Here is a 72,089-nt window from a genome sequence, read left to right on the forward strand (position 1 = left end):
CCTGAAATTGCCAGTTCATACCCCACAGTGACTTCGACTCATAGCCCAATCCAGTACCCAATCCATACATGTGTTGAAAAGTGTGGAGGCAAGGATACATCTCTGTCCTGCACCAGAACTTACAGGGAAGTTGGATGTCTTCTCCCCACACTTGACAGCACTCTCAACGTTTGAATACAAGCCAGCAGTCAGTCGGATTATTCCTGCGGGGATCGCACGGAGTCATGGAAGTTCCCATAATATCTCCCGTTTTTCTGAGTCAAACACCTTCTTGAGATCCACATATGATGCTAGCAGACCTTGTCAAAACTCAAGACGGCATTCCACAAGAATTCGAAGAGCTAGGATACAGTCAGCAGTAGACTTCTGGGCATGAGTCCAGATTGCTCAGGCCTCTGAAACTCTAGCAGATGGTCCCAGATAAGCATCAGGAGAATATGGCAAGAACTTTGCCCGGCACACTGAGCACTATAATACCATGGTAGTTACTACAGTCACACTGGTCTACTTTTCCTTTCCAGAAAGAGGTGACCAAACTCTTTGTCCAGTCAGGAGGAATCGTACCAGCCTGCCAAACGGCTTCTGTGACTACATGTAACCCCCTGATCATGGCCTCGTCCCCGGCTTTGATCACTTCTGCAGGAATGTCACAGACACCAGCAGCTCTACCACTTTTCAGCCTAGCCACTGCCTTCTTGATTTCGTTTAGAGAAGGCACGGCTTTGTCAGTTAGTGGGACAGCAGTCAGTGGTTGTATACCAGCCAACAGAAGCCCTCCACTAGGAAGTTCAGCTATATACAGCTGCTCAGAGTACTCAGTCCTACGAGCTCTAAACTCACTTGCCCCAGACACGAGCCATTCATCTGCTGTCCAAACAGTTTACTTGAGAGGTGGGTCTAGAGTGGAACTTCTTCAGGGCTCGGTAGCTGGGTTGAAGGCCATTTGCATGAAAACGGCCTTCCACCTACTCGGGGATTTCCCTGACATACCTCACCTTGTCCCTTCTCAGTGGAATCCGTGCCTGTCAAGACAGAAGTCTGTGCTGTTCCCGATTCCCAGCAAGTCTGGCAGCACAACTTTCCTCAATTGTGGTCAGTGTCCCCCGCGTGATGAGTCCCCTCCTTGATCTCGGGCGGTCTCCAATACACTCGTCAGCTGCTGCCAGGGTAGCACGCTTAAAGTTGTCCCATTGTTCAATAGGATCCTCAACAGTACTGAGCACTTCAAACTGATTTGAGACTGCCACTGCATACTCATATGCACACTTCTTATCCCTGGGTTTCTCATGATGGAACCTTTTTTGATGGCATTTAGAGAATCTCTCAGTTTTGATTTGTAGCCCTAGAGGAGCAGCAAGAAGTCTGTGACCTGTAGCAAAGAACTCTGTGCTCCTGAAAACTCTGCAGTTCCCAAGGATCCTCCATTGAGTACTAACAAGAATGTGATCAATCTCCTTAGCAACTCCTCCAGTACTGGGATACCAAGTCCAACAGTGAAGGTTTGGCTGCTGAAACCAGGATCCAACAGTTCCTAACTTATGGGATTTTGCCAAATTCAGAAGGTAACTATAGGAATTCCTGGTTCCAGACTCACAAAGACCTACACAATCCCTGAAGACCTCCCTGTCAGTGCCAGTAACTGCATTAAAGTCGCCCAAGACTAGGAGTTTATCCCGCGAGGGGCACTGTTCCACAACAGAGTCAAGTTTGGTGTAGAATAGCTCCTGCTCTTCAAGATCACTCATCTCAGTTGGAGCGTATACTGCAGTAAGAGAGATAATGCCCAAGGAGTGCTTCAATCTCACCAGCATTATACGATCATCAACCGGAGTAACCCTGTTGACACGAGACAATGTGAGCAGCAGTTGCCACAGCGACACCCCTTAAATGGGCACCATCATCACAGCCAGATCAGTAGAATGTGTAACCATTTTCCCATGCCCGGGTCACCTCACTTCAGAGAGTGCAGCTATGCCAACCCCCAATTGTCCCAACTCTCATGACAACAAAGGCGCTTAGAGCATTCCAAGCCCCCACCTGCAGTGCCTTATGAAGGTTAAACCCGTGCTTGGAGCTTCGGGCTTGCATGTCCTCTGCACGACCATGACGCTAATCAAAATGGAGGGTCTGGGTTAGGGGGTCCCATCCCCCCATCATCGAGTTGCTGGGGGTCCCGTAGGCTTTACCCAGCAAGCATCATGGTGGACGCCAGCATAACAGGGCCCTAAAATCCCTGCCAGGCTGGCACCCCAGGGAGGAACCCCAGGTAAAACTGGGTCATGGTTGGGCAACAAGTGTTGTCCCCTGTCCCTCTTCCTTCTCTTGTTACGTGCTTGGAGCTTCGGGCTTGCATGTCCTCTGCACCACCGTGACGCAAATCAAAAAGGAGGGTTCTCCTCCCCCTCCATGAACAGGTTGCTGGGGATCCCGTAGGCTTTACCCAGCAACTGTCATAGTGGATGCCAGCATAACAGGGCCCTAAAAGCCCTGCCAGGTTGTCAACCCAGGGAGGACCCCCCGGTAAAACTGGGTCATGGTCGGGTAACACCCCTGTCCCTCTTCCTTCTCTTGTTATGCACTTGGTTGTTTTTTACAGGGAGGGGACACGAACCCCACCCCAACCTTCTTAGTCAGGAGAGGGCTCGCCACTAGCATATGGACATGGGTGTGGAATCCCCAATGTTTTAACTTGGAGTTTTCCTTCTAGGTGGATTGCCAACCAAGGCTAACGAGCAGCACCTACCGTACTAGATGGCCATTGGCATACATTGTTCATCCGCCCTTTGACAGGTCTTGTTTTTCATCCTGCAGGGTGTCTAGTCACGCTCCTCACTGGCCTAGACCAGTGGGAATGCAGGTTTTAGTCGTCGACAATCCGACCATGAAACAGGTAGTACAGTACTGGATTTCATGGTACCAGTAGCAGAACAGTGTCTGGCCGGCAGTATATGATGAGAGAGGAAACAAGGATGATTTATAAGGTGCAAGTGGAAGCGAGGTGCGTGAGATAGTTGATTGTTGAAATATATGATAGTTCTTATGTATGAGCATGATTGTAAATGTGTACAGGGGGAAGGGTGGTGCCCTGGAAAGAGGAGAGTATAGAGACATAGGGGGTTTGGACCAGATAGTGAAGGTAATGGAATCCTTGAAGGTATATAGGAAAAAGTGAATATTGAAAAGATTCATTTTGGATTTATGTCAGGCAAAGGAATCACTTATGCAATATTCATTGCCCTACAGCTTCAGGAAAAATATAATGGAAAGAAGAGGGAGTTGCTTCATTTTTGTTGATTTGGAGAAGACTTTTGACAGTTCCCAGGGAGGTGGTGAGGTCGGCAGTGAGAAATCTTGGAATTGAGGAATGGTTGGTTAGGTAGGATATGGCACTGTATGGAGGTGCTTGCACCCAGGTGGGAGTGAACATAAGTTTGAGCAATTAAATTCTGCGAACACTGGTGTGCATCAGGGGCCAGGTTTGAGCCCCATATTGTTTATCATGGTGCTGGAAGCTCTCTAGTGTAACCTCAGACCGGACTTCCGTGGGTGTTGTTGTACGCTGATTACTTGGTGTTGATCACGGTGAATGAAAGGATAGCGGAAGAAATATTTAGGAAGTGAAGAGATGGAATGAGGTATTCGACAAGGGTTTGAGAGTAATCGTATTAATTAATATATAAAGGCTCCAACATGTTTGTATGTGTCGACCTTGGTCACCTAATGACGACTCACCACGCTGCTCAGTCTCTGGTACCCTCCCTTTCCCGTTTCAGTCCCTTTTCCCTAAGGTCACATTCTGTGGCCTCGTCCCAGCTCTCTCTCTCTCTCTCTCTCTCTCTCTCTCTCTCTCTCTCTCTCTCTCTCTCTCTCTCTCTCAACTCAACCTTCGACCCGCACGCCTCTCACCTTCAGCATCCAGTTGTCACCCTCCTTCCCCTGAACATGATCAAACCACCTCAGTCTACCCCTCCTCATCAGAACACCAATACATTCAAAGTCCATCCTTCCTCTCAACTCAATTACAGTCCTAGCCCCCCAGGCCTCACATTCAAGGACGCACTACACTGCTACACATGCATCTAATCTTTGGGATTTATATATGTTTGAGCCAACGAATATCCTCTTCATTTATTGCCCAGCGGTGTCACTGCCGTACATTACACTCCTAACAAATACCACATACAAGGATCTTAGCATGGAGGGGGAGCCTCTCAGGGTGAGAAATGGCAACAGACTCCCAGAACTTCCTCTAACCATTCCTTACAATAGCTTCAGAGCTAGCGTCACCTCCATCACTAGCACATGACATGTCCCCCAAACAACTAAACTCCTCCACACACTCAAGAGACTTCTCCAGCAAGATTGAGCCTTTCCTATCTCACCGCTTCTGTATGCTCTCCTTTACATACCACACACTCAAAATGAGCATTATTTTGCAGTCTACCCCTAACATCAACTACATCTCTTATGCACTCACATTATCACAGACATTGAACAAAATAGTTACTTTCCCCACCCATATGGCAATCTGCGCATTGGCACACGCCTTTTCTGACAGTACTGCCACCTGTCTGATATATCATTAATTTTGTTCTATCGGTGTACGAGTAGCAGTACTAGGGTTAGGTTGCAAAATAACACTGATTTTGTGTGCGTAATGTGTTGGGGAGAGCATGCAGAGAGTGAGAAATGTGAATGGATTATCTTGCGGAGTCTATTGTGTGTGTGAAGGAGTTTCATTATTTTGGAGACATGACATGATATGTGCTGAAGAAAGGGTAAGGAGTATTTGGAAGAAGTTTATGGAGTTGTTACCCTTCCCAGCATTTAGAGGGTTCTCCCTCTGTGCTTAGGGGTCCTTCTCTGCAGCGTATGTTAGGAGTATAAAATTACTCAGTAGTGAGACTTGGACAGCGAAGGAAGTGGATATTTGTAGGCTCAAACGTACAGAAATGAGAATGATGAATGTGTAGTACATCTTTAAATGCATAGGACTGGAGGAATTAAGGAATATGAATGAGGAGCAGAGAGGAAGGATGGTGCTTGAATGTATTAGTGTTATGATGAGAAGGGGCAGACTGAAATGGTTTGGGCATGTAGAGAGGATGGAGGATGACAACTATGTGCAAGCGGTGAGAGGTGTAAACATTGAGGGTAAAATTGTGAGGGATTGACCAAAAAAGTACTTAGGATGAGGTCATAGTGTAACCTCAGGGATAAGGGACTGAATACGAAGGCTGCTAGAGATCGAGCAGCGTGGAGAACCAAGATTAGGTAACCAACGTCGACACATGCAAGCATAATGAAGCCTTTATAAATACATGAACAAGCAAGCTGTTATGAGTAAGCATGGCTGAATGGAATGTCAGGTTAAAGAAACCACTTCAGAGGAGATGCTTAGTTGGAAAACTTGGTAGTATTGTATTTTGAAGAATAAAGATGCAAGTATAAAGGTCAAGAGAACCCTACCTGTATGTTATTACTAACACTTTTATATGGAAATTAAACCTGGTCAGGGAGTAACAGAAAATTATAGTTCATAAGCTGTAGAAATGACCTTTTTCGAAACATGTTCAGGCATAAGCAGGACGGATGGTGTAAGTACTAGAGAATTTTTATGGGCATTTTGGGGTGGAAGAAAATGGAGCAGGAATGAGATGTGGAATTACTGATTGGGTAAAAAAGAATACTTTTGAGTTGTTGTGAGTATATTCAAGCCGTGTAAGGTTTTTCAAAGTGAGGTTCAGGGTAATATTGAAAGCGGCAAACCTTCTATCGTATGGAAGATGTCACCTTCATTATGCACTACAAGTCAGACTCCTTAGAGTCTATGTTATTTAATCTGATACCATGAAGTGGAAATTAAACAAATAGAAAAGCCTACATTTATTTACACAGTTTACAATTATATACAGTCAGTATAAATGCTGTAAAAATGATGGTCTTGTCCAGTCCTACAGAAACTTTCCAGCTTATGGAAAAGGTAGTAAGATAGAAAAGAAGTAAAAGGAGTATATTATCAGTATCTTATAAAGTACAAGTGTATGCAGCAAATTACGGCATCTCAAAGCGACTACGGGACATTCATCTGTGATTCACTGTTGTGGGAGGGGGTTTGTATTTTTGTTGTCATTGGAGGCTTCATAGTGCATTATTCATTTTTATTTATTTGGCATAATACAGCTTGTTGTTGTGTCCTCAGTTTCATCTGAATGTGAACCTAGTGGCCTATAGGCTGAAGTTGCATTTCTGCAATCTACCATCCTCCTTTCAGTGGACAGAAGGAGCTGATAGATATCCGTATAACCAGGCAGTGGAGCCACGTGGATTTTTTGTTTCCATTGCCTGAAGGTGTCTCTCAGCAGTCCTGATATGGATTTTTCGTTTCCATTGCCTAAAGGTGTCTCTCAGCAACCCTGATATTCCATACTGATTTTTAGTGCTGGCAGTTTGCCTCGGTATTGTAAAAGAGGATAAGAAATGTGTAATGTGGAAAATATACTATTGAGGAAGAGGTGCTGTGAAGCCTCCAATGCCACTTAGAATATGGCCATGGACTTGTTGGAAAATGAGACCACAGAAGGTACATATCATACACCTTCTTCTGTTTTATCATACATTTTGTACACCATCTCTCGGCCCCATGCTGAATACAGGGCTCAGGTCAGAACAATGGATGATCAGTGCAGTACTGTATAGTAGACCCTCCATGTATACTGGTATAGTATGCACAGCTGTAATCTGTGTGGCGAGGCAATCCTATACCTGGTTAATCACTACATCATCTCATTGTTTGCATGCCGCCAAGTGTGGAAAACTTATTTCAGAAATTCAGAACGCCAGTGCAGTGAAGTAACACCTACATCACAATCATAGTACGTGCACTCAGCATCCTGCTTCCTTCATATCACCCCCCCCCCCTCGTTTCCTTGCTCGTTGTTGTCGTTGGGGGCTTCGGAGATGTCGACTGGGACTTGATGTGTGGGGGAGCCATAGCAGGGTACCTTAATGAACTCCACGGTGTGTGGAAGTTTGGCTACTAGGTGGATGCCGCACTTGCGTCTCCATTTTGCCATCCCCTCTCTTCTTGGGTTTCTGTCATTGCCACAACTAATTGTGCAAGGCTCTTCTACTGTTACTTCTTCCTCCCTTTTCTCCTATCCTTTCTATTCTGTCTTTGGCTTTAATTAGAGTGGAATTTTCCACATTCATCAAAATTCTCATCAGTGATCTTTAATATGTTGCAACACGATGTATTAGGGTGTGCCCGTGGGATATTTGTCTGGCCAATTGTAGGTATCATGGTGGTTCGGCACCACCTCAGTGTGTGGACCTCTGCGAAGGTAGACCTCTGGAGGGGCGGAACTGCTGCTGAGTGCAGCTTTCGGATCCGGGGGTACTGTTGCATAGTGGTAGGACTCTCGGCCAATAGTCGGTGACCCATCATTGTGCTGGAAGATTTTGTTCTCCCACACGGTGTTGCTATCCCTTCTTGGGTACGGTAGGGAGTGCATGCTTGGATCTTGATCCCTGCTTGAGTCATTGACCGGACCTCTGGACTCTGGGTTCTGCCCAAATAATCCTTTTCAGTAGTCATGGTGAGCCTTTTCCTTCGCAAAGGAAATCATGGAAATCGTTTCTGGTTCCCCCTTCCCGGCTCTGCCAATATTTTTTTTTTTTTACCGCGATGACGACCCCAGCTTCTCTCCCTGGTATTTCTCTGGCTCTTTCCACTGTTTCTCTGCCTGTTTCATCCTACTTTACTACACCATCTCCTGCTTCGCAGTCCCTTCCATTTACACCTCTGTCTACCTGTTCATCATCTACAGTATAGTAAATTTTGAACCCTATCTGCCTCTGTCCCCTCCTCCATCTTCTTCGGCATCTTCGTCCCGTCCTCATATTGCTTCCCAACTCAATAACCCGGCCTTGACCACCTCTCTTTTTGGACCCCAGACCTGGTCGCAATATTTTAACATCAGTTCCCAAAGAGATGACTTCTTGCTTCATCTTTCCCAGTTACGACAGGAAGGCTTCGACATTACATCTCTATACGACCCAACGACTCTCGACTCCAGACGTACAATTGAATTCTGCAGCAGGCATTGTCTGACTTCTCTGTTCCACGTCTTTTGGAAATAGAAACTTTACTGACGCACAGAAGACATGAACCTTATTCTCTCCGAACAAAGTCGCCAGATCCTTTCAGTCCTATGGTGTATGATCCCTCCCCGAGGACGCTGCCAACAACCGGCTAACATCGCCAAACTAGTATTTCAATCCCAAGATCTTTCCTTCCCTGTTATTATTGGAGGCACAGTCCTATATGTCAAAGAATACGTTCCTCTCCCTCGTCAATGCACTCCTATTTACGTTTTGGCCTCCCAGCAGTGTACTGTTGGTCATAGGCAGTTTGCCTCTACTGCTCCTAAGCTGGACAGCGTCCACTTGTGTATCGACCTTCCAATCCCGCCTGAACTGTGGGGGTCATCATACAGCCTCCTGTAGAAAATGCCCTATCTATATTTTTGAGGCCGATGTGTCCCATATTCGGTGGAAAACGGGGCTTACCCTCCTAGAAGCCCGTCAACAAGAACGTCACTTGGGGCACCCTCCTAGCATCTCGTGTTCACGTGTGGCCCGACCCACTCCTATGTCACAAGTTTCAAGCTCATTCAGTGTTTCTATTTCCGTGCCTCTCAGATTCTTTTGCTACTCTTGCCTCTCTTCCTGATTCCTCTTCTTTTCCCTCTTGTTAGTTCTGCTGCATCTACCCCACCTCCTTCCCATACAGTATACTCCCATTCTTCTCCTTCACCTTCTCCCCTAGCTAACAAGCGTTAACGTGCTGTTGTATCCTCTCCATCTCGTATTCCAGTCTCTCCCCCCCTTCCTTTTCTGCCCAGCCTATCTGGTGTTCCCCCTCCTCCAAATAACAGTGCCATAATGCTATATCACCAGCTGGCACTCAACCTTCGACCACTCATATGGATGCAGAATCCCTGCTAAGTATCATCAATAATCTTCATTGTACCTCGTCCTTGGCTACCTTTGTCACTGCAAAAATACTTTCCCCCCCCTTCCTCACTTCCATTCCTTCTACCTGTCGTGAACCTTCCCCTCCCATTCTTTCTACCTCTCCTGCACCTCCTCTTCCCCTCTCTTCTGTTTCCCACTCTTCCTCTATTCAACCACCTGCCTCCACTGTGATCACTACGGCCTCCATATCTTCCCCGATCTCTTCAATTCTTGATATACATGTGCCTCCTGGATACTCTCTCCCTCAGTGCCGTAAACAATCGCTGTGCTCCTCCCACATTTGATTCTCCATAGTCATGGCACTCCTTCAGGGGAAAATTAGAGGCTTCCGTACCCATCATCCTCCCATAATTCTCTTCTCTCTAAAGAAACTTTTCTTTATACTTCCCCGGTTCCTGTTCCTGGCTATACTTTTCATAGATCTCCTCCTTCATATGACACTGCCCTCCTTATCAGCAATGGTGTCCCTTTTTGAACCTCTTCCTGTTTCTTCATCGATTCCTCATACTTCTGCTCGTGTCTTTCCCCGTCAGTGGATCACTGTTAGCTTTCTCTATTTCTCTCCTTCTGTCTCTTGATTTTCCTAACTTTGTGTCGTTCCTTCATTTCCTTCCCCCTCCGATTCTTCTTTTTGGTGACTTTAATTGCCAGCATTCCCAGTGGGGTGACCCTATGATCACCACTAGAAGACGCTTATTAGAACAGTTTCTTTTTCTCACGACCTTTTAATCCTTAACACTGGCACCCCTACTTACTTTGATCTCCGTACTCATTCCCTCTATTGTTTGGATCTGTCCCTTTGCTCACCTTCAATTTCTCTCCGTTTTCATTGGTCAGTATTAGAAGACAGTCATTTTAGTGATCACTTCCCCGTCAAACTCTCTCTTGCCCCTTACTGTCCTCTCCCTTGTGTTCTCTCTGGCAGTTCCATGCTGCTGACTGGGAGATATTTTCTTCCCCTACAGTGTTTTCGTCTCCACAAGATATGTTGTCCTTCCTTGTCCTGGTTTGAAGTGCTAATCTCACTGCCATTCCCCGTGATACATGGCTGTCTACTGCCAAGTGTGTTCCCTGGTGGACTAATACTTGTTCGCGATCGCTTTGTGTGAAATGTGCCACCTGGAAAAGTTATCGTAAACAGTCTACCCGGATCGGATTCGTAGCCTCCTCATATTTCTCCAAGCTTCTGCTGCCTTTCCTTGTACCATCTTACAGGCTAAGCGTTTAGTTGGAGAGACACTGTTTCTTCTATTTTTGTAAATACACCTGTTGCAACAGTTTGGTCCCGACTTCGTAGTTTATCAGGCAAGCATATCCCACCCCAAGCCCGGTTCTTCATGCTGATGGCCAGTCAGTAGCTGATGCTTCCTTAGTTGCAGATGCCTTTGGTAATTATTTTAGTCTGAATCCATACTAGTTTCTTTTACGTTGTCAGCTGAGTGAGTTCTTAACGATCCCCTTTCTCTTTGTTGTTGTCATTTTCCTGTAAATCCTGTAAATATACAAGTGAAGGACTTGATGGTGTTCATTACACTACATTAAAACATCACTCCCCAGAAGCCACGTCCTTTCTCTTGGCCTTTCTGGGGACGCGGTAGCTCAGTGGTAAAGCATCGAGCTCGTTGCTGGGGGGTCGCAAGTTCAAGCCTCGCCCGGGGCTACCGTTGCCGGGAGGGGTAGCTCCCTTCTGTAACCTAGCGGGGCTATATGGCCTTTGATGCCTATCTCAGGGAATTCATTTCTTGGCCCATTATAACATTTTCTGGACTGAAGGTTTCTTTCCTTCTGATTAGCGTATAGTGATCGTCCTCCCGTATCTTAAACCTGGACACCATCCTCAAGATTACCGTCCCATAGCCCTGACTAGTTGTATAGGTAAACTGCTTGAATGGATGGTGCACCTTGAATCCTGTAGTCTTCTTTCCCCTTTACAGTTTGGGTATCTCAATGCACGGAGCACCTTGGATCCTCTCCTCAAACTCGTATATTTTATCCTCCTTGCTTTTTCATTCCGCCAGTCGGTCATTGCCATCTTTTTTTTTTTTTTTTTTTTTAATAGAAAAGGCCTATGATATGGCATGGAGCTATCACATTCTTCGTTGTCTTTATTCCCTTGGTCTGCATGGTAAGTGTTTTCCTTCAAAATTTTCTTGCCCTCCTAACCTTTCATGTCCTTCTAAGAGGCCATATTTACCGTCACCCAACATGAAGGTGTCCCCCAAGGCTGCATCCTTAGTACTACCCTTTTTGTTACAGCTGTAAACGGCATTCTCTTCTCTAACCCCTTCTGTTTTGGCCTCTCTGTAAGTTAATGATTTAGCTATTTATGCTGCAGCTTCAGATCTGCCTTGGCTACAATCCCTTCTTAAGTCAGCCATAGATGCTGCCTCAGCATGGGCTACTTCTCATGATTTTCATTTTGCTACCTCTAAGTCCTGTGCGGTAACGTTTACTCGTTCGTGAACCATACCACAGCATTCTTTGTACTTATATATCATCCCTCTTTCCTACCGATCCTCTACGACATTTCTTGGTCTCATGACTGTGAATTAAATTGGAATGCGCATGATTCTTTCCACAAATCTTCAACCTTTCATCATCATCGTTTGCTGCAAACACTGTTTCATCTGTAATGGGGTGCTGATCGTGTCACACTTCTTCGTCATCACTCTGTATTCTTTCCAAACTCGATTATGGTTGCCAAGTGTATTCTTCTGACTCCACTCACTCGTTCAAAGCTAGATTCTGTTCATCAAACTGGTCTTCGTTTAGCAACTGGTGATTTTCGGTCGACTCCCGCTACAAGTCTTTGTGCTGAATCAGGCGTTTTCCCTCTCTTATATCGTAGTTCTCTTCTCACTATCAGGTCCCACACGGATCTCCTTCAGCTCCCCACAAATAAGTTATTCCGTCCTCCTAACCTTCTCCGACGCTCTTTTCACTCGGTCTCCCATCTCCTTCCTTTCTCCCTTTGGGTCCCCATCCTTCTTCAGTCTGTTGATTTTGCCATTACTTCTATTCTTCCACTACGTCCAGTTTCTCTGCCACCTTGGCTTCTGCCTCCTGCTCTGGTCTGCCCTTTCTTTCTCTCTTGTTCTGAGTCTTTTCTTCCCTCAGATACTCTTCGTTCCCTTTTTATCGAACTTAATTCTTCTGCCACGCATATCTTTACTGACGGCTCTATATTTGTCTTGGTGCTGGGTTTGCTGTTGTGTTCCGTGACACCTTCCAGTGTACACTTCCCTCCATTGCAAGCATCCTCATTACAGAACTGTATGCTAATCTTTTTATCTGAAATCTCTTCGTAGGTTCTCTTCCTCCACCTATGTTATCTTCTCCGATTCTCTCAGTGCGCTCACTTTCTTTCACACCACGCCTTCTCATCTAATCACCCAAATTTAGGAGTGGCTGTTCCGCCTTTCTGTTAGGAAAAAGTTAGTTCGTTTCTGCTGGGTTCCTAGCCATATTGAAATTGCAGGTAATGAACAAGCTGACTCATTGGCACGCTCTGCTGCTTTCTCCTCTAGGTCCTCCCTCCGCCCCATTCCTGCCGTTCATTGTTTCCCTCTTCTAACCCGTCTCTTCCATGATCGTTGGCAATCCTCGTGGAACCAACAGGTTCACACAAACTTCACAGTGTTGAACCCTCTGTTCTTCCTGGCACACATCAGCCCACCCCAATCATTGATTGGAGACTGCCCTTGCTCGTCGTCGCTTGGGCCATAGCCGCCTAACCCATGGTCATTTGATGAGCCATGACCCTCAGCCCGTCAACTCACTGTAACTGTCCCATGACTCTCCGTCATATTTTTCTTGATTGCCTGTCTACATTCCAACAAAGTCTCGCAGCTTTCCTCTTCCTTTCTTCACTACATTTCCAACTTACTGATTCCTTAGGTGACTCTTTCAATGTTTCTGTTAGCAATATCATCACTTTTCTGACTGCACTTCATATCATACTTTTAATATAATTACTTACCCCTCTCCCTTCTACCTTAGTGCCATATAGCCATGCTCTGGCTTTGTGCTAGTTTTTCATTATTCCTTTCTTCCCTCCGTGTCAGTCTTTGCTGTTTTGGCGCTTTTGCCCAAGACAGGCTCCTGATAACTCCACGGTAATTGAATTAGAGGGTTTTGGTAATCTAAGCTTTCAAGGAGAGGCACTGCTCAGCCCCTCTAACCCCTCAGCCTCGGATTTTCTTCTCCCCCAAACAACCAAGCGATACTTTATCATCTGTCAAAGTAGACGGGCAATCCCACTTGTTTGCCACATAATACCATTTTATTATGCCTATTAATGATCACTGAGTATACTTGTGAGTATAGATCATACATATACTTGGGAGAGATTAAAAAAAAAAAAAAAAAACTGGAGGGTGAAGTTAAAGACACTTGGAAAATTTTTGGATTTTCTCATTTGCATTAGCTAAATGGTTTCGTTCGTTTCATTTATAAGTACTCCCGCATGCTTGCATGCGTTGGTCTTGGTCACCTATTGGCGGCTGTCCATGCTGCTCAATCTCTGGCAACCTCCCTATTGAGTCCCTTATCCCTGAGGTTACACTTTATGACCTCGTCCCAGGTCTTTTTCTGTCTGCCTTTCACAACCCCATACCCAACGTTCACACTTCCCACTTTCTGCACGCAAGTGTCATCCTCTATCCTCTCCTCATGCCCGAACCTTCTCAACCTACCCCTCCTCATCACAACGCTATCACTCTATGTGATATGAGAACTCTGTCAGTGTGGTGATGTCTTTTTATAGTTTTTCTTACTGTCTAGTCCAGTGTTGAAATACTCGTATTGTTGTCTTGGCAGAGATACAATGGTCAGTTATTATCAAATGGGTGTATCTAGATGGTGAACTAAGATTTTTTACTTTGTTCTGTTTTATAAGGGAGGAGGGTAACAGGATGGTGCATTGAATTGTTTCTGTGGTACTGGACAATTAAGTCCCACCACACCCAACGCGGCGCAAATTTTACAAACCATACCACCTCATGCCCAAGCCTATCAAGTTTGAGCTTTGGGCCACCGTAGTATTTTTGGAAAGGATGATGCTTGATTCCAGCCTTGTGAGCTAAGAAACCTGTTATGTAAGCATCATCCACCCAGAGGAATGGCACAGATTTGGACGCCTCTAGTAACTTTGGAACAAGCTTGGTCTGTAGAAACCATACACCCCCGGAACAATATAAAGGGTATGATTTGTTTGCAAACTCCTCATAGCGCACCTTCCAACGGCCTGTTCTGAGAACTGACCCGTACATGTAGCTGCACACAAACTTCTCCCTGGCCTCCTGATCCAGCTCATGTAGGGCATGATGATACAGGAAGATGTCGATATTTGTATCATCATCAGAGTGAAGGGTCCAAGGAACATGAGAACAGTGGCGGGATATCCAGTAGAGTCCTGCGAGGCCCTTGTAGGTCAGTAGGCGATAATGTTCACCATAGTCACCCTGAATAGGTGGGACAGTACTTTTGGTCAATTATCATTCTAAGATCATACAGTTTGAGGTATCAGTGGTTAGCAACAAATGATAATAGTCTATTGTACATTAGTGAAACAATAGTGTCAGTGTACCTCTTGCCCATACAGTGCCTCGTACATTGTTACAGTGTGCCTTGTGCCTGAGAAGTGTAGCAGTGCAACAGTCAACCACGTAACCTAATATGAGAATGTGTCTCTCACTTGTACAATGTTGTGGTGACAGTAATCCTCACCTGTATAATGGCATGGTAGTATTGCCTCACCTGTACAATATCATGGTATCGCTGACTTTCTTCATTAACGATGCGTTGCTCCTGTTCATCCTTGGCGCGTCCCACCATGAAGACGACCCCAATGTTGACACTGATGGGGCCCACGTCATAAGCTGAGGCATTGGCCCAGGTGGTCCTGGTGATGTTCCTTTGCTTCACACGACTGATTGCCGAGTGGACATAGGCGATGATCTGCAGACCAGGGCGACGCTGGCAGAAGTCCGCCTCCTCAATGAGAAACCTTTTGGGGATGTCTGGTGGCTTACCAAGTGGGGAGGTGTCAGGTTGGTCAGGGATGAAGGTTGTTGGTGGCTGTTGAGGGAAACGACAAACTATCAACGGCTAGACACCTTAGTCACCCTGTCTTTCATTCCATAGATGGTTCACACTCATAAACTGAATGTCAGCCCGTGTTAATTCTGTAGGACGTCGTTCGTGCACTTTCTTGTGAAGCATGAACCCTGAGTCTAGGGGTCAAGCCCAAGCTGTGGCAGGCATTTAAAATGTCTGTTTTGCCAGTAACATAAACTGTAGGCTCGGACACATAATCATTGCAAGTGCAACACTGACTTGCACCTGTATCACTCTTCCTACAGTCACCTCTTTCTCATTCTCACTTTGCTACCATGGGGAGGGGTTAATTGCAACTATTACTTTCACTCTGAGGATAAGCTCCAATCCTGTAATAGATCTAATATGGACTGATGCCTGGGGAACAGCACTATGGTCCATGTGATATGGACTTCTGAAGCCTATCTTTTCTTTTCGTGCCAGTAGGTGGCATAAATGTAAACAGTCTCACACACTCATGGCACTGACTAAGGTACTTGCTACCAATCTCATTTCTTGAAGAAATGTCCTTAAATAATTAAGTAAACATATAAATGAGTTGTTACAATGCTTACATTGGTAGGGTTGTTAGGAGGGAGGAAGGTTGTTGATCAGTCCCAGCACGTCAGGCCAATCAGACCCATCAACCTCATGCAAGCAACGGGTGCCTCAAGCCAGCGAGGCACGGAGAAAAGTATAGAGGTTTGGTTCCTGGATGGATGCCACAATTGTACCTCTCCGTCCATTTAACAAGGGCATCTTAGTAGGCTTCACTTAATCCTTTTTTTTTTTTTTTTTTTTTTTTTTTTTAATCCAGCGTTGTAGATGGTTACCTTTGGTTACAGGAAACCATTAGGCTTGTCACTCAGTGTTGGGCCATGTGAAGTGAAGAGAAGAATAATACAAAATGATAGGAAGGAAAGGGAGAAGTAGAAGGAAAGGAGGGCAGACAAAAAAACAATGATAAAAGTGAAGGAAGAAGTATGCAGCACTATATAATGTGAGTGGATGATGGGTGACCCCACCTACCACCAGGGAGGATGGTAAATATACAAGTCTATGCAAGCTATAAATAAATCCTGTTGATACATAAATAGGCTACATGTACTGCAGTAAATAAGTAAATTTATGAATAAATAGGTCATTGCTATACTCACGAGGGTAGGAATATCAGGAGGGAGAGTGGTAAGCAGCCTTGCCAACTGTCCGCTTTCCTGTGAGTGAGAAGAGATGAGAAAACTGCGCTTTGGTCATTTTTTGTCTTTGGTTTCTTTCATAACCATCTCAGTCAGTTTTATCAGTGTCATCATCATCTTAATCGGTATCATCATCATCATCCTAATCGGTATCATCGTCAGTAGTATCATCTCATTGCAACTCAGCCTCCTATATTTACTAAGTTTCCAGTTTTTCCTGTTCCACACCTCACCTCACTCTCCACATCCTGTTCCTTAAAGTGTTTCCACTCTCTGTCACAGTTCCTCAGATTATTTCCCCTTATATTTCTTACTTTGTTCTCGCCATTTTCCACTCATGTTTCCCTCCTGCTCTACTCGCTTGAGTTTCCATCTCTCTCTTTAACACTTTCTGTCCCTTTCTAATCCACACCTTGTTTACCTTTCTGTTCCATACCTCGTTTACTACTTTTCCTCTTCCACTTCTTAGTTCCCTTTCTGTTCCACACCATGTCTTCCTCCCTGTTCCTGTTCCACTCCATATTTCTCTCTCCCTGTTCCACACTATGTTTCCCCCTTCCTGTTCCATGCCATATTTCTATCTCCCTGTTCCACACCATACTTCTCTCACTGTTCCACTCCATGTTCCCCCCCCCCTTCTTTTCCACTCGATGTTCCCACTCCATTCTACTACCATGTTTCCCTCAGCTCCACTACATATTCCCCTCCATGTCCTCCCCCCCCCCCTCTCTCTCTCTCTCTCTCTCATGTTTCACTCTGTTCCACACGCCCTCACCACTCACTGCATCGTACCTCATCATCAGTAGCCTCCTCGTCCTTCTCAACAGTGACGTGTGCTACATCGATACCGGTATTATCTTCATCTTCATCCACGTCTTCCTGGGGGAGTGCGGGAATAAAACTTGGTATAGTTTTCCTTCAGATTTTTTTTTTTTTTTTTTTTCTGTGGAGGGTTTTCCGTCACATTGCTTTAGCTTCCCTTCAAAAAGTTCGTTTTCTGCAGATCAATGCCGTTTCTCTTAAAAAATGAAAAAATAACATTAGTGTAGATCCCCTCACCATTGTATGGTTTTTCATTGAAATTGAATGTACTTTTAAAATTCTGTGATATTTATTTTCTTTAGATTACTCTATTCTGTGAAATTAGTTTTTTGTTATATAATGGGTATCAATCATATTGGTGTAATTTCTTCATTCTTGCATAGTTTCCCCGTTAGCTGACCTCCCTTTTGATTAGTATTTCAGAATATAAGTGTAGATCCATCCACGCGTGTGGTTCCTTTCAAATTAGTGCAGTTCCCTTCAGAGTATGTAGGTCCTTTCAAGATTGTGTGGTTCCTTGCAAATTTGTATAATTTCTATCCCAATAGTGTGCATCTTTTCAGACTAATGATTTCTCCTCTAGTCAGTATATTTAGTTAAACAAGTTCCTGTTTATCTGGTTCTGCCGTGGAGCTTCATCATCTTTCCTCCTCCTGTTCCTAAGATTGCTCTCGCTTACAATTTTCTAATCCCTTCTACAAGATAATGTTCTTTTTATTTTATTCTCTGGACGACTTCATTTAGCTTACGAAGGACCCCATTATTATCGTTTAACTTTACATGCCCCAGATTTGTGTTTTTATTTTGCAGCCTATATCATGTAGCTCAGTAGTAGAATAAGACAACACTATGGCACGGCATCCCTTCCATAACACGTAGTATCTTGTAACTTATTCTAATGTTACTCTGTACAATTCAGCATTCAAGATGGAGAGATGGCAGTTTTGGGCCAAGTTCAGGTAAAAAGAGTATAGTAAAGTCTCCTTGTCTTCTCCATGTTCACTTCGATGACGTCTTCATACTATTTTATTCCGCTTAGGAGAGACTTCCAAGGAGGTAGTTAGATATCACTTCACTAACCTCGTAACTGCTATATTCCCCCCACTTACTTTTATCAAAATCTGTAATTACCCGTTCGTGATTTGCCCTTCACTCCTTCCTCCGATCCCCCTCACACAAAATCCTATCATCAAAACAGAACGCGAAGGTGCAGGGAAGACTGATTGTTATTTTATTTATTTTTATTTTTACGAGATTTTCTAAAGCACGTGACGGAGGTGAAGCATGTCTGTCTGTCTGTCTGTCTGTCTGTCTGTCTCTCTCTCTCTCTCTCTCTCAGATATGCACTTTATAATGTGGGATGCATGCTGATCAAACCTAATATCCAATCAGGTTCCATCGATGTCCGTCAAAAATCAGGAGCTTCATTCCTCCCCCTCCCCCCCTCACGATTTTACTCCTTCAGTCCGATGTCGTATTTTTTTTTTTTTTATTCATTTTACCTCCAAAATGTTTTATTCAGCACTGGAGAAACGGTTTGAAGTCCAGGAATAAGATATACATAGACTTTACTAACCCGCTCGCTTGTCCGAAGAGAGAGAGAGTGAGTCTGGAGATAGCAATATTATACTAAGAATGCGTCATCAGTTCGAGGGTGAAATAACATTGGCTCATTTGAACACGAATTTGGTGGACTAAAGCCGCCATCCTGCTTTCAGGGGACAGGGAAGGGATTCACTGATTCAGGGACATTTGACCGGGCAGCTCCACTGTCAGGTCATATCAGTGCCACCTCGTGAAGGCGTCTTTCTTCAGCACCCCGAGGAGTTTAGTTTCAAGCGTTAGTATGTAATTACCTGGTCCTGCTGCAGATCCTCACCACCATCTCTCCTCCCCAGCAGGTGTCCATCGCCCACCACCATGGGTACTCCTCTGCCTCTGAGCTCCAGGAAGCGGCGTACCAGGCGTGGGTTGAGCTGCAGGGGCTTGTGTTCCTTGACGGTGGCCAGGAACAGCATCATGTACACGGCCACGCACACCGCCACGCACACCTGCACCCCCACCACGGTAAGTCGACTCATATCTGGAGTTGAGTTTCACAGGCTTATTATTAACCAGCAGGGGTACCCGGCGTTGCCCGGTTAAAACCCTATGATCGTGCATACCGGCATTAGCTGGGACCTTGGATGGCCAGTCTCCCTCTGGTTGAAGACCCCCTTGGTTCCTTTTTTACCCATTAAATCTATGTTCTTCCATTGACCCTTTCCCCAGGAATATATTTCCCCATGTACCTATTTTCCCACTACCCACCCATCAACCCTTCCGGTCCACCCTGCCTATCCACCCTACTCACCCACTCACCTATCTAGCCTACCCATCCACCCACCCAACCCATTCATCCACCACCCTCCCAACTCATCCACCCTCCCACCTACGTAACCCATCCACCCACTACCCACCCAACTCATCCACCCACCACCCTCCCAATCAATCCACCCACTACCCACCCAACCCATCCACCCACCACCCTCCCAACCCACCCATCCACCCACCACCCACCACCCACCCAACCCATCCACCACCCACTCACCCAGCCCATCCACCCACCCCGCCCACCCACTCATCCACCCACTCAGCCCCACCACACCCACCCAACCCTGTCCCCTCACCACACCCACCCACCCAGCCCTTTAGGAGTTAATGAAGCCCATATCCAACAGCTCGTCACAAAAAAAAAAAAATGCAATCGTCTGGGAGTAGGCTAGCAAGAATAAGCTGATAATAAGTCGCCAAAATGAAGATGTTAACCACCATCACACCCTACCATCACGTTTACATATCTTACCCAGACCTACTTGACTGAACGGTTTGCTCAAGGACAGTATTTTGAGTGAGCAGAGGAGGCTTCGTAGCTCCTCTTCCTAAGCAGTTTATTCTGCACATTACACCTCAGTATCGTTTTGTATGTTATTGATGAAAAAGTGCCAATATTAAAACGATGAAAAGGCAACACAGAAGAGAAGTTAAAGTGTAATATGCAAAATAAACCGCTTAGGAAGAGGCACTACGAAGCTTGCAGTGAGGCTTAAGATACAGATCTTTAGAACAGTATTTTAAGTGAGTTTAGAGATATCGTAACACCCTTTCCTTAGCGATTTATTCTGCTCAGCACACCTTTGTATCCTTCTGTGTTACTGGTGTAAACTTGTCGATATTTAAGCAACATAAATAGCTCTTAGGAGGATGTTTGGTGTATTATGCAGGATAAATTGGTAAGGAAGGGGTGCTGCGAAACCTCGTAGTGCAGCGACTAAGGAAGATTTAACTCAGCGTTTGTCAGCCAGGGTCCACTTGAACCCCTGGGGAGGAATTTCAGATCGAAGGGAGAGTGGGATTTTGGCCAGAGGAGGAACTGAGGAGGAATTCTGTCCAGGGGAGGAACCGGGAAGAATGTACAGATAATCACAATGGCGGTATATCCCGTTCTGGGTACTCACAAACCAGCACTTCACCGGCACTGAAACTGATTTTATGAATATCAGTTAAACTAATGCTTATGAAGTCACACTTAGTGTGTTTGAAAACGTGCTCATGTTAATATAATTTCCTGTTGGCGTGTGGTTACCATTTCCTTCACAACCGACACCTACTGGCGCCTTCATACTGATTCTGCGTGCTCCTCGCCATTTGCTCTTTTTACCAGAGAATACACCATTACAAGTGAATTAGGTGAAAATATCTTGAGAAATGAACGGCACATGAGCAAAGTATTGTGTGATGTGCTAGGGGTTGGATGGCAATGTAAAGAAACAGGAAAAATTTGCAAGTTTAAAGCGTTGTGTTTTTTTTTTTTTTTTTTTTTTTTTTTTTTTTTTTTTTACCCTGACAGGAAGGAACAGCTGATTCCAGGTGAGCCTTTTTGAGTTTTGCTTCATGGCGGCGAGATCATGCGTTCGTTTTCTTTATTTGCTTGTTTGTCTTTTTAATTAGCGAGGAAATATTTCATGAGTGATGTGAAATACTTCATGGTCTAGAGTGGGGCCCAGCACATAGCTCTACAATGATAACATCACAACTGGATGTGAATAATGGCCATAAGCTTAATTCATAATCACCTTCATCTCTTCTGCAAGCAACGTCATTCTCATTACCACCATCATCATCATTGTTACCACTGCATTAAACCATCATCACTATCACTGACACCATTATTATTATTACCATTTCTGACATCCTCAGTATCACTCGTACAATCATTTTTGTCACTACCACCATCATCATCATCACATCACAATCATCACTGTCACAACCACTATCATTATTACCACCACCAACCCCGTCAGTACCACTGCAAGATTTTTGGTGTAATGAAATATGGCGTGTCGTGGAGCAAAATGAATATCTATACTTCTTTCACTTTAACTCGGTCCAGATTTTCGTCCTTTTGCCGCTTATATCACGTATGGTGGAAAAAGACAGTGCAACGGCTATACATCATTTCCATGGCACTTCTTCGTGACTAGCATCATATACTGTATTTTTGATGTCTTGCTACAGCTCAGGAAACAAGCTAGAGAGATGGCAATTTTAGGTCAGTTAGGGGTAAGTAAGGTATACCATGTGTTGTATCGCGCCAGTTGTGTAGGTTTATGGGTAATAGTAAGAGTTCTGTGTGACTAATACTAAAAGATTGCGCATTTGAAACCTAGTAAGTGATATGCGGTAATGAGGAAGGCGTCGTGACATGATAATAGTGCGTTTTGATCAAACTATAGATTTGTTTCATAATCTAAGACATTAAATCAATATAACGGACGTGCAAGTCACAAAGACGTAAAAGCAAGTGCGAGACGACATTTTTACATAATACTCCAATATGACGGGATTTGAGACTTGGATATTCATAATGACCACAGCTCCTTCACCTTAACTTAGCCCAGAGGTATCTCCTGGTGGGCTTTTCATGTAGGTCAGTGGCAGAACAAGATCATACCAACACTGTGCTACCTCTCTTCAGCAACTCTTCGTGGCTGGCATCATATTCTAGCGTTAATTCATTGTTACACCTGAGCACTGAAGTTGGAGAGATGGTAATTTTAGACCATGCAGAAGTGAAAAGAATATAGTACTTCACGGCTTAGAGCGAATTTCCCAACACATTCTCCCATGTTCAGGACACTAACATTGCAGTGATTATACTGTGTTTAACTTGGCCTAAAATTACCATCTCCCCATCTTCACTACTGAGCTGTGACAGTAGATTAACACTAGAATAGGATGCTAGTCTCGAAGAACTGCTTAGCTAGGGTTGTAGGCTTTAGCATTTTTTTTTCTGCCACTTAACTACGTATAATAAGCTGCAAAAGGTCAAAAAGCTGGGCCAAGTTAAAGGGAAAAGAGTACAGACCTTTCATTATGGGGACGTGTACTTTTGTTTATTCTTGCCACCACCAGACCAGTTTAATCAGCTACAGAGAGAGAGAGAGAGAGAGAGAGAGAGAGAGAGAAGCATTAGCCCAGACGAGATAGATTTAGCATTCATTATCCCCTTTTGTAGGAGAGTCCTTCGCTAGTTTAATTTATTCAGGTGCTCGTGGGTTTGACTGCTTGTTGATACTGTAAATGTGGTAATTGTGGTGGATTCATGCTTTATATGGGTTCAGTTAAGCAAACTCGGATTTTATTGCCATGGCACCTGTGACTTATTGACTATGTGACGCTCGTGTGGTCGGTAGGCATAAGTCTGTCTCCTCCTCATCATCCCCCGCTCCTCGTCTTCCTCCTCTTCCACCTAATCTATCTATCTATCTATAGCCTGACGCCCTAATCCCGCAAAGGGTTGCCGCAGACAAAACGCCTCCAAGTCGCTCTATCACCTACCATTTGACTACCCTCCCCCCAGCTCACTCCCCCCTCCCTCATATACCTCTCAACTCCATACCTCCACCTCATCCTCGGTCTTCCCCTCCCTCTCGCTCCCTCCACCTCACCTACATACACCCTCTTAGTCAGTCTTTCATTCTCCATTCTCTCCACATGTCCAAACCACCTCAGTGTATTTCTCCTAATCTTCTCAACCACATCCACATCCACCCCACAACGTTCCTTCACTTCTTCATTCGTCAACCTGTCCCTCAATGTCACTCCACATGCTCCTCTCAAGTAACTCATTTCCACTGCTCTCACTCTTGACTTGTTCCCCTCTTGCAAAGTCCATGCCTCGCTTCCATACGTCAGAGTAGGGATCACAGTACTATCATGCAGTGACTTCTTAATTTCCATACTCACCTCCCTATTTCTCATCACTGCTTTCAGTGAACCAACAACCTTCCCTCCCTGCTGTACCCTTTCACGCACTTCATCCCCTAAGGTTCCATCCTTATTCATCACACTACTCAAGTACTTGAATGCACTCACATTCTCCTTATCCTTGCCATCCAACCTCACCGTGCATTCTGTGACTTCATTCCTCTCAAACACCATAACTTTACTCTTGTTTACATTAACTTTCAGATTCCTCTTCCTACACACTGTCCCAAATTCATTCACCAAACCTTGCAACTCCCATTCATCTTCACTCAACAATACTGTATCATCAGCAAACAGCAACACCGGAAGCTTCCAAATCTCACCCTCATTCGTTAGGGCCACCCCCACATCCACTGCCCTACCTTGCACCTCCTTTACAACCCCATCCATGTATATATTAAACAGTCATGGAGACATCACACAACCCTGTTTCAGTCCCACACTGAGATCAAAGGACTCACTCAGCTCACCATCCACTCGCATCGTAGCCCTAGCTCCTTCGTACATACTCTTCACAGCAATCAACAATTCCCCCTCCACTCCATATATTCTCAATACCTTCCACATACCTTGTCTATCTATTCTGCCATACGCTTTCTCCAAGTCCACGAAGGCATCATACACTTTCTTTCCCTTCTCTAGATACTTCATCAAACATCGTAGAACAAATATCTGATCTACACACCCTTTTCCCTTCCTAAATCCCCCTTGTTCTTCTCAAGCTAGCTCCTCTGTTATATGCCTAACCCTATCAATGAGTATTTTACCATATATTTTTCCAGTCACACTAAGAAGGCAAATACCCCTGTGGTTACCACATACTTCTCTCTCCCCTTTTCCTTTGTATAAAGGAATAATTATACCTGATTTCCAGTCCTCCGGAACCCTTCCCTCTTCCCAAGCCAATCTACATAACTTCCATATCCACTTCACTACAATCTCATCCCCATACCTCAGCATTTCACCACACACTTCATCAATTCCTGAGGCCTTTCCCATCTTGGTCTTCTTCATTGCTTCCACTATTTCCGCCCTACTGATCTCTTCCTCCCTCCTCTCATCTCTCCTTCTCCCAGTCATTCCCCAACCTCTTATACTCGCACTGCTCTCACTCTCTACATTCAACAAATCCTCAAAGTGCTCCTTCCATCTCCTCAATCTCTCTCTCTTCACCAACAATCTATTATTTCTATCTTTCACTCCCCTACTATTTCCCCTTTCACACTGCCTTACTTTATTTACCTCCTTCCAAAACAATTTCTTATTCTCCCTCCATTGCACGCTCAGATTCCTCCCAAATTCTTCATTCACTTTCTTCTTACTCTCCTTCACCAATCTCTTCACCTAATGCTCATAAATTATTACAAGACTAGCTTTCAGATTGAACACAGCGTGTTGTGAAAACTGAAAGGATCCGAAAGGCGTAATGTGATTAGTTGCGTTCCCCAGGGCTCAGTGCTTGGACCGATACTTCTTATTATTTACATAAACGACCTAGATGAGGGTCGAAATTGTAAAATATCCATATTTGGAGACGATACTAAAATAACCAGTAAAGTAACTTCAACGTTGCAGTGGCAGCAATTACAATATGACCATAATACTTTGGCAAGCTGGGCAGAAAAATGACAAATGAAATTTAACATAGAAAAATGCAGGGTACTTCATATTGGAAGTAACAACGTCCATGCGAATTACAAAATGAAAAGTGTCCAGTTATCGAGTACAGACAATGAAAAGGACCTTGGTGTGATAATATCAGATTACCAAAAACCGAGTAAGCAGTGCACTGAGGCGATTAAAAAGGCAAATAAGTTGGTGGTTTTATTGAAAGAACATTCAAGTTTAAATAGGAAAAAGTCATACTTGCCTTGTACAACTCGCTAGTGCGCCCCCATGTCGAGTATTGTGTGCAGTTCTGGTGTCAGTACTAAAGAAAGGGCATAGAAAAATTAGAGAAAATACAGCGAAGAATCACAAAAATTATACCACAACCAAGAAACAATCTATATGAGAAACGCCTTGAAGAACTCAGATTATTTAGCCTAACGAAACGTAGGTTAAGAGGTGACCTTCTTGAAGTTTTCAAAATCATGAAGGGATATGACAGGTAAGACATGAATAAATATTTTGAAATAGACTGGCCGAGTCAAACCAGGAGTGATGGCTGCAAAATTATGGGACAGCGTTTCCAATCCCATGAAGCAAAATAGTTCTTCATCAGCAGAGTCGTAAATATCTGGAATAGATTTACCCTCAGATGCCGTGAACAGTATCTCATTTAAGACATTGAAAAACAAAATAGACAAGTGCTTGCACGAGATTCCTCAGCTGACTTTGTTTCTGTCCGAATAACTCACTTTTACCAGCTACGTGTAAGGTCATTCCCCTCCCGTCTACATGACACCCCATAAACCTACGGTACCTGTCATAGCGTCGTGTCACGTCATTATATATCTATTAATTCAATAAATGCAAATAAAGTAGTATGCACAGACTAGGATCGCACAGATAGCCCTGGGTTAACGATCACTACTCTTTCTTTCAACCTGTGATGGGCTATGGATCACTGGGGGTCCCTGTTAGGTCCCTGTTAGTTTAGTGACCACCATTGGGATTTTTTTTTTTTTTTTTTAATGTACCAGGGGTCACTGCTTCAGGAGGAAACTTGTGTTCTTGTCCCGCATGGGAAGGTTCCTTGTCTCAGTGGAGTGAACGGAGCTGGGGCCTGATTGACTGCTACCCATCTTAAATGCGTCAGGCAAGGCTCCCTAACCACCCCTGAATATCCACACCGTGTCTACAGACGCCCCTTTAACTCAGCGTACCCGTGCATAATGTCATGCGTTAGTTATTTATATATCTGTTTGATTATTCACTTTATTACTTTCCCTTTCAGGTTATTCAAACTGGTAGCTTATAGATGAAGTAATATAGAATGTAACTTTTCCTTTTAAGTCTTTCCTATGAAACTTCGATGTCAGTTTTTCCATGGTTCCTGATGGTCCTTTTCACTTTTTCCTGCCAATTTTGGCTGGAGTGTTTGGAGGCTGGGACAGCCTTCATGCCTTACTATCCTTATCCTTCAGCAGAATTAGATCTCGTAGTCATAGTGTACTCTGTAACAACCAGCCTCGAAAGAACCATTAGGTCTGTTGCTGTTTGCCTTCCTTTGCATATTCCCTTTGTATATATTTCTCCTTCTCCTCCTCCTTTGACTAGAATTGAGGGTCATATAACAAGGAGTGTAAGATAGTAGGTCATTATTGGAAGTGGCTTGCGAGATTTCGTGACACCTTTTCCTTTGTGATTTACTGATTTATGTACTTATTTATTTATTTATCTGTCTATCCATCTACCCATCTATCTCTCTATCTATCTATCTAGCTAGCTAGCTAGCAAGCTATCGCTCTTGCAGGATGCTTGTTACCATTATCTTGTATTCCATAAATGACGTATTAACATCGTCAGCTTGCATAAGTAACCTGCAAGATGTTAACCCATTGGCTCCCAGATTTCCTGAGTGAGGGATTTTGCTGGAAGGATGCTAGGCGTACCGCCCTCCGCCTGTCGGCTCATGGTCGCGAAGCTCGTTGGTCCCTACCCCGGGGTTCCCTTCTACTATTAAAATTTGAATATGCTTAGTTCCGTCCTATACTGAGGACACTGGGCTTCAGTGGGATAAGGTGTAATATACGAAAGAAAATCGCAAATGAAGAAGTGTTACGACGTCTCCAAAACCACTTAGAGCACGACTCAGGGGTTCACTCACTCACCTACCCACCACACACGCCTTCCTCCACCCACCTACCCACCACACACCTGTCCCTCCACCTACCTACCCACCACACACCTACCACTCTACCCACCCTTCCGCTCACATAATTATCCCTCCACCCACTTACCCATCTACTTACCTACCTACCACGCACCTACCTACAACCAACACACACACACACACACACACACACACACACACACACACACACACACACACACACACACACACACACACACACACACACACACACACACACACACACCTGGCCTGTATTCAGTGTTGTATAGGAGGCTTGGCAGCATCTTTTCCTTAGCGATTAAATTTGTACGCGACACCTAAACTTTCTTACATATGTTTACTTCGTTTCAATATCCTCATAGTTCGCATCAACAACACAACAGGGTATAGAGGCTTAAATTGCAGGATAAATCGCTAGAGTAGAGGTGTTGAGGTATCTCCGGTCACACAAAATACGACGCTTATTTTTCCCTCGTACGTAACTGCTGCTTCTGACGCATTTATTCATCTTTCGAAAAAACTTGCGAACTTCCGAGATTAAATTTGGCCTCGCTAACCCCTTCGCTATGAGAGACCTTACCTGAGTTGAATAAAATCGTCTGGAACTCGCAAGAATAGACTAAATCAAGCACGTTCGTCGATCGTGTGGCCTGCGTCGCCCCATGTAACCATCAAAGGGGTGAGGATCAAGAAGTGGGTGTAGTGAACAAAGGAGTGAGTGGGATGGGCTGGAAGCCTGGGCTGGGGCAGGAAAGTGTATCCCGTGGAAACGGGTGTTGTGGGACTTTAGCTGGGTTATTTTCATCTGAGGGAACTGGTCCACTCACAACTTGAATACTAAGTCATGATGGCATGAAAGTCCTTGAGCTTTCGTTATGAGGTAGGAATGAGTCTCCTTGGTTACTAGTCAAATTTATCTTCCAGTCTGACAACACCTGGCCACATGCTGAGTAGAAATGGGTTATTGATCTTTGTCTGATGAAAACAAACGGACTATAGTGGTTTGGGTGCAGTGAAGATTGATTTCAAGTCCCATCCAAAAAGGAAAGTATGGGAAGGGGAAGAAAGAGGAGGGGGTGAGAAGAAGTGGACGTGAGTGACAAAGAAATAGGTGGTTTGAACTGGAATGGAGGGGGGGGGTATGCGGAAGGGTGATGAGAGTATGTGTATTACTTCTAGTCTTTTCGGAGGCATCGTAACGCCTCTTTCTTAGCTATTTATTTGTTCTGTTTATTACCCTCATCTTTGTTACTGCAGCAAACTGTCTCGATATTCCGGCGATATAAATAACATATAAATGAAAGTTAATGTGTAAAATGCAAAATATATCGCCAAGGAAGAGGTGCGGTGAAGCCTTCTGTGCCACTTGCAAAATTAGCCTATATAACAAAAAAATAAAAGAAAGAAAGAAAGAAAAAGAAAAGAGAGGGTGCTGTAGAATCCGTAGTTTGAGTGTAGTGAAGGTTGATTATCCAACAGATTAAATAAAGTCGCGTTGTTCTCACTGATCTGGCTTTGCGACGCCGGTAATAGAGAGAGAGAGAGAGAGAGAGAGAGAGAAGCACACCTGTTAAGTCGAGTCACATATGCTTTTTCACAGACCACCCTCAACCAGTTCACTCCGAAGATTTTGTTTTTATTTTATTCTTGCTGTTATTAGACGGTTTGATTGAGCAAGAAAGGAGAGCCGTCGGTACTGAAAAAAAGTTAATGAAAACTATATCGAAACTCTCCATTTTTAATTAAGCAGCCTCTCCTTAGCTTGAAAAAAAAAATCAGGAAGGTAAGAATTAAAAGAAAAAGCAAAATACGGCGTTGGAGTGTTGGGGGTGATTAAATGGCAGGTGTTTTTCCTCCTGTTAAATAAAATCGTTCAGATATTCTTAGTTCACAAAATCATTTATTCAACCGACTCGCGTTCGTTTAATCTTCAGCCGACACCTTCCAGTTTATTCCTAACCAGCACACGTTATTTATTATTATTATTATTATTATTATTATCATCATCGTCACTAGGCGTCAGAAATTTAGTTCGTGGTCACCCAGCAATCATCAAAAGTTCAGTTCATATCTAACCGACAAAACCCAGATTATTCTCAGTCATCACAAGTTCAGTTTACTCTCATTCATCACAAGTTATTTACTCTCATCATAGGTCGTTTATTCTCAGTCATTATAGTTATAGTTTATTCTCAGTCATTGTAGGTCCAGTTTATTCTCAGCCAAAGAAATCCAATTTATTCTTAATTATTCAGTTTATTATTATTCAACACCGTTCTGCTTATTCTCAGCCAGCACCATTCAGTTTATTCTCAGCCAACACCATTCAGTTTATTCTCAGCCAACACCATTCAGTTTATTCTCAGCCAACACCATTCAGTTTATTCTCAGTCATCACCATTCAGTTTATTCTCAGTCATCACCATTCAGTTTATTCTCAGCCAACACCATTCAGTTTATTCTCAGCCAACACCATTCAGTTTATTCTCAGTCATCACCATTCAGTTTATTCTCAGCCAACACCATTCAGTTTATTCTCAGTCATCACCATTCAGTTTATTCTCAGCCAACACCATTCAGTTTATTCTCAGCCAACACCATTCAGTTTGTTGTCAGTCATCACCATTCAGTTTATTCTCAGCCAACACCATTCAGTTTATTCTCAGCCAACACCATTCAGTTTATTCTCAGCGCCATTCATTTAATTCTTAGCCAACACAAGGTCGATCTATTCTCAGCACCATTCACTTTTATCGTCACCCAGCAGAGGTCCGGTTTTTCAGCCACTGTATACTTGTTTATTCTTAGCCTTCTTAGTCTGCACAAGTTCAATTTATTCACAGCCAGCAGTATGGATCAGTTTGTTTTTGCCCAACATGATTTAGCTCATTCGTAACTGTCACTAGACGTTTATTCTCAACCAACGCAGTTTATTTAGTCCAGTTTATTTTCAGCTCCGCGGGTTCAGGTTAGTTGCACCCAGTTTAGTTTAGTGTCTTCTCAGCAAATGTTTGTGAGTAATCAGGCTGGATAATCTTAGCCGGATTCTCGTTGGGGTAGGAGACTTCGTAACACATCTTCGTTAGCGATTTAGTTTGCATAGTACACGTGGGTTCCCTTCAATCCGGTAATGTCTTTATTTTTTTGTTTACCTTTACACTAATACCAGACGATTTTTATTCAGGCGTCTTAGTAGTGAAGGGGTTAATGAAGACAGAATCTCATTTGGAAAATTTTGAAATAATAAAATCATCCGATAAAACAAATAAATAAGATCGGACATTGAAATGATCAGTCTCGGGGACAACTCATCAATTTTTACTCGTGTTATATATATATATATATATATATATATATATATATATATATATATATATATATATATATATATATATATATATATATATATATATATTGTAGACATGCAGGGTGGTCGTAAATAGCGCTCCTCTAGAAACGCGTGAAGTTGTAAGAACGGCTCAGTTTGCTGGTGTGGGCATGGGTATAGCAGAGGGAGCGGGCAGTGAATAAATAATGCGGGGTAGGCATTGATAACGCTGACCGAGCCGTCCCCGCAACACACGAGAAATCATCCTGCTAAGTGGATGAGGGACATTATGCATGGATCACCCTGTTTTTTTTTTTTTTTTTTTTTTTTTTAATCGATAATATGCCAAAAGGGATGTTATAATGGAGCAGTTGACAATAAATCGCTGGAGGAAGACATTACGAAATTACCAAGTCGAACGAAAACTTCACCCCTGGGCTGAAATAATCGTATACTGTAGGTCCGTTTATTAAGTGGCTTTGGAAATTTCGCAGCACCTCTTCCTTAGAGATTTATTCAGCACGTTGTACCTCAAGACAGAGCTAAGCCATCAATAACAAGAAGCTGTGCCAAGGCACAGGAAACCCGTCCTCGGCAGTCATTTTAGTGCTGACGTATAAACAACAGGATATCTAGTCAATGATGTCGCATAGCAAAGTTGGAGTAAATCGGGTGAAAGTTGACGATTTTATGCCCTTTTGAAATTTTAGGCCCGATCCACCTGACATTGCCCCCCCCCTACCGCTAACTCGGGGACGACCACCCTGATGTAATGAGGCACGTTATAGGATGCAGATTTGAAAGATGTACCTTTAGAGTTTGGTTTCATGTTGATATGACGAATTTGAAAGGAGTTATGGCGAAAAAACTATATTTGCCCATACCCCCCCCCCCTTTTTTTTTTTTTTTTTTTTCGTTTATTGGGCCTATAGCCTGGGCCTTGGCCCAGTTTGGCCCAGAATCTAATCAGGTGATCAGAAGGTCATAGCCCATCATACTTGTAGTTTTAGTCAAAATCGCACTAGTGGTTTTCGCGTAAAGTTGTTAACAGACACAGGCGGGCAAACAAACAAACAAACTAACTAACAAACAGACAACCCGAATGAAAACAATACCTGTCCCCGAGCCTCTCGGGGCGGGGAAGGGTGATGATGATGATGATGATGATGATGATGATGATGACGATGATAATAATAATAATAATAATAACAATATTGTAGTTGTAGTATAGTAGTAGTAGTAGTACCACTACTTCGGTAGTAGTAGTAGTGTTGAATATCACAATCAGCATGTCTGCCCAGATTAATGAACTTCACATATTATTCAGCTTAAGAGAAACTCGGTCCAGTCAAAGGTTATCAGTGATACGGATTTCTAACCTGGTGTGCAGTGTGTAGCTCCGTCCGTGTCAGTGGCGGTTAAGACCACTATCTCACTCTCTCCCGCTCTTTCTCCCACAGATGTGCGCAATGCTTCCTCACCACTCACACGCTCTGCGCATGAATCCTCCTCCACTCATGTATCTCCTTTATCTCCTTATTAGGCGCCATTAGGGACTCTGAAGATAATAAGAGACGTGGCAATTGACTGATGAATATAAGGCCTTGACGAGTGTCGCATCCTCGGTTCACTTGGTTACTGTGTTTGTAATAGTCATGGATTATTTTTACTCATGTGCCGAGCTGAGAGATGTAATAATGGTAAATATAACTGAAATTACTTAAATGTTGCGTAGAAAAAACATAACCATTAGAAATGATCATTTTATTTTTTAATGTTGTGATTTACGATGGTGGTTAAAGGTGGCGACCAGCATCCACTCACTTGATGAAGTGCTGCCTACTTCTTCCTTCACCTGTATCATTCTCTTTCTGTGTCTGCTTTCCCCTCCACCTATTTTTCCCATCTTTCCTGTCACTTTTTATGACTCTTCTTTCCTTTTCTTGTGGTTTTATGTTGTGACAAGCCTAATGGTTTCCTCTAAGCCATAAAAATATTTACAACTTTGGGTGGTAACCATATAACTGACAGACGTGTTCATTACGTGTCAACAAGTGGGTTGGTGGATGGTAAGTGCCCCTCCCCGTAAAACAGTTACTTCAGGGCAAATAGCCACCCCCTTACGGGATTGTGGCGTCTGGCAGTATTTAGACAGACAGATTTACCATTACAGATGCGCACTCCGAAACTGCCATGATTAAGTGATTCTAGATAGGGGAATCTGGGGGACACTTAACCCGGCCGAAAACCTCGGTTATATGACTACCACCCAGCGTAGTAAATGATTTTCTGGGTACAGGACACCATTTGGCTTGTCACTCGGTGTAGAGACCACAAGGCATCCCTATACTGAGCGAGTGGATGATGGGTGCCCCCACCTACCTCCCCGTGCCCTGAGGTGGGAAAGGAGGTCCGGATGATGATGATGATGATGATGATTCGTACTCTTCTATGTTCGTAATCATATGACGGTCATTCAAATCGTCACGCTGAGTTACTGTAATCTGATTTATTGAACACTGTAGCTAGTCATTTGTATATGGTTAGGACAGGTTATTATTCATAATTATCATCATCCTTCACTGTACTGACAGTTCATGCATTATGTGGAATTTGATATTTTGCAATTGTGTCTGCCACAGTGGAATGCAGTTTCCAGATCGTTACGGTATATTACTATTTTGCAACTGTGCCTACCACAGTGGAATGCAGTTTCCAGATCGTTACGGTATAATAACTTAGTTACCGACTTCTGTATTAATTGTATTTTATGCGACTGTACCAGCACGTATGTTTTTAATGATCTGCATGCGGGTTTAAAAAAAGACAAGTAAAGAAAATTTAGTTCTCATCATGAAATGGTAAAAGTAATAATAACACATTTGATTTCACATTCCATTTCGATAGATCATAATATTAACACACCGTATAGCCTGTGTATATGATCATATAGTAAATGTGGACAGAGTTAAGAGAGTAAGCATCCCTATGAAAGGTAAACGATCAAGATAAATGTCCAGTTATTAGTTATTCTGGCGACGTTTGTCATTTGTGGAAATGATGTCGTACCCCAAAGGGACCCAAGATGGAGCTGTCATCTTTATATCTATAGTCTCTAGGCTCCATCTCCCGCTGGTTTTCACATATGGAATTATGGTAGTTTATTGTAGCATTTTCTTTTTATCGGTACCTACTGTCTCCAAAAGGCATGCACAAAAGTACTTCCTCAGCTCACACTCTTCGCGCATGTTCATCGTTCATTTAGCATTATTTTTCATCAGCCTAGTCTTTGCTGTTTTGTGATTTATCTGTTGTCCCTCAAGGCATGGGAGTTGCGATGGATTGGTAGTTAGCGTACTCATCTCATGGTTTGTGTGTGTGTATGTGTGTGTGTGTGTGTGTGTGTGTGTGTGTGTGTGTGTGTTCGAGCCCAGACAGAGATGGCATTCGACGGTACAATAATTTATTCACCTTAACGTGGCTCTGATTTTCGTCCTTTTGCAGCTTATTTCACGTAGCTCAGTGGCAGGATAATATAATACTGTGCTCTGCATCCTTCCAGTAGCACTTCTTCATGACTAGTGTCATAAACTATCGGTAGTCACTTGTTACAGCTCGATATTCATTATGTAACCATGGCAGTTTTTGGCCAGGTTAGAGTAAAAAGGGTACAGTAGTATGCCCATTCTTATGCCTGCATATGCTCATACCCCGTGTCACTTGTCAGTACACTTCGACTTTAATATCACTCGTTCTACATCCCTTCCCCATTCGTACTTCGCAAGCATAAGGAAAAGTTAGTTCTGGCTGTTGCTCTCCCTCCGAACAGAAGATCCGGCCCTGCAGTGTACGTGATACTGACTGGTATGAATACAGACGCTAGACATGCGCAGAACTGCCTCAACTCTCTCACTGAGCCCACCGACCATCCATCCCCCTTTTATCTCCTTATCAAGCTTGTTTTATTTTTATCTATTTTTTAAATTAATTTATCTTTTTTGATGATTATACTGTATTTTATTTTCATTTTTTTTTTAGTTATTTATTGATAGCCACTCTCCCTAGCACAGACGTGACCTTAACTCTTGTCGTTCTTGGGGTCGAATTTCAAGTGGCTACAGACATTTCGCAACACCTCTTCCTTAACGATTTATTCTGCACACTTCAGTATCCTGCTCTGTGGTGCTGTTGAAAATTATATCGATATTGAAACGATACAATGACCTAAAGAGAGTGTTACAATGTTCAGAGTAAATCGCTGAGATGAAGGCACTGCGATTACTCAAATGCCACACACTCCCCCCTGATACTCAGCTTTTATTTCATTATCAAGGTGTATCTTCCGCTCTCTCTCTCTCTCTCTCTCTCTCTCTCTCTCTCTCTCTCTCTCTCTCTCTCTATAGATATATATATATATATATATATATATATATATATATATATATATATATATTATACGCATCTTGTTTAAATTAGCTCTCCATATCAAGCAGAGTGTGGTGGACGTGTGGTAGGGTTGAGGCAGGGTGTGGTAAGGGTGAGGCAGTGTGATACAGTAAGGCAGGGAGGAATGAGGCGGGATGTGTTGGGATAAAGAACAGTGTGGGAGAGGTAAGCAGAGTGTGGTAAGGGTAAGGTAATGTTTGAGTGCGGTGCAGGTGAGGCAGGGTGTGGTAGGGCTCAGACAGAGTGCGATTGGGATGAGGAAGTGTGTGGGAGGGGCGAAGCAGTGTGTGTTAAGGGTGAAACATAATTTGGATGGGATGATAAGGTAAGGCACAGGAGGGGTGGGGCAAGGTGTGTTAGGGGTGAGGTAGGGTTGGGAGGAGTGAGGCAGGCTATGGGAGGGATGGGGCACTGTGTGGTAAGGGGGAGGCAGGTTCTGGAGGAAGTGTGGCAGGGTGTGGAAGGGGTGAGGCAGGGTGTGGAAGGAGTGAGACAGGGTGTAGTGATGTATGCTGTGGTAAGAGTGAGGCAGGATGTGGTAGAGATTAGGCAGGGTATGGTGAGAATGAAGCAGGATGTGGGAGGCGTGAGGCAGGATGTGGTAGAGATTAGGCAGGGTATGGTGAGAATGAAGCAGGATGTGGGAGGCGTGAGGCAGGGTGTGAGATGGGTGAAGCAGGGAGTGGGAGGGGTGAGGCAGGATGTGAGAGGGTGAGACAGGGTGTGGGAGGGCGAGACAAGTGTGGGTAGGGTAAGGCAGAGTATGATAGGGGTGAGGCAGGGTATGGTAGGGGTTGGGCAGGGTATGGTAGGAGTTGGGTAGGGTGTGGTAGGGGTGAGGCAGGGTGTGGTAGGGGTGAGGCAGGGTGTGGTAGGGGTGAGGCAGGGTATGGTAGGGGTTGGGCAGGGTGTGGTAGGGGTGAGGCAGGGTGTGGTAGGGGTGAGGCAGGGTAAGGCAGAGCTGAAGTGTTGTAACTCCACTGGCATTCTAGTTCTCTCCAGATATTTCCCGCCTTACACATGTGTGGCGTGTGGTGGTGTGGTGGCTGTGTTGTGTGGCTGTATGGCGGTACGGTTTTGTGGTGGTGTGGCAGCATGGTGATATGGTTTTCTGGTGGTATGGAAATATGATAGTTTGGTAACATAATCGCGTGGTGATGTGGAAGAATGGTTTATTTGTTACTCTGTGTAGTAATAATGGTGGCTTTGTTGTGTGGTTGTATGGTTGTGTGGTTGTGTCCTGGTGTGGTGTTTAGTATTTTGGTGATGTGTTAGTGTGGTACGGCGGTGTTATGGTAATGTGGTTATATTTTAGTCAGGTGTATGGTGGTGGGTGTAGTAGTGTGCCGATCATGTTGCTTTGTGTAGCTGTGTGGTAGCTGGGTGGCATTATGGTATCATGGTCGTGTAGTAGATGTATTTTGTAGTAGCATCGAGGTTTGGTTAATTGTGTGGTTGTGTTGGTGTGGTAGTGTTGTGTGGTTGTATGGTGGTGTAGTAGTGTTGAGTGGTTGTATGGTGGTGTGGTAGTGTTGTGTGGTTGTATGGTTATATGGTAGTGTTGTGTGAGGTTATGGTGATGTGATAGTGTTGTGTGGTTGTATGGTGATGTGGTAGTGCTGTGTGGTTTTGGATTGTTGTTGGTGTGGGTTACTGCTGAGTGGCTTAACCTCTCGCCATTCGCTGATTGATGCGCTGAGTGGACTGATTTGCTGCACGCTCTCCTCCTCTTAACTAACATCTTACTTGTTTCTAGACTCAGCTGGTGAAGACTCGTATCTGCCTGACCCACATGTGACTCTCACGTAGACTCACCTGTGATTGTGTGGTAGCGTTGGGTGGTTGTATGGTGGTGTGGTGTGGTTGTGTGGCAGTTTTGTGTGGTGTTGTGGTAGTGGTATGTGACGTGGTATTGTTTAAAGTTTGTTTGCTGGTATGTTGTGCTATGTGCTGTGTGGTGATAAGGTGTTGTGGTGGTGTGGTACCGTGGTGATGTGTTGTATGGTGTCATTGTGTGGTGTTGCGGTAATGCTTTGTGGTAGTACAGTGGGTATTTTGCGCGTTTAATTGGTAATGTGGCGGTGTGGTGTGTTGTGTGGTTATGTAGTACTGTAGTGTGGTACTCGTATATTATCTGATGTCATATGTGGTTGTGTAGTATTGTGGTGGTGTGGTAATGCGGTCGTGTGATTATGTGCTCGTGTGTGTGTGTGTGTGTGTGTGTGTGTGTGTGTGTGTGTGTGTGTGTGTGTGTGTGTGTGTGTGTGTGTGTGTGTGTGTGTGTGTGTGTGTGTGTGTGTGTGTGTGTGTGTGTGTGTGTGTCCAAATCCAAGAAGACATATCATCATCATCACCACATCATCGTTATTTCAGCTCCCTTTCAGCCACCTCCCAAACCTATCTCAACGACCCCTCTGCCAATTCCCCACATCCTGCTGCAGATATTACACCTCCTTGAAGTCTGGGGTTCTTACCTGTTAGCAAGGACAGTGGGATGCAGTTGCTATTGATAGATTAAAGATTTCTCAAATGGTTGTTGTGCCGCGGGTTCTCCCCTCCATGCCTCGGCAGTTAGAGGTGGATGTTGTCCGGCTTCGCATTGGGCACACACGGCTTGCTCATGGGTTCCTAATGTGTGATGGGACTCAGCCGTACTGTGAGCCTTATTTTCATGGCTACCTGGCTTCCCTTACCGTCTGACACTTGCGGGTCGGGCGTCCGAGTCTGAGGGACCTGCGTCAGAGATTTCTCCATAGACATTGAGGGGGGGCAGATAGTGATTACTGTCCTTCTTTTATGCTTGGAGAAATCTCTGGCTATCCGACCGACATTTTTTTTAAATATTCTGTAGGAGCAAGACCGCCTTTACTTTTTATAGTTAATTGATTCATATTTTTCGATTTTTTTTTTTACTGTTCTTATTTATCTCTGCAAGCAGATGTTGATTTTGTTCTAGTATGCAGGATGTTAAGATTTTTCGGCGCCAAGAGACCGACTAGTTGCGGCGCCAAGTTATTTAGTAATAATGATAATAATAATAATAATAATAATAACAACAACAGCAACATAATTAATAATAGTACAATAAGTATCGTAGTGACGGAATTATTTATTACGCCGATACAAGTAACTATATTTGCACGACGGTCTCAGTCCTTTTTATTTTATTTATTTTTTTTTTCAGTATTTTCTGCGACAAGCTTCCTCTCCTCTAAAGCCGCGATGGCTCAGTGGTTAACACACTCGTCTCTCGATGCGCGAGCCCCGACTCTGAACCCCACCTGTGACGGGCATTTCAATTGGACGCAAGTAGTGTGTCCTTTCATGTGTTTTCTTCATGTTCGGAGCCTTTTAGTTTGGCATAAAGACTGACCCATACAAGCACAGCCATTTTAATAGTCCGGCTTTCACACGAATCCACCTGACACCCCTTCCCTATTCGTCAGCATGGGGCAGGGCTAATTCTGCCCAACACTCTCCCTCCGAGGTGATCCAGTCCTGCAGTGGGGTTAGTAAGAACTGATAGATAGATACACATTCCTCTCCACTATCACGTGTTTCATCACTGTCTCTGTGGTGGTTAAACTGTGTGGTCGTAGATTAGTCTGCGGTTGAGGGGAGTATTGCTCTTTAGAATTTAGTGGTGTGGTTATTGTGATGGGTGTGATTTTGGTGGCGAAGTGCGTAGTTGTGGATGGGTGTGACGCTGTGGATGAGTTTGTGTGGTTGTGGGTATTCTTGGTCTTCAGGATGCATTGGTGCATTTTTGGTTGAATGTGTGGTTGTGGTGGAGTTGATGGTTGTGGCGATTCTTGCTCCTCAGGAAATAATTGTGCGGTTATGGTGGAGTGTGTGGTTGTTGCGAAGTGTGCGTTTGTTGCGAAGTGTGCGTTTGCGGTGGTACTCGAGAACACGCTGCCACCACACAGTGCGAGGAATAAGCATCTCAAACCACGCCAACCTCTTTCCGATCATCTCTGGTTGCCGGCGCCACCTCCCGAACCGTTTATTCAGCCTCACGTGTCCAATTCTCGCCTTTTTCGCCACCAGCCCAGTTATATACGTATCATCCACCCACAGATAAGGCACTGATTTGGCCGCCTTGAGGAGTTTCCATATAAGTCTAGTCTGCAAGAACCAAACTGCGCCGGAGCAGTACAAAGGGTAACGGTTACTAGGATACTCCACGTAACGAACTTTCCAACGGCCGGATCGAAGTACAGACCTCGAGCGCAAAGTACTGCACTGGAAATTCCTCTTGCCAACTTCTCCCAGGTTTTGTAGGTACTGGTTGAAGAGGAAGATGTCTATATAGGTGTCGTCGTCGGAATGCAGGGTCCAAGGAACGTGAGGACAGTGGCGGGTGATCCAGTAGAGTGATGCCAGCGCCTTGTAGGTCAGCAAGCGGTAGTGCTCGCCGTAGACGCCCTGAACAGGAGGGACAGTTATACTGGAATCAGTTATCTTGGCAGCTAAACCGCGCCCCCAGAGCATGACTGTGAATGAAAGTGATTGGTTGACAATATGGTAAACATTGCTTTAAATGGGATCATTTAAGATATACAAAAGCGTATATGCTGGACACAATCATGGATTTGTATCATTTGTGACCAGTGAAGACACTGTGAATGTAATATGGACTGATATTGATACAAAACAAGATAGTACATGCCCATGTACCAGCACTGGTACTGTACCCCTTACATGTTATATGCAATGTATTTTGGTGTATAAAAAAAAAAAAAAAGAAGAAGAAGAAGAAGTATCAATCCCTTCTATGTTGTTATTGTAATTTTTTGGCATGAAATCATTCAGAAAAGTTTAGAATGCAAATTCATCGCTCAGGAGGAGATACTGAAACTGGAAACTGTATCAGGCGACGAGAATGCTCGTGCGACTTACAGTGCGAGAAGTGTTGCATACCAGTACAGTATCATGGTACAGATAGCAGTGGCTCACCACCACTGTATGATGATAGTGCTGACCTACAGTATGTGTACTGTACAACATCAAAATATCGCTGGCAGACCTACAACGTTATGGCATTGCTGACTCCTTTACGGTATCATGGTATCACAATTCACCTTTACGGTAGCATGGTATCATTGACTCACCTGTGCAATATCATGGTATTGCTCACTAACCTGTACAATATCATGGTATCACTGACTCACCTGTACAGTATGATGGTATCGCTGACCCACCTATACAATATCTTGGTATCACTGACTCACCTGTACGATATCATGGTATCGCTGACTTTCCTCATTAACGATGCGTTGCTCCTCTTCATCCTTGGCGCGTCCCACCATGAAGACGACCCCAATGTTGACACTGATGGGGCCCATGTCGTAGGCTGAGGCATTGGCCCAGGTGGTCCTGGTGATGTTCCTTTGCTTCACACGACTGATTGCCGAGTGGACATAGGCGATGATCTGCAGACCAGGGCGACGCTGGCAGAAGTCCGCCTCCTCAATGAGAAACCTTTTGGGGATGTCTGGTGGCTTACCAAGTGGTGAGGTGTCAGGTTTATAAGGGATGAAGATTGGTGGTGGCTGTTGAGGAGGATATAACATGTTACACATCTGCGTAAGACGTAAAGTTGGGGGGGATTTTGGAACCTGACTGAGCGCAGGGGTTGCCGTGCTGGTCAAAGATTTAGGGTCATGGTTGTTCAGTGGGACTTCTCATCCCCAGGCACTATGTGTGGTTTGTGTTTTACCTGAAGGAACTGGGTCACTCCCACAGCCTGAATACTAGTATATGGTTGCATGAAGTTGGGCAAGCCTTAGATGAGGTAAGAATAATTCTCCTAAATACTAGTCAACTCGATCCTCCAGGCTGACTTCACATGACCATCACTTGAGCTTAAAGGGGATATGGATCTTCGAGAGGTTAGGAAAAATGCGCTATTGGGCGCCATAGACGGTATTATTATTATCAGCGACTGAAATTAATGCTATAATGTTGAATTTCAAGGAAGGTTGATGTACCTGTACCCTATCCTTTTCTTAGTAGTTTCTTAAAGCTTTGTTCTTGATGCTTCGTTCAGTATTGTTTGGCATGTTTAACAATACAGTAATAGTGTCATATAGTCTTGCTGTATTTGTGAAGTATTTTGATTTTAAAATTAGATAAATGCTGTTAAGAATTTAGCCTACCGATGTCAGCCGACGTGAGTGAAGTGTGGTTATTCTCCTTCCTGAAGTTGGTAGACTCTGAAAAGTAAAAAAGTGAACTCATAAAGTCCTGCCACCTTCAGTCACTGTTGTATCCTGGTAACTTTATATATATATATATATATATATATATATATATATATATATATATATATATATATATATATATATATATATATATATATGATGGAAATGCTTTGACTATATTATTCACTAGGGAATTCAGATGCCAAACCTCCAACCAGTGCTGTCAAAGTGTTTGGGACGAGGCTGTGCTCCGTCTACTTGAACTGTGTTTCTTTTACGCTAACCTTTGCCAGCTTATTCCATGTAGCTCAGTGGCAGGAAAAGATAATACTACAGCTCGACGTCCTTTTCATAGCACTTTTTCGTGACTAGCATGATATCCTGGTGTTAATCTATTACAGCTCGAAATTCAAGATGGAGAAATGGTAGTTTTAAGCCAAATTAGGGTAAAAGCAATGTAGGCGTGAAATTCCCATATCTTCATATTGATTGCTGAGCAATGGGAATATACTGCTAACATTACGATTTGACACCAGTCAGGAAGATGTGCATGGAAATTAAGTTGAGTCTTATTAGTGTTATATTCTGCCACTGAACTACGGGAAATTAGCTGCAAAAAAACAAAAATCTCTGCCCAGCAATAAGGAGTAAACTCTAGATCCCGTGACCCCAGATTCTGCCGTCGCGCAGTGTACGTACACTGGGCCATAGTTGACGCCGAAAAGATATGGCCGGCGCGCATTCCCTAGTGGATGTGTTACTTCTGTAGCCTTGGGAACGTTTTGTTGGCTAGAGCCGCATGTAACAGGAATTGATAGATGGAACAGGTGCAGGTGATGAATCAAACTCGGTACGGGGTTTCTTGATTTGCCGACCCTAGTGATACAGTTCCTCTCTCTCTCTCTCTCTCTCTCTCTCTCTCTCTCTCTGAATAGCAGCCAAGACTTCATACGAGACGCATACCTACATCACTCGGCTTAGTAAATCCAGAAGCCCCGTACTGAGACTGATTCTTTCACCTGGACCCGATCCATCTTATCAACACCTGTCACGTATTGCAGGTAGCGCAGGAGGCTTCGCAGCACCTCTTTCCTTGACTTAGCTTACTTATTACACCCATATATTCTCGTGTATTGTATTTATTGCGTTTTAATATGGACGTGGTTTGTATCAGTAACATACAAGGGGATATTGAGGTATAATGTGCAGAATAAATCGCCAAGAAGAGGTGTCATGAAATCTCCAAAGCCACTTAGAAATGATCCTCAGCACCACAGATGACATTAGGAAGTAACAGCTGTCATTTGTTTTTTGTTTGATTCTGATACCAGTAGAATGAAAAAGGTTGATCTAGTGTCCTTATCCGACCTGCATTCCTCACAAATACACAATAATCAGTTTACTATTACTACACGGAACTGGGCCGCTTTTGCAACTTGAGTACATTGTCGTGGTTGCATTAAGTCGATCAGACATAGTTATAGGATGGGAATGAGTCTTCTTAGATATTAACCAGATCGATCTTCCGGTCTGACTACGCTTGGCCATCATCTGAGCCGAAAGGAGTTACGGATTTTGTCAGGACAAAATAAATGCAAAGTAAAATAAAGTAAAGTAACTACAACTTTTATAATTCCAGATCTCACCGTCTTAGAGTGTTGATGTGGAGTGGCGTGGCTGTGGTGGCGAGTGGTGTGGTTGTGGTAGAGGTGGAGGAGCGGTGATGGTGATGGTGCTTGGTGTGTGAGGTGTGGGGAGGTCATCACAAGGGCAGCGTGGTGACCTAGGTATGCCGCCAGTATCACCAAGGTCACCACCTCCACCAGCAGCAGCAGATAGCGGGCATGCACTGAGGAGGCGGGAGGGTCAGGAGGGTCATTTTGTGGATACTGAGGTGAGAGCTGAACATCTTGAGGGCGGCCAGCAACTCTCAAAAGGATAATAATTGTTTAGTTGTAACAGAACTAAACTAAATAAGGTTTCTAACATCATGGAAGGGTTAAGGGAGACTTTTTAACCTAATCAAACCTTAATATTATTGTAGCCTTATCACTTCACCTAACCTAATAACCCTCACCCTCCTAATCCTAACAGACTACCCTAACGTAACCCAACCCGGCTAGACTAACCTAATCTAACTCAAATGCTGCAACACGAACCTAATATACTCTAACCTAACGTAGACCTAGACCTAAATTTTCCTGTAAAAGAAACAATGCCCAGATCGACTAGTCCGGTAAGTTTCACTCCGGAGATGTATATACACATGGAAGTGAGCGTTGTCCTAGTATAAAGTAAGTGTATCTGACTGCCCATATATTCATCCATCTCTTGCTCTACCACAAGTCACATATCTCATCGACAATAATTCCTCACACCACATTGTTCCTCAGACCATCTCAAACAGTTTTCCTAAGTATACTTCACAAAAACACGCTTATGCATAACAGTGTATAGTTCTTCAAGCCATCCTCTGCCAGCCTCCCTCATACACTCCTCAGATACACACATTCGTAAACTATCTCCTCAGTTCCTCAAACATTGTCAAGCATTTTTCCTTCATTTATTTTTCATATACACTTTTAGCCGCATTTCGTGACCGTAGGAGGCATGTTAGCACTTCTTCGTGACAGTTAATTCTGTATGTGTCACTTCAGCAAAGGAGATCATTGGGTGAGAGCAAACGTAAGGTACCCCATTGCGTCCCCCATTTATATAGCCATTGCTCTTGTCTTATGCGGTAGTGGTATTTATGGTTATAGAGTTAAATTTAAGAACAGGTACACACTTCTATATCCAGTCACACGTCATTAACCCGCAGAGCCAAACATCTTTCTTTATTAAGTTATATTTAAAACCAGGTGCTTGCTTCTTTAAGTCTCTTCATACGTCATACACACTTGTACAGCCATAAACCTGCCCTCATGAAGTTATATTTAAGGACAGTTACACACTTTCATAATGCATTCTCAAGTCAGTAACTTGTGGAGTCATAGATCGTGCCATATAAAATTAAGAACAGGAACTCACATTCTTAATTAACCTCTCACATTACTTACCTGTTAGTTATAGATCTTGCCGTGTAAAATTATACATAAAAATAACTACACAGTTTCTTCATCCAAGTCTCACGTCATGAACTTGAATAGACATTGAGCTTCCCATCCAGTGAACAAGTACACACTTTCTTAATCTCCCTGTCACATTACTGATCTGTATATTCTAAGATCTGGCAGTAGCAAGTTATATTTGAGGATTAGTTACATTCTTTCTTAATCCCCGTGTCGCGTCACTAACTTATATAATCCCCTAATCTTGTTGTCTGAAGAACAATTACAGAATATACTTTCTTAATCCCTCTCTCACGTCACCCACTTGTGTATGCATGGATCTTGCCGTATTAAGTTATTTTTACAACCAGCTGGCTTCACTCACCTCTCATTCTGTACACCAGCGGTCTGTCCCGTCACCTGCGAGCGAATATTAGTCCAGCCGTGTCAGCGGTTAATATCCCGCCTTCACACATGTTTACGAATCACACAACGAAGGTTGAACGATTTTTTTTTTTTTTTTTTTGGGGGGGGGGGGAATCAACAATCAAAAATGGTTTACTAAATTAAAGAACGCTGGAGTTAAATGTGTGTGTGTGTGTGTGTGTGTGTGTGTGTGTGTGTGTGTGTGTGTGTGTGTGTGTGTTTACCAACACAGTACTGTGTCAAGGTTTTAGACGAGAACGAATTTTTACAAATCATTATTGAAATGGATCAGATAGGATTGTTGATGGAGTTAATATCCCAGTTTTGTACGTTTCTGAGTTAAGAGAACGCTGCCTTAACGAAATATATGCGAGTATATACCGGTATATATTTTTTTATTACCAAAAACGGCACTTACTGATATGTCTGTGTTTCCGAAGTATTTTTTTTTCTATTCTGCAATAAAAATGTGGAAATCGAGAGGAAGAAGAGGAAAGGAGTCAAAGGCTGGAACTCTGTACATGGTGTTCCTTCCAGTGATGATCATGGAACTCTGTACATGGTGTTCCTTCCAAAGATGATCATATTAAATCCAACATCAAGAGCATTTCAGCTTGAGATTCCTGGATACGGTGCGTTTGACAGATTTTAGGTCATGAACTGGAAACGATAAAGCTAAATTATTATTATTATTTTTTTTATAAGTCTGCAAGTGCTGTGAGTATCGTCTCTTGAAAGTTACTGGTCGAAAAAATATCTCTGTAAGACTTCTTCAGCATGAGTTTGGAAATGTTGTGAACGATGCTGGTTGAAAATGATGGTCAGTTAACCGCATCTGATCCTCCAAAATCGGTTCCCCCAGGGAGTTGGCGTATCAGGGTTGAAGATTGAGACATCATTGACTACACGAGATAGAGGAAGCTCGGTTTGGTAGAGGAAGGAGAGGTGTGAGGGAGCTGGGTTTGATGGAGGGAGGAGAGGTGTAAGGGAGCTTAGTTTGGTGGAGGAAGGAAAGTGTGAAGGAGCTTGGTTTTGTGGAGGAAGGAGAGGTGGAAGGGAGTTTAATTCGGAGGAGAAAGGAGAGATGTGAGGGAGTTTGGTTAGATGGAGGAAGACGTGATGGACAGACATTCATAGCAAATTAGATCGGCCCACCTTTCCTTCCTATCCTTTCCATTTCCTTCTTCCTTCCTTTGCCCAGTCTCTCCATTCCTCCTCCTGGCTTTCTTTCCTTCCTCCTGTCTTTCTTTCCATCTTCTTCTCTTTATTTCCTTCCTTCTGTCTTTTTTTCCCCCCTTCCTCTTGTCTTACCTTCCTGCCTCTACACTCGTTCTTCTCCGCTTCACTACATAGAATAATATTTTCATGTTATCACCTATATTGCCTCTCTGATGATGATGATGATGATGATACTTCCTTTCACACCAGCCTAATCCCCAATCACTCTTCGTTATCCATTCCCCACGCCTTCCTCCCTTCTTTACGTACATTGACTCTTTCCCTTTCCCCTCCCTTCCTGCCTCATGCCTTCTCCCCTCCATTCCATTCCCTTCCCTCTCCCACGTTTCATTCCCTCCCCTTCCCTCCTTCTCTCTCCCTCTACCCTACCCTTCTCTTCCCCTCGCCTCGTTTTCTCCCCTTCTCCTCATTCCTCAAGCCTCATCTCTTCCTATGTACAGGCACCTTCCTTTTCCCTTCCCTCTCTATTCCTTCCTTTTTTTCAATTCTCTTCCTTTCTTCCTTTCCCATTCTTTCCCATTCCCCCCTTCCCTCCCCTTTCCTCCCTTTCCATCCACTCCCTTCCCCTTCCTCCCTCTTCCCTCTCCTCCCTCTGTCCTTTCCTTTTTTCTCTTTGCCTTATTCCCTATTCTTCCTTTCCCATTCCATATGCCTCATCCCCACGCTTTCCTATACCTTCGTTTTCTTCCCTCACTTTTCGTTTCCTTCCTCTCTTTCCTCTCTTCCCTTCCTTTCGCTTCTTCCCTCCATTCTCTCCCTTCCCTTCCCTTCGTATTCCCCACGTCTCACCCTTTCCTCCCCCTTCCTTTCCATCCTTGACCATTCCTTCCCGTACCCCCCTCCCCTTCCTTCCCCTCCCCTCTCCACTCATTCCTTCCTGCATATCCTCCTCCAGCTCCCATCTTCCTCCATCCCTTTCATACATGATCTTTCCTCCCCTCTCCTCATCTTTCCCATCCCTTCCCTCCCTCACTCCCTCCCTCCTGCCCAACCCTTCCATCTCCTCCCTCCCCCATTCCCTCCTGCTCTCCCCAGCCTACCTTCGCCCAGTAACGAATACAGTGTTAATCTTAGTCTGTACAGGTGTTTCAGGTATGTCCTTTGAATGAATATGCACATGGATATTAAGATTATTATACTCATTAATTAATCCTCAAAGACCGCAAATCTCCCAACCCTCCTATCCCCAGACCCGCAAAAAGAGTCCGATTTTTTAGCCCACCAAAGTAAATTTCTTTTTACAGGTTTCTAAAGCTTGAATTTACACACCTGAAAATGTATATTTCACTCACATATGGCTAGTCGTTACCGCAATATCGACCGTCAAAGAACGTCAGAAATAAAAATGGTTACCCCTCGCTTATAGCAAGAGAAAAAAATGCACCAAAGGAAATTTTGGTCTTATAGATTTGAAGAACTTGATGTTACACACTAGAAAATGTATATCTTCACTCTCATAGGTCTACTGGTACTGCACAATCGACCGTCAAAAATAAAGCAAATGTCACTCCTCGCTATGAGCGAGAATGGCACATCCTTGAGAAATGAAGGGCAATAGGGAGGTGGAGGGAGTGTAGGGGGGCATCGGGAGGGGGGGGAAGGGAGGTAATATGTCTGCCACACACCCACTACGGTCTAGAGGGGGTATGTAGGGTAGTTTGGGTGGGAGGGGACACAGAGGGCAGGATCCAAAGGGGCAAAAGGAGGTGCAGAGATTGTCTTGAGAGGGGCTGTCCACACACCCGGGGAGGGGGACCGATTCATGCTTCCCACCACCTGAACTCTTAATTTACTTTGGCTGGGTACCATATAGTAAAAGAGGAGGGGTTACAGCTCTTCAGTTTTTTGTAACTTCTCTACGGTTGTCGGCCATAGGACTTTATCGCACACTTTCCGAGGTACACGATCGTCAAAGTCATAGGACTTCAGGGGTTAACCCGTCCAGCCACACAACACCCATTTATCGTGATCTCTGGAGGGTTTCATACACGATCCTTAATTAGCTGGGTGGTTATTTTTACCTCGACCAGATGGATTCCGGTGAGGTATTGTTTTTGGTTGAGTTTGTTTCTTTGTTTGTGAGCAACATAACGGAAAAGCGGTTGAATGATATTACATGAAACTTTAAGGATATGTGGGGACTGGTCCCAAAAGAAATTTATTAAATTCTGGAGGTAATCGAGTGACCTTGAAAGATCAAAATCAAGGTCACGGATTTTCAGAGGGCTATAACTTGAAACCAGTTGAAGATAGAGGTATTTATTATTATGAACATACAGGAACTCGTAATATGGGCTTTCATTTGGCACCAAGATCTTTTACCTTGAGTGACTTTGAAAGGTCAAACTCAAGGTCATGGATGTCCAGGGGGCTATAACTCGAATGTGGTTGCAGATAGAGATATTTACTATTATCAGCATATAGGAAGTCACATATGGGTTTTTATTGGTACCATGACCATTGACTGTAAGTGACCTTGAAAGGTCAAACTCAAGGTCAAGGATATTCAGTGGGCTATAACTCGAAACTCGATGAAGATATATTTACTATTATGATATTATCAAGATATAGGAAGTCTCATATGGGCATTCATTTGGCAGCATGACCTTTGACCTTGAGTGACCTTGAAAGGTCAAACGCAAGATTTTCAGTGGGTGTAACTTGAAAACATTTGCGTCATTACCTTAGATTTTAATTGTGTACTGATGCTAAATGGCAGTACCGATTTAGTATTTAACAGCAATAGAATAACTGTTGTCGGGCAAGGTTTGTTGTGCCTAGCACCATTTTTTTATTATTCTTGTTATCTCCATGCGATTTGTTAACATTCAAGGACTGGAAAGTTAGAGTCAGACGATTGGATTCACGGTAGAATTTTTTTGTTCCGAACTGGAGGGTTTAGATATAGCCCTCATTTTTTTCTTGCCATCTCCAAACGATTTTATTCACTTTGGGATAGACCTTTCCAACTGGAAGGGTTAAATATAGCCATTAATATACTCTTGCTAACCCCGGACGATTTTCTTCTCCAGGATCGAACTGGAGGGGTTAGATATAGCCTTCAGTAACACTTTCTCTCATAAGGGGATCTGCAAAGCTGCAAATAATCGCCTATACTCTTTTTACTCTGACGTGACCTAAAATTGGCATCTCTCCATCTTGACTGCTGAGTTGTAGTAATATATTAACGGTAGAATGTGATTCTTGTCACCAAGAAGTGCCGTGGAAAGGATGTAGGGCTGTGGCATTGTAGGTGAAATAAGCTGCAAGAGGACGGAAATCCAGGCCAGGTTTGGGTGAACAGAGTATAATTCCAGCGAGAATGGAATCCGAATGGCGTACTCGGGTTCGTGACGCTTTTTTTTTTTTCATTTTTTCTTCCACCAGACGGTTTTATTCAGCTTAAGAAAAGGCCTCTCGTAGTGAATGAATGAGTGAGGCCTGTGTCTAACCCCTCCAAATCGAAACGTCTCAAGCTGGATAAAATCGTCTGAAGGTAGTAAGAATAAAAGGAAATACACGTACTCAGTATGTGTAGGTGTGTGCATAGCATGAATATGTATACAGACAGACACAGGTTTCTTCCCAAAGTCTGACGAATACATAGCGGGAAAATCAAAGCCTACTGAAACATGCACTGGCAGAGATGGGGTTTTCAGTGTGTTTCGCCGGTTGTAAATTTTAATCGGACAGAACTGGGAAGAGAGTTGTTCTCTGACTGTACAAGTGGTTAACCCCTTTGCTCCCAGGACGCATTTTTGCTATTAATTTTGGTATATTCAGACGGTTTTTTTCAGCCTAGGAGAGTTTTCAAAGGGGAGGTAAGTACGACCGTTATCATTCCATTTAGTAACTACTTTTTTTTTTTTAACTGAGATGAATGAAATCGTCTAGATAGAGCAAGATTAAAGTGTAAAAATACGTCATTCGGTTGAAGTAGTTAATCCTTTCATTCTGAAGACCATCTTTGATATTCTTGCTTCAATTAGAGTATATATATATATATATATATATATATATACATACAGTAATCACTCTGATATCCGGACGCCCAATAACCGAACATCCCCACTACCTGGACCTTATCGTCCTGGGATCCAACATTCCCAAAATGGTCCGAAAGCCCCCCCCCCAAAAAAAAAAATCGATTTTTTTTTTTTGCCGTCCGTAATTTGAACTTGCTGCGCGCGCCGCGGGAGAGCATTGTTTTGGTTCGTCATTCCTCCGACGTCCGATAGAGTGCCGCTGCATCCTCCCCACTTCCCGCCTGTCTCTCACCGCGACTGGACCTACGCTCTTCGCAATGGCTGCCCACGTGCTCGCTTTTGTGGTGGTGCCGTACTTGCTGCAAGGCCTCCTGCTGCTCTCGGCCCTCCTCTTAGTGTGTGTGATGATGGCCCCGCCACCTGAGAAAAGGAAGAGAGTGGTGTTGACTCTGGAAAAGAAGAGGGAGATATTGGAGAAAGTTGATGCGGGTTGATCTTCTTCACGCATTCTCCGTGAGTATAACCTGGCCCGGTCGACTTTGTTCAATATCAAACGTTCCCGAGACAAACTCATGCAGTACACGGCTGACTTCTCGTCGAGAAGCAAACGCAACGTGGAAAGGAAGGTTATGTTTACCCCCAAGTTTGCAGAAATTGACCGATCCACGTTGATTTGGTACCGACAGTAACGTGCAGCTGGTGTGATGGTACGTGGAACGGAGCTGAAGGCTGCTGCTGAGAAGTTTGCAAGGCTTCACGACGCCCTAGACTTCAAGGCATCCGAGGGTTGGCTCTTCGCGTTCAAGTTGCGACATGGCCTTACTAACCATAAAGCACATGGCGAAGCATTGGACGCTAACGAGGATGGAGTTGATGAGTTTCGGCACAAGGTGAAAGGCTTGATCGACAGGGAGGGCCTCACTCTCGTTCAAGTCTATAATGCAGACGAAACTGGCCTATTCTATCGCTCGCTGCCAACGAACACTCTAGCCGAGGAGACGGAGAAGCGTGTACCTGGCTGCAAGCTTTCTAAGGAACGGATATCTGCTTTGTGTTGTGCCAGTGCTAACGGCATGCACCGGCTTAAGCCCGTTGTTGTTGGCCGTGCAAAGCAGCCTCGGTGCCTTCGTGGGGTGATGGATGTCCTTCCTGTCATATGGTACCATTCTTTGAAAGCATGGTTCACAGCTGTGATTTTCAAAGACTGGTTTCACCGTCACTTCATCAAGGAGGTCATCCAGTACCAGACGAAGACACTGGGAATCCCTCGCGACCAGGTAAAGGCTCTCCTTCTGCTCGACAATGCACCTGCCCACCTGTGCGACAAGGACTTGGTTGCTGAGAATGGCTGTATTAGGTGCATGTTTCTGCCACTTAATACGACTGCTCTCATTCAACCCATGGACCAAGGAGTGATCGTGGCAACAAAGCGCCTGTACCGTCGGAAGTTCCTGGACGAGGTGATGGTTGTTCTCGAGGACGAGGACGAGCGCAGGGAAGGACGTGACACTCGAGGCAAGCGGACTTTGGAAAACCTTCGCCGCTACAACATCAAGTCTGTGCTGTACAACTGAGCTAGTGCATGGAAGGAAGTCCCTGTGAAAACTCTTGAAAATGGTTGATCTCGTCTGCTTCTCGGAACAGATGTGGCGTACGATTTTCTGGGCTTTGACGTGGATGACCTCCATGCACGGCTACGTATGCACGGCGACGTTGTTGATGTGGACGATGTACATGAGTGGTTGGACGACGACAAGGGCGATCCTGGGTATCAGACGTTGTCTGATATCGAGATCGCGTCTTCGGTTGCTGGTGTCAGTCCCGAACTTGAAGATTCCGACGACGAAGGCGACGATGATGCGGACTCCTCTCAGCAGAACACTACTCCAGCCATCCCCAAGCTGAGCGCACTCCGGGAACATCTACAGTTCGTCCTAGACTACCTGGAACACCCAGACTGCGACAGGGAGATGGGGCCCTTGGGACTCATGGAGGAAGTGCGTGCTTTCAGGCAGCGCATCATCAATCGCCAGAATCGTCGGTCCTTGCGTCAGTCAACGATTGACAGTTTTTTCAGGCCCGTGACCCCCGCTGTGCCAAGCCCTGGCTCCACTCCGTTGCCTCCCCAAGACAGGCCCTCATGCTCCGAGCCACAGCCCAGCACATCAGCTACAGTGGAGTCACCGCTTGCGGCTTTCCTCAGAGTCTTCTTCAGTCGGTACGCCATCACCACGACCCAGCGATGCACCCCTTGGTCGCCTGCCAGTGATACTCTCGGACTCTGACAGTGAATAAACAGCAAGAACTTCTCCACTAGACCACACGGGAATTTTGAGTGTTGTGCAGTGAAAAAAACGGTGTGTTGCATTAAGGTTTTCAAGTTGAGAGAAAAGACTCAGTAGAAAAGAAATTTAACGTAACTAACCTTCTTTGTTTTGGCTTTGGAAAATAAAAAAAACTTGGGAAAAGTTAATGTGCAACACTAAATTAAAATGGAACATTATTTGGACTAAAGTGAACACTGTGAAGAGAACGGACGTCTGTGTGTTATTGACTAAGTTCAGTGCAAGACTTCAGGAAGAGTTTACTGCAAGTGCTTCAGGAAATCGTTCTTACTGTCAGAGTCCGAGAGGAGGCGGTTATTCATCGAGGTGGCCAGGGACTTGCTGTAAGTAGCCAGAATGTTTCATACTGTACTTTTTTCCATACTATACTTACCAGAATGTTTCATACTGTACTTTTTTCCATACTATACTTACCTCATGCATGTGCAGTAGGAATGTGTTTTTCAGAGTTAGGCTAGGTTAGGGTCCATAAGTACCAGAATGTTTATTAATGTATGAACATACTTCTAAACCCTCATTTTATGTTTCTTTTGCATTTATTTCAGTCATTTATGTGCTTTATTGGTGTGGTTTGGGTGTTAAATAGGTGCTATGCATGTCCAGAGGGAGTTGTATAGGTGTTTCTCTGAGTTAGGGTCCATAAGTACAAGTCCATAAGCTGGGGCCCAATATCCGGACGAAACCAATAACCGAACCTACCGATGGCTCTATTACTCCAGATATTGGAGTGATTACATATATATATATATATAAAATCATCATCATCATCATCATCAGCCATTGAGGTCCACTGCAGGACCGGCCTATCCCTACCGAAGCAGGGACGTTACAGCCAATGTATCTCTACCCAGTGGCTTAGGCTGTCTGGTAGAGACTGTATGTAGGGTGAGAATTGCTTGTGAGTGTGATTGTAGTGTTGCAGTGGCTTTGGATGTGTTTGTAGTCTGTGAACCAAGTGTAATCGGCCCGCCTTAAGCCGATTGGGTGCAAGCATACTAGTATGCGACACTGGTTCAACCACAGCACCCCTTATGTCCGCCAAAGTAGCAAGTGGCTTGGTGAACGCTTCCCAAAGTCTTTACAACTCTGGCGGGAGGCGAACCCGCGCTCACCAGCGTGTGAAATGCACACTCTACCACTGTACCACAGAGGTTCTCTCTCTCTCTCTGTATATATATGCGCAGTATGTAATGACAAGCCAACAAACGAGAGAGGGGGGGGGATAAATGCAAACTAATGATGAAAACTGAGGATATAATGAAATTAGGACAATCCGAATGTTAAGAGAGTGCACGTAAAAAATTGTTACCTAATTACTGTGGAGGGAAGAAACAGTTACTTTGTTTGAATGGTATATGAAACATGCATGGCTTTTTTCACTGTATGAGTGCTTGAATTTATCCTTCAAGGACATTGATCATTATGATGTATGTAGTTGAATATACACATTTACAAGGCATTCATGCATGTCTCGTATACTATTTTTATCTTTTCCCTTTATTATTTGTTGACGAAAACCGTATTGTAAGAACAATTTACATAATACTGTACACAGACACACCTGTAGGCTACTAGTATGTCAGTAGTAAAGGTGTGACGAAATATACATTGCTGTTGACCATGTTCTGGGTGGCGGGCAGGTAAACGAGTTGAACAGGTGGTGCCAACACAGGACAGGTGTGCTCCGAACTGGTGTGACCCGGAGATACCTACTGTACCTGTCACACCTGTTGGGAGATCGTTCCTGTACACTTACTCCTCACCCTTCTAGCATCTGCCCTCACCCTCATCTTACCCCTTACCCTCACCCTCACCTCATCCGTACCCTCACCTCATCCTCATCCTCACCTCAACCTTACCCTCACCTCACCCAACTCATCCTTACCATCGCCTCCAACCTGCCCTCACACCCTCATCTCACTCTCAAATCACCCTTACCATCACCTCACACCTGCCCTCACACCCTCATCACACCCCCGTAACTCAAACAAGATAATTGTATTCAAGTTCGGGGAGATTTTTCGAACCGGGGGGCTTATACCCATTTTTTTTTTTTTTTTTACTCCTTGCATCCATTGAAGTATTTTTTTTTTTTACCTTATCATTGATATTTTCGGACCAATTTAATCAGCATTAGAAGATCCTCTCGTGTTGAAGGAAGTCATGAGGGCTGTATCTCATTTCTCCTGCTCGAGAATTTTTTTCCTAAACAGAGAAAATCGTCTGGAGGTAAAGGTATTATATAAGAAACATCCCTCTCTTAAAAAATCCTTATCATTATCATCTGACGTTAACAAGAATGTAAAAAAATCCTCCTCTTGTCAAAAAATATCCCAAACTGAATAAAATCGTCTGGGGATAAGAATACGAGGTAAAATTACGTTCTAGGACTGACGATGTTATTGGGAGTTTCTCTTATACTACGAGAGGTTGGCCCTAAACTGAACGAGAACATATGGGGAAGGGACGAGTATAAGACGTCATCGTACTGAAGGGTCGAACTAAATCATCATCACCACCACCACCATCACCATCGTTATTGCTACCACCACAACCAGCATCATCATTATTACGACGACGACCCTACCACCACCATCATAATCATCATTATGCCCACCACTGATCACCACTGCCATCATCATCATCATCATCATCCAGTACTCTTTTATCACCTAAACATGGGATGAGACAGTAAATATAATAAATAAATAAATAAGCAAAACTCGCACGTCTATTCTAACCTGAGGGAGATTCCTAACTTCTTTCAGCTCAGTTGATGGCCAAGCGTAGTGAGACTGAAGGGCTGATTTGACTGATAACCAAGGAGACTCATTCTTAACTCATAACTAAGGCTTATTAAACTGCAGCTCAGTTAATGACCAAGTGTTGTCAGACTTAAGGATTGATCTGGCTAGTAAACAGGGAGACTCATTTCTAGCCCACCATTGTCTCATACAGTATGCAACCACGTACCGTATTCAAGTTGTTGGAATGACTCTGTTCCGTCTAATAAATACAAAGCGACTGGAGAGTAGCAAGAGCAATCACAAGGACTAAAAATAGGCCGTACAGGTGTGGAGGAAAGTTATTTAGTCCGAGTTCCTGGGGAGAGACGCCATCACGTGGTGGCATCAACATGACCAGGCGGATCTGCTGTCGGTTATACCAGTGTCCCTCTTCCTATCCCCCGAGAAGTAGATGATGGACTGCAGATAGCAAATTTCAGCCTACAGTCCACTTGGTTCATGTTCAAATGCCCGAGGACGTTCTCTCTCTCTCTCTCTCTCTCTCTCTGTCTTTGTACCACCGGAAGATAGCATATACTTAGTAGGGACACCTCTTCTTGCGAGCGAGGGCTTCGCCTTCGCGAGTATCTCGTCAAGTAGTGGCATTTTCTCACATATGAGCGGCTCAACCCGGCCCGACCGTAACGCTTTTGAGAATCTTTTATCTCAGCAACCACAAGGCCGTCCACTGCGTGGTTTCCACCATATAACAGCCCAATTCTTTAAGATTTGTTTTTGACAGGTTTCATCACACCCAGCCGGTGCACGTGGCACGTGACTCGCGTCAAGTGCAGCATGACAAAAATCTTCAAAAGAAGGCCACAGGCCGAACAGTTCGTCGTAAAGGCATGAAACAGTAGGAAGATAGCCAACAGTATACTCTAGGCGTCCTCGGGGTGTAAGGCGACATTTCAGTGCTTCAAATTTAAAAGGCCTCGCTCGTACCTCGCCGACAAAGATGTTTTACTGGTAGTGAAAGGGTGAATTATAGCAAGGCAGTGAAATTCTAAGGCATCCACTTCTTGCAGTGCTCAGTTGATGGCTAAGTTTAATCAGATTAGAGGGTTGACTCATAACCAAGGACTCATTCAGTGGCGTCACCAGGGGGAGGGGGCTAGGGGGGCTTAGCCCCCCAAATCAAGGACTCAGCCCCCCAAAAATTGCAGCCCCCCAGAATAACAATAATAAAAAATCACCAGCTTACATAGTATGCTTGCAGCTCGCCATTGACCCACCTAGCTTTCCCCCAACCCCCTACCGCCAATCCACTTTTATTCGTGCATCCATATTAGTTTCATACAGTATTATTTATAGCTATATAATGTGATTAGTTATTCACAATTTACGTAAACCTATGACTCAAATCATAATAGTTTCCCATATACTTTTTCCAAGCTTGGTTTTCTTTGAAATATATTTATTGCACAAAGAATGCAAGATTGTATTACATTTATCACACTTATTATATATTTACAATATATAATATGGTATATATTAATCACGGAGCTTTAAAATTGGATTATGCAGTCTAAAATACCTGATCTGTGCAATTTTTCACAAATTCGAAAGTTCAGAGTATCGGAACTCGGAATGTTTGTTTACATTGAGAAGTGTTTTTGAACTGTGGTTAAATCCTGTGTTGTTTTCGATTTTATTTGAATGTATTGGTTTCAGTGGCTGTTTAGACGTTACTACGTTCCAGTATATTGCTAGCCACCTCACTTTACCTGTTCATTTTTGTTTATACAGATATGAGATCTAGCCTATACTCTATACAAAGAGTCAACAGTACTTGGTTCAGTCGACACTCGACTGTCAGAACTGAATGTCATTTCCCTTTTATAGGCTATTCTACATTAATACATTTGCGGATATCAGCCAGCAGGCACTCAAGTGATGAAAAGGTCATTTAAAAGTCCTCAGGGACAGGGTGACATAAGGAAATTCTCACCCGCACCTCCAAAGATGACTCGGATGAATGCCAAGAAAAAGTGGCTGTTATTGGGAATGAGGTGCCAGAATAAACCCCAGATAACCCCAAAGCTGAACCCATTCAGACATGTGTAAGTAGCCCTATATCAAACTATTTCAGTAGTCATTTTATGAAGCTTAGGCCAGGATTTTTTTTATTGATTTATTTTTAAATTGACTAGGCCTAGGCTATTTCTTATTGTTGCAAATATATTGTCCTAAACTTACAGAGTGGGAAAGTAGGCTAAAACACTCTCTCTCTCTCTCTCTCTCTCTCTCTCTCTAATATATATTATATTTTCTCATTATTTTTTTAGCCACCGCCCAGCACGAGTGATAACCTTGATATACCTGCTGAAGAACCGGCACGAGATCTATTTTATAATTTTTGTTTTTTTTGTGAATGGCTTTGTTTTCCTATCACAGTACCGGTAATGGAAGATAAATCTTGGCAATTATATCTATATACATTGAATAAAGAGCTTCTTTGAATTATCAAATTTAATATGGTAAGACTAAGAAACCGTTATGATACCACATAATACTAGCAATTGAAGAAAAACTATTATCTGCAAATAAGCTTTATACAATTACGGTACCTTGTACGCATTAAATCATAAGGCTTACTGATCCCTGGTATTAGGCCCATCAATATTCATGTGTCCTATAAGTTTCTTATCAATAGCCTGTGAGACCTTATTTTACTTTTTCTTCATCTATAGGCCTCAAAAATGCCCCTAAAACTGCTCAATTTCCGAAAAACTTTCCGGGGGGGCTTACAGTGCCCCCTCGTACCCCCCAGCTGCATAGGCTCGCTTTGTTCGCCCCCCTCGTACCTACACCAGGGCTACAGCCCCCCCAAAATCTGACCCCTGGTGATGCCACTGGACTCATTCCTACCTCATAATTAAGGCTCATCGAATTTTGTGTAACCAGAAGTAGAATTCGACTTAAGGAGAGCCCCGGTTGTCATATGAAAACAGACTACACCAGACAATTTTATTCAGCTTATGAAAGGTCTGTTTTACTGAAGGGGTTTATTAAGAGTATATCTAGCCCCGCCAGTTCGAGGTCTCGTATGCTGAGTAAAATCGTCAGGAGATGACAAGAATAAAATGAAGAAAAAAAAAGACGTCCCCGGGTTCACTGGCTTAACCCTTAAACCCTTTTCCTTAGACGGTTCTCATTGCGACAAGTAGTCTGTAGTGTGGCGTTAACTCGACTATAACACATCATCATCATCGTCATCACCACCACCCAAACCTCTTTCCACCCTAAGGATGGAATATACAGATCACAGTCAAAGTATAACTTTGGTGCAGATGTCATCATCCTTGACGAAGACGGCAACTGAAACCTTTTGTTAACCTCTTTACTGCCCTACCGTTAGCCGGAAAAAAAGAAATATGGTATTTCACAACCGAGGAATTAATCCCCTGGTCGAGTTTGTTTTATTTTTCTATCCTCGGGCGATTTAATTTGGCCTTGGAGAGACTTGGATGATGCAGTTCCCTTGCATCCCAGGATACTGAGTGAATAACCCACCACAGGATCAAAGGTCGAAACTACGTAGATGAGCACAGCAACTAAGCATCCCTTGGTATCTGTTCATATGTACGGTTTTACCCTAATGAAAACGCTACACGCCGCATAATGTATGGTGTCTTGTGAATTTTGTTTCGTTGCTATTGATGGTAGTGGTGGATGAGTCAAGTTGCCAGAGGACATAGTAGTGGTTACAGGTTGAAAAAGTTGCTTAATTGCCTGCTGGTTTCTCCCCTCTCATATATATATATATATATATATATATATATATATATATGTATATGTATATTGAAATACCCACCCGAAGGCGAGCGGATGGGTTGATGAAACACCTCTCCCAGGGGGAGACCACAGGGAGGTGCACAGAGCGCGTAGAGGGCCTGGGCCAGATGGTCCTATGTCCCTCGCCACCATGCGCCCCTCTTCCTCTCAAGCAGACCTAATGAGAGGTACACAGTGCTGGTACACTACTCTCCAGCCAGACCAGCCCTCGCCAGCATCGGGGTGGGACTTGTGCTTGCACAGTCCCCAGTAGGCCCTCAGTAACATCCACCGAACTTACCAGCGAAAACACCCACTGGACTTCCCGGATCTACAGACCCCGCAGGGAGCAGTGCAACAGCAACGTCCACCGGACTTGCTGTAGAGGGAACTTTCACTGGATTTCCCTCATCTGCCACCCACCACCGGGAGCAGGGACACGGTAACGTCCACCGAACTTACCACAGAAGGAGCGTCCACCGAACTTACCACAGAAGGAGCGTCCACTGGACTTCCCTCACCTGCTGTCCCAGGGAAGGGAGCAGAGCTGCGGCAGCGTCCACTGGAGCTGCCATAGAGAAGACATCCACGATATTCCCCTCGATTGCATCCCTTCCCCAGCAGCAGGGCCACGGTAATATCCACTGGACTTGCCACAGGCAGAACGTCCACCGGACTTCCTCTGCCTGCCACCCCCGGGATGAGTGGAGCCATGGTAACGTCCACTGGACTTGCCAGGTGGAAGGGATGTCCACCAGATTTCCTTCATCCACTACCCCGGGGTGGAGCCACAGTAACGTCCACCGGACTTGCCAGGCAGAAGGAACATCCACTGGACTTCTTTCCTCCACTACCCCAGAGGCTTCTTCTGAGAACAGCGCCCCTGGCTTGACCTGCCCCTCCAGAGGCTGAGCAGGACGCCCCTTGCACTCCCCCCATACCCCTAGGGGAGGAGACTGCTCCCCAGCAGAGTCCCTGGTGAAGAACATCTGGATCGGCCCCATCGTGAGCCTGGGAGTCCGTTCACTGCAGCCGGCCCCTCAAAGTCACCAGCCGCTGTCGGACTCCTCGAGTGAGAGCGGCTGCAGGCAGCCCCTGACGGCCTCCCCACACCAGTGAGACCACAGCCCCCAGCCTTCGAGGGATGCCCTTAGGACCCCAGGCCTGGACCAGACTGGACCCCCCAACAAGACTTCAACAACCTTTAAGGGCAGGTGCAGAGCCGCACTCCTGCTTGGCCTATCCAGCCCCAGTCCTGAGGGCCACCACAAGTCTAAGGGCCCCACTAGATGGGGGTCGCCCACGACATCGCCCCACATCCCACTCCGGACGATCTACCATGCAGCCAGAGACTTGTGGCTCTCCCGAGAGCACACACCAGACGGCCCCCCTGCCGTACCTGGCTGTCACCTACACTTGCCTGACCGCCTGACCTCTCCTAGTCTGTGCACATCTTTATGTACCAATATTGATCTGTATTGTGTTACATGTATTGTGTTAAATGCTGTTTATCTTTTGTAGGATGGAGGGTCAAAGACTGACGAAGAGAGTGTATGTGAGTGAGGTGGAGGGGGAATGAGGGAGGGGGAGGCCGAGGATGAGATGGAGAGATGGGGTGGAGAGGTATATGAGAGAGGGGGGTGTGAGTTGGGAGCAGGGGAGTGAAATGGCGGGGGACAGGGCGACTTGGAGGCGATTTGTTTGTGGCCACCCCAAACGGGATTGAGGCGTCTGGCAATAGATAGATAGATAGATCTTTTGTATGGTAATATACTGTATGTATAAGACTGGTTAGTCTGTGTTTGAGCCCTGTTCCTTTGTTGCATGCTCTAGACCCGCTCCTGAAAAGAACCCAAGGCCGTGCTCGTGTTCTGAGGACAAGAAGTTGCTCAGAACAGGCTGCGTAGCATATATATATATATATATATATATTTAATGCAAGAAAGAAGAAACCAAAGGCCATGAGTCTGCAAATCTTTCCTTCCAAGGAAAAAACAAAAACGATACAAAAGAGAGCCAAATTCGAGATCCGTTCAATTCGAGATGCCTGAACACACTGCGTTTGAAAGACTGGGGTTCATAGGAAGTAGGAAATACAGACAGAGGGAGACAGTTCCAGAGCTGACTTGTTGCATAAATGAAGGACTGGGAGTAACAGTTAACTCTTGCATTAGAGAGTTGGACAGAAAAGGGATGAGTTTGTTGCTATAGACACGTGCTATGCATCCGTTGTAGAGGTGGAGGGATGCAAGCAGACAGTTCAGAGGAGCAGTGACCATTGAAGCAACGATATAAAGATCCAACAGTGCGGCGAAGAGACAGAGGTTGAAGGGAGCCAGTACGAAGAGGAAAGTTGATGAGGTGAAAAGCCTTTGACTCCACCGTATTGAGATGAGCTGTATGTGGGGAGCCTGCCCACATATGAAAGTTGTACTCTAAACAGGGGCGAATAAAACCCGTGTGTAAAGTCAACAACTGTGCAGGGGTAAAGAAGGTACAGAGTCGGCTTAGCACACCTAATCTCGTGGAAGCAGATTTTACAAGAGATGCAACATGACCTTTCCAAGATAAGTCCCAAGTGAATGAAACCCGAAGCATGTTCAAGGATGATGCAGGATTGAGCTGAATGTTATTAAACATTAGTGGCTACTCCTGTGGAAGATTGTGTTGGGTTGATAGGTGTAAAAACTGAGTTTTTGATGCATTAAAAACAACAAGATTATTTTTACCCGTCAGAGATACACGTGAGGCTGAATAAACAGTTCGGGAGGTGGCGCCGTCAACCAGAGATGATCGGAAAGGTTGGCGTGGTTTGAGATGCTTATTCCTCGCACTGTGTGGTGGCAGCGTGTTCTCGAGTACCACCGCAAATGCACACTTCGCAGCAACCGCACACTCCACCATAACCGCACAATTATTTCCTGAGGAGCAAGAATCGCCACAACCATCAACTCCACCACAACAACACATTCAGCCAAAAATGCACCAATGCATCCTGAAGACCAAGAATACCCACAACCACACAAACTCATCCACAGCGTCACACTCATCAAACTACATTTGGTGATATTCATGCTCTGTATTGCTCTCACTCACTAGGTACAGCCACTATAACAATGACAAACAACCTTCGTATGGTTAAAAAAAACATGATGTATTTCATGTGAAGTATAAAACACTAGTTGTATTGCACATGAAGTAATTCTCACATGAATCACATTCATTGTTATTCTATGTGGGGATTACTTCACACTTGATTATACTGCATCTATATACTTGTACATATAAAAATTTAAGAAAAATGTCTTTTAGAAAAAATAATTATGCCAAGACCTTGTTAGGTAATGGCAGGTAGGTTGCTCAGTTCAGGTAGGAGTGATAAAGTTTAAAATTGTTCTAAAAAATATAAATAAAAAAATTAATAAAATAAAGGAACTCAGTATTGCCCCAAAGCTAGTTTGGCAGTTTCACAATCTTTTTTCATTAGTCTTAGATACAGTAGGTTGTTGTTACATGTCATGGTTATGTTTCATAATACTATCTATCTATCTATATACCTAGGCTGCTTCCCCCAAGGAAAGGGAGGTAGCCGAGACAGGACGACTCACTCTCCATTTACTCATCCATTCAAACACATTTATTTGCATCTTAGCCCCAAAGGGGAGAACGGACAGATCCTCACTGCATCACACCGCACAAGGGTCAACTGCGCAATGCAATCAGTGACATCCACAGCAGGGCCCGACAGCAGAACTGGTTTACCCCTGCCACATCATAACAGACCCATCCCCTTACCCGCACCTGACCTGACTAGCTGATAATACAGTACCACAGTACCACAGTACCACAATTTTTTTTAAAATTCAACTATTTATGTCAACTGGATGAAATTGGCAAGTCAGCTTTAATAGTGGCAGTGGAACTTTTAACAGTCAGTATTTTTTCTCTCGTGCTGGAGGGAAAAAAAAAAAAGTGGGAGGGCATAAAAAAAGAGGCAGCATATATCAAGGACTTACTGCATTTATGGTTTGTCTTCTTTGTTCCTTAAAGCCTATATTTGAGCACTGGTTTTTGTGTTTCTTGAGACACAACTTTAGCACTCCTCTCAATGCTGACGCATTACTGAAGTATCACAAAGTTAGTGTAGCTAAGGCATTAAAATTATGAGACACTTGGGACTAAAATGACTAATATACTAAATCCATGCTTAAAATCTGCAGACTGTATTCTTTATTTAACTTAGTAACCATCTTGTTTAATATATCTGAATATATTTATATATATAAACAATGGAGAATTAAATTATGATGATGCTGATTTAAAACAAAACTCAAATTTTTACCATAAGTATTTCCTCTTCCTTATGCCTGTGTGTGACTCTACACTGAGTGACAAGCCAAATGTTTCCTGTACACCAGGAAACCATTTACTATGCTGGGTGGTAACCATATAACCAAATTTTGGCACCTGGTGGTTTAGTGAGTAATTATTGCGCTCCAATCGGATTGAGCCGGTGAAGGTTTATATCCAAGGGATGGTTGGGGTTGATTGCTCATGTAATGCCACTCAGGGATGAGTGAGGCTGGTCACTCTCATCTTTAAAAAAAAAAAAAAAAAAAAAAAAAAAAAAAAAAAAAATTGATGGTGCTCCTTAGCGTGAATGGTTATTGTATAATGACAAGACAACAATATAGCCCCAAGCCTGTATACTGCCAATGGGGCAGTGAATCAAAATATAAAAGTTAGATTGTGTCTGCCTTCGCTTAATAGATGTCAACCCAATTATTTTTCTGTTTGGGTGAGGGTAAGACCAGGGATTGTCAAAAAAAATACCAAGCAAACATTTTGGTGATTGTGTGCGATGTGACAGTGTGAAATTGTTGGTAATTGCAACTCAAAAACGTGAAAATCATTGCTTCGTTTCATCTGTGAGAACAGTAATAGATACCAACCCAATTCTTTTTGCATTTTTTAGGGTAATTGCAGAAAGTTTCAGAAAAATTAAAAATGTTGATGATTTTGCACAATGTGACTGCACAATATTGTAAAAAATTATACCGGTACGTGAACCTTCCAGAGTAATTTTTCCGGCTTTGGTGAGGATAGGTCATTGTGGGCTGAATAACAGTGTGAAAACAGAGATAATGGTATTTGCAAACATTTTGTGATGGAAAGGCTATTAATTAAATTTTTGCAGGCAAGCTCTGGTGATTTGTTAATGTATGGATGAATGAATTTATTTATCCACAATGAAGCTATCCCCTTTATATCACAGCATAAAATTGCACTTTGCCTTTGCTGATGGGTTTTATGATGTAATGGTTTTTATTTGTAGCAGCAGTGGCTTTTCGTTTCAGATTATATGATGGTGAGGGCTCGTTAAGGGTGATGAAGGGTGCCATCAAAGTACATGGTTGGATTTACGATGCCAACACAGACTACCAACACTGTATGCAGTCATGGACGTCAACTCCCCTGATGAGCCACATGTCTATCTATCTATTTGTTGGTGTGAGTAATATTTTATTTTTACATGGTGAATGGTTTTCATTACAGTAATACATCAATATACGATACCCCTAGATGCAATACCCTGGCTTAATGATTGGGGTAGAAATACCACCATACCCTGCCTAACAATGGCCAAACTCCAGTTCAGCGATGGCTTTTTATTTCTTTGTACCGATTTTCATAATATTTTAGACTAAAATTGTGTTTAGGTTGATTTATAAACTGTTTTTAGACTTAGGTTAATGTGTTTTAATCATAGGTGGGGTGAACATTGTCATTTGGGGTACAGTTTACTAAGTTTGATTTTTTCCAGGCTTATATTTGATAATTTTTTTACTTTATTGGTTGGTTTTAGTGAGTTATTTACAGGTGTTAGGCTTCGGTTAGCTTCGTTGACAGCTGTTAGGCCATTTAGATTGGGTTTAAACTTGTTTTTTGGCTCATTTGGGTGGGTTTTGGGCTTGGTTTGGATGGAAACCCAAGGCTGGTAAACGATCCACATTGAGGTACGTGTTAAAAGTACCCCGAGATATGATACCCCGCCTGATGATGGGGTTTTACCTAACGATTTACTTCATTAAACTGGGGTTTGCCTGTACTGGACAAGAACTTGCTAGCCTAGTGCGGAGTTTAGCTGATGTCTGTGAGCATTGCACTTTGAGAGTAAATGTAGAAAAGAGAATAGTGATGGTTATTGAGAGAGAAGGTTACTCCCAGTGCGATGTTGCAGTGAGTCGAGAGAGACTGGAATTGGTGAAAGAGTTCAGTTATTTGGGTACAGTGATAGAAAAGAGAGGAAATTGTGCAAAAGAAGTTGAAAGTAGAGTGACACAAGGAAAAGTAGCTGGTGCAATGAAGGCCTTGATAAGAAACAGAGGCTTGAGAGTTGCAGCTGCATGAGGCTTACATGAAGGAGTGTTAGTGCCAACTTTAACATGAGACTGCAGTGTGGCATGAAAATGAAAGGTCAAGATTGAGAGCAACTAAGATGAGACTGCTAAGAAATGTATGTGGAGCACCGAAGGTGGTTAGGATACGAAATAATGTGATTCGTGAAAGATGTGGAGTGAGGAAGTCGGTGGACACCAGAATCAAAGAGAGTGTACTGAGTGGAGAGAATGGATAACAATAGAGTGGTGAAAAAGGTATAGCTGAGTGAATTTGAGGGAGGGAGGAGGTGAGGTAGGCCAAGGAGAAGGTGGAGAGATATGGTGGATGAGTGTGAGGAAGAGAGGTTTGTTTGGAAGTCTGTGAGGCTAGGGAACTGACAAGAGATTGAGCTGGCTGGATGAATGTTGTGAGGAGAAGTGCATGATCAGGGATCTGGCACCCCTTTTTAGCGTGGTAGCGTCTGGATTGACTCTTATTGGATACGTTTGTGTGAAGCTACAGAACATGGTGAATGTTTTTAGCGTATCCGATAGAGCCAGGATTCTCAGGGCTTGAATGATGAATGTATGGAAGTATAACCCATTGGATTGGGCAAATTTGGGCTGTCTGGATGTTGCTACTCCTCACTCTGCCCTAGGGTGGGAAAGGAGTTCCTGTTTCTTGATATTTTCTAAGTTGACCTGACAATGAAGTTTCAGTATCTAACACTGAAAATGCTTGGAAACTGTAAATAAGCTCAAAATTTATTATTTCATTCTGAAAATATTATTGTGATTAGTATTATTATTTTATTTTTTTATTTTTTGACAGACAGGAATTTAAATGATATTCAGAGTTTGCCAGAAGTCTATCTATCTATCTATCTATAGCCCGACGCCCTAATCCCGTAAAGGGTGGCCGCAGACAAAACGCCTCCAAGTCGCTCTGTCACCCACCATTTGACTACCCTCCCCCCAACTCACCCCCCCCCTCCCTCATATACCTCTCAACTCCATCCCTCCACCTCATCCTCGGTCTACCTCTCCCTCTCCCTCCCTCCACCTCACCTACATACACCCTCTTAGTCAGTCTTTCATTCTTCATTCTCTTCACATGTCCAAACCACCTCAGTGTATTTCTCCTAATCTTCTCAACCACATCCACATCCACTCCACAGCGTTCCTTCACTTCTTCATTCGTCAACCTGTCCCTCCACGTCAGTCCACATGCTCCTCTCAAGTAACTCATTTCCACTGCTCTCACTCTTGACTTGTTCCCCTCTTGCAAGGTCCATGCCTCACTTCCATACGTCAGGGTAGGGATCACATTACTATCATGCAGTGACTTCTTAACTTCCATACTCACCTCCCTATTTCTCATCACTGCCAGAAGTACAGATGTTAATTATAAAGTTCCATAAAATCATAACACAATTATTGTGTTTTTGATACCTGGAAACATAATAAAAACATTGTTGAAAATACAGAAATCAAATATAATAGTGACAAATACAATAGTGACAGGAAATGTGTTGCAAATCCTGGTCACAGAATGCATATAATAATTGCATTAACTATCAGACAGTAATGAAGAACACACAATATTTGTATGATATCATATAAACTCCAAAAATGCATGAATGTGAGAATATGCGCTATAATAAAGGATTGTAAAACTGAAAAAAATAATTTACCAGCTACTGCTGCCCTGTCTATCTATCTATTGCCAGACACCTTAATCCCATAAGGGATGGCCACAAACAAATTGCCTCTGTGTTGCCCTGTCCAATGCCATGCTCCCAGCTTACACACCCCGTTCTCATGTACCTCTCCACTCCTTCCCACCATCTCATCCTTGGCCCTGCCCTCCCTCCACCTCACTCACACACACACTCCTCATCAGTCTGTCACTCTCCATCTTCTCCACATGGCCAAACCACCTCAAATTGCTTCTCGTAATGCTTCCTATCCCATCTATACCACAAAGCTCCTTCACATCCTCATTTGTCAGTCTGTCTCTCCATGTAACTCCACATGCTCCTCTCAAATAACTCATTTCCATTGCCTTCTCTCTTGACTTGTGTCCTTCGAACAAGGTCCAAGCTTCACTTCCATACGTTAGAGTTGTTATCACAGTACTGTCATGCAGTAACTTTTTCACCTCCATGCTCACTTCCCTGTTTCTTATCACTGCCCTCAAAGAACCTGCAACCTTTCTTCCTTGTTGTACCCTTTCAAGCACTTCATCCTCCAAACTTCCATCTTTACTCATCACACTACCCAAGTACTTAAATGCATGCACATTTTCCATTTCCTCCTCATCCAATCTCACTCTGCATTCACTGACTTCACTTCTCTGAAAGACCATAACTTTACTCTTCTCTACATTCACCTTCAGATTCCATTTCTTACACACTCCCCAAACTCATCCAACAAGCCTTGCTGCTTCCTTTCGTCTTCACTTAACAACACAATATCATCTGCAAACAACAGTACAGGGAGTTTCCAGACACTGCTTTCTTTCGTTAGGGCTGCTCCAACAACTGCTGTCCTACCTTGTATCTCTTTTATAACCCCATCCATGTACAGAGTGAACAACCATGGAGACATGACACGTCCCTGTTTCAATCCAACCTTCAAAAGAGAACAATTTACTCAGTTCCCTATCCACATACACTGCAGCCTTAGCACCCTCATACATACTCTTCATGGCTTTCAACAACTTCCCATTTACTCCATGTATTCCTAATGCTTTCCACATTCCTTGTCTATCCACCCTGTCACATGCTTTCTCCAAATCCATGAAGCCACATACAACTTCTGTCCGTTCTTTAGAAACTTCTCCACTAAAGACCTAGGAATGAATACCTGATCTGCACAACCTCATCCCTTTCTAAAACCTCCCTGTTCTTCAACTAATTCCTCTGTTATTTCCCTAACTCTGTCAGTAAGTCTCCTACCATACACTTTTTCCCCTTTTCTTTTGTACAGGGGAATGATTGTACCTGACTTCCAATCCTCCGGGACTCTGCCTTCCTCCCAGGCCAGTCTGCATATCTTCCAGATCCATTCTACTGCCAGTAATAATAATTCTCCACCCCTTAGTATGAGAACCCCTTATCTCAAGCCCATCTCAGGTCTTTCTATGGTGTGTGTTCCTTAATGTGTCTTCACTCTCTATTAATCTAACCATACCTGTGTGTGTTTCTGATACATAGCATATCATTATGTGTGTATTTAGTTTGTCTGTGTTATTGTCAAAGGGAATATTTGGGATTGCACTTGGGATGCCCAGTACCATAGGGTAAATCCCATAGGTAGTGTGCTTTTGTTATTGTGCAAGTTCTTTATCACACACCAAGCCTGGTACCAGTTATGCATGATAGCCAAGGGATCACAGTACCGTATATAAACGTGTGTTGCCAGTTAAGCTTGACTGTGACATTTTCTCTCATTTTTCTGTGTCTGTCCTCATCTCTTCCTATTTCTGCCATCTTTTCTGTCACTTTTTGTTAATTTTGTTTTCTTTTTCAGGTGGCTTTGCATTGATTGACAAGCCAAAAAGTTTCCTAGATGCCAGGAAACCATTTACAACATTGGGTGGTAACTATATAACCAACCCGTACATGTTCCCTATGTGTCAGCAAGTGGGTTGGTGGTGGGTTAGTTTCCCTCCATATAAAATAACTACCTTGCAGCCAAACGACCATCTATTACGGGATTGTATTGTCTGGCAATAGATATATAGGTAGATAGACATACAGTATCCTTGAGTTAGTGAGTAATGTGGTGTGGATGGTTTTCAGGAGTAGAAGGATTGCCATTGCTGGTGACTCAACTCTGGCCATTTCTACCTCTTCACCAAGTTAGCCGCCATCCATGACTGGACTAAACCACATATCTGCAGTTGGTACTACACATCAAGTTAAGCCATAGTGGAACGAAGGTTAGTATTGCTTTGCAGTTCTGTAGCATTTATCAGTCATTGATATCATTATCCATGTGTAGTTTTCTTTGGGGCAGAGGGCAGTGAAATGGCAGGGGCAGGGCGACATGTAGGTGATTTGTCACTGCCCACCCCTTACAGGATTAAGGCGTCTGCTTAGATAAATACAGTTTTCTTTGGCACAGGATGTAAAATATCCAGAACTATAAAAGGAGGCAGGTAAATGGGAAGGTTTAACAGAAGAGTAACGAGTAAAATGGGCTTTACATCCATTTATTGTATTGTCAATCGTTTAAAAATTCTCAGCTCCATTTAGAAGGCATTACTATCTATCTATCTATTGCCAGACGCCTCAATCCCGTTTGGGGTGGCCACAAACAAATCGCCTCCAAGTCGCCCTGTCCCCTGCCATTTCACTGCCCTGCTCCCAACTCACACCCCCCTGTCTCATATACCTCTCCACCCCATCCCTCCATCTCATCCTCGGGCTCCCCCTCCCTCTTCCCCCCTCCACCTCACTCACATACACTCTCTTCGTCAGTCTTTCACCCTCCATCCTCTCCACATGGCCAAACCACCTCAGTTTGTTCCTCATAACACTTCCTATCACATCCACATCCACACCACAACACTCCTTTATATCCTCATTCGTCAGCCTGTCTCTCCATGTGACTCCACAGGCTCCTCTTAAATAACTCATTTCCACTGCTCTCACTCTTGACTTGTGTCCTTCCAACAACGTCCAAGCTTCACTTCCATACGTTAGAGTTGGTATCACAATACTGTCATGTAGTAACTTTTTCACTTCCATGATCACTTCCCTGTTTCTTATCACTGCTTTCAAAGAACCAGCAACCTTTCTTCCCTGTTGTACCCTTTCAAGCGCTTCACCCTCCAAACCTCCATCCTTACTCATCACACCACCCAAGTACTTAAACATACTCACATTTTCCAATTCCTCACCATCCAACCTCGCTGTACATTCACTGACTTCACCTCTCTCAAAGACCATCACTTTACTCTACCCTACATTCACCTTTAGATTCCGTTTCTTACACACTCTCCCAATCTCATCCACCAAGCCTTGCAGCTCCCCTTCGTCTTCACTAAACAACACAGTATCATCTGCAAACAACAGTACAGGGAGTTTCCAAACACTATCCTCTCTCACCAGGGCCACTCCAACATCCACTACCCTTCCTTGTACCTCTTTTATTACCCCATCCATGTACAGATTGAACAACCATGGAGACATGACACATCCCTGTTTCAACCCAACTTTCAAAGAGAAAAATTCACTTAGTTCACCATCCACACGCACTGCAGCCTTCGCACCATCGTACATACTCTTCACAGCATTCAACAACTTCCCATCTACTCCATATATTCTTAACACTTTCCACAATCCTTGTCTATCCACCCTGTCATATGCTTTCTCCAAATCCATGAAAGCCGCATACAACTTCTTTCCCTTCTCTAGAAACTTTTCCACTAAAGATCTAAGAATGAATATCTGATCTACACAACCTCTTCCCTTCCTAAAGCCTCCCTGTTCTTCTCCAACTAATTTCTCTGTTCTTTCTCTAACTCTGTCAATAAGTATCCTACCATACACTTTTCCTATTATACTAAGAAGACAAATGCCCCTATGATTACCACACATTTCTTTTTCCCCTTTTCCTTTGTACAACGGAATAATTATACCCGACTTCCAATCCTCCGGGACTCTACCTTCCTCCCAGGCCAATCTGCACATCTTCCACATCCATTCTACTACTATCTCTCCGCATGCTTCAGCATTTCACCACACACTCCATCAATTCCTGGGGCTTTCCCCGATTTAACTTTCTTCATTGCTTCCACAACTTCTATCCTACTGATTTCTTCCTGTCTTCTCACCTCCCTTCTGAATGGATTTTGCTGCCTTTCAGTTTTTCCAGATCTGTACATATCTTGACTTCTCAGTGTTTATATGTTCAGTAGACACATACATTAGTTCAGTTTTATCTGTTATTTGTTCAGCCTCCTCATAAAATTCTACAGCAGACCTTACTGTACAGCGACCTTGCAAAACTCGCCTGTAGACATTCCGTTTTAGTAAAGCCCCAATCCTATCATGAGGGCCCTTGCCATGCTAACTCTCTTGAAAGTTCCATTTAGCAGTGCAGTTGTGGATGGCTTTGTAAGAGGTTAGAGCTGCCATAGAATACCTATTCTTGAAGTGGGCTGCTGCCCCACCAGTCCACAATGATACATGTGTAGAATGAATACCAGCAGAATTCAAATAATCAGCTGGAGTCATTGGAGACATGATGGTAAAGCACACTCACCAGGTACCAGGCAAAATCAATTTACTGTTTGGAAAGAATAAAAACTTAAATATAACATACTAAATTACAAACACAGGGGTTTTATCATTGGACTTCAGTGCAGGTACTTTGATATTTTGTTCAAAGGTGCGCTTGAGAAACTTTACATCATTTTCTGGTAACGTTCCTCACAGTGGGCATGTAACGTGTGTTTCAGACCATATGGCGTACCAGGGTTTATTTCAAAGTATCCCAGCGTTACATTATTAAGGCCTTGGGATGCCTGTTTATAATATAAAGTTATGTTGGTATTCTCCAGTTTGTTAGTTGTGTATGGGAAAAATGGGGAAAAAACATGAGACACGTTACTCCTGAAATACTTCCATTTAAAGGTCATGCTACATTCTGACCACAACATACCGTACAGTATATGTAAACAACTGTAGTGTCAATCACAACTCAAATAGACACATTTTCAGTAAAACACAGTGTCAGCATTCCAAATAATAACATACTCTGGTCAATGATGTTATGAAAGTTGCTATATTCAGCACTGGTTTTTCTTTGATGACATAACATGACAGTTTTTTATGCAGCTTCCCAA

At 43.8% G+C, this 72,089-nt stretch overlaps 2 protein-coding genes across 2 annotated transcripts; both read right to left on the reverse strand.

Annotated features, from left to right (window-relative positions):
* Positions 1 to 13,904: 13,904 nt before the first annotated feature.
* Positions 13,905 to 37,795, reverse strand: LOC145392492 (uncharacterized). Its single transcript, XM_080266885.1, has 6 exons — positions 37,729 to 37,795; positions 36,054 to 36,146; positions 19,010 to 19,236; positions 17,124 to 17,210; positions 14,797 to 15,117; positions 13,905 to 14,501 (listed from the first exon to the last, which is right to left on the reverse strand). Exons 1-6 carry the CDS (start codon positions 37,793 to 37,795, stop codon positions 13,905 to 13,907), a joined length of 1,392 nt encoding a protein of 463 aa, XP_080123011.1.
* Positions 37,796 to 38,854: 1,059 nt separating this feature from the next.
* LOC145392493 (lactosylceramide 1,3-N-acetyl-beta-D-glucosaminyltransferase-like) lies at positions 38,855 to 59,564 on the reverse strand. The gene is made up of 4 exons (XM_080266886.1): positions 59,372 to 59,564; positions 43,008 to 43,168; positions 40,270 to 40,590; positions 38,855 to 39,463 (listed from the first exon to the last, which is right to left on the reverse strand). Exons 1-4 carry the CDS (start codon positions 59,562 to 59,564, stop codon positions 38,855 to 38,857), a joined length of 1,284 nt encoding a protein of 427 aa, XP_080123012.1.
* Between the last annotated feature and the right edge of the window lie 12,525 nt (positions 59,565 to 72,089).

The sequence above is a fragment of the Coenobita brevimanus genome, chromosome 22, assembly GCF_032717465.1.
Source record: "Coenobita brevimanus isolate Jiangsu-jjx chromosome 22, ASM3271746v2, whole genome shotgun sequence".
In the NCBI taxonomy this organism is placed as follows: Eukaryota; Metazoa; Arthropoda; class Malacostraca; order Decapoda; family Coenobitidae; genus Coenobita; species Coenobita brevimanus.

Excerpts from the sequence above, each read along its gene's own strand:
- LOC145392492 (XM_080266885.1), bottom strand. The coding sequence starts at position 37,795 with ATGTCTATGGAGAAATCTCTGACGCAGGTCCCTCAGACTCGGACGCCC. Across the intron at positions 15,118-17,123 it reads AGGAGGCTACTGATGATGAG|CCACCAACAACCTTCATCCC; the intron begins GTACGATGCAGT and ends TTCCCTCAACAG. Across the intron at positions 14,502-14,796 it reads GATACCATGATATTGTACAG|GGTGACTATGGTGAACATTA; the intron begins GTGAGGCAATAC and ends CCACCTATTCAG.
- LOC145392493 (XM_080266886.1), bottom strand. The coding sequence starts at position 59,564 with ATGGCTCCACTCATCCCGGGGGTGGCAGGCAGAGGAAGTCCGGTGGAC. Across the intron at positions 43,169-59,371 it reads TCCCTTCCCTGGGACAGCAG|TTGCTGGCCGCCCTCAAGAT; the intron begins GTGAGGGAAGTC and ends TCCTTTTGAGAG. Across the intron at positions 39,464-40,269 it reads GATACCATGATATCGTACAG|GGCGTCTACGGCGAGCACTA; the intron begins GTGAGTCAGTGA and ends CCTCCTGTTCAG.